The 66,307-nt window shown below is 42.5% G+C and overlaps 1 protein-coding gene across 3 annotated transcripts; it reads left to right on the plus strand.

Annotated features, from left to right (window-relative positions):
* The first annotated feature begins 2,663 nt into the window (after positions 1 to 2,663).
* LOC137380638 (ornithine aminotransferase, mitochondrial-like) lies at positions 2,664 to 47,614 on the plus strand. 3 transcript variants are annotated; one of them, XM_068052797.1, is made up of 10 exons: positions 2,664 to 2,744; positions 6,006 to 6,232; positions 7,948 to 8,172; positions 21,536 to 21,631; positions 22,100 to 22,227; positions 22,302 to 22,424; positions 22,512 to 22,640; positions 25,231 to 25,344; positions 27,105 to 27,249; positions 44,855 to 47,614. In XM_068052797.1, exons 2-10 carry the CDS (start codon positions 6,031 to 6,033, stop codon positions 45,013 to 45,015), a joined length of 1,323 nt encoding a protein of 440 aa, XP_067908898.1. In that variant the 5' UTR covers positions 2,664 to 2,744; positions 6,006 to 6,030; the 3' UTR covers positions 45,016 to 47,614. The 3 variants fall into 3 exon arrangements, with proteins under 3 accessions (XP_067908898.1, XP_067908896.1, XP_067908897.1); XM_068052795.1 differs by lacking the exon at positions 2,664 to 2,744 and adding an exon at positions 2,854 to 2,992; XM_068052796.1 differs by lacking the exon at positions 2,664 to 2,744 and adding an exon at positions 3,485 to 3,534.
* Positions 47,615 to 66,307: the final 18,693 nt, after the last annotated feature.

Raw genomic sequence — 66,307 nt, forward strand, 5'->3', positions numbered from 1 at the left:
ATTAGCCCTTTTTCATGACATAATATTTGAACTGTTCTCTAGTCGGTTCCCCAACATACAGCTCTAGAAAACCATCCCTAACACATTCTAGAAACCTGTCCTCCACAGCATTAGTGCTCATTAGGTTTACCCAGTCTATATGCAGATTGAATTTACCCATGATTACTGTATTACCCATGCTATATGCTTCTCTAATCTCCTGATTAATACTATGCCCCACAGTACCACTACTGTTTGTACAACAACACCTGGGCTCTTATCTCCTCTCCTCAGCAGGGAAATCAAGCCTTTCTTATAGTTCTTCATACAAATCAGTGATACCCCCTTTATGTTCCCAATTGGTTTACAAACTTTGCAGTTTCTTGGTGTCATGGCCTGATTGGGGTACTGCCTTGTCATCTTCTCCTCTAGCAGTTTCTCATCCACCCTGTCTCCTTGACCGTTGGGCTGATTGCTATACAATGAAGCAGCTTGCAGCTGTCCTGTTAGTTTTTGCTTGTTAGTCTACTTCTACTGATAAGCTGTGTGTGTAGCCCTGAAACTATGAAGTCAATTCTGATAAGCTGTCTGTGCAGCTCCGAGGTTAGTTTGTTAGTAGTACATGATTGATCAATTATTTCACCTTAAATGTCCCCATATTATTCTGTCCCCACAGTCCCCCCTTTGATTCTTCAAACACTTTTAAGAATCATTCCCTTGATCCCACCTAGGTGTCTTTAATGGTCTCTACTTGTCTAGAAACAGCCTTCAACACCCGGAGGGGTCACACTCAATACGTTGCCTGCTTGTGCCACAAGAGGGGCCCACGGGAGCTCTGTAAAGGCATACGTTTTGCAGGGGCTTCAGTTACTTGTTTACAACAACACTTAATAAGCAAAAACATCAAATACAGAATTACAAGTCAAAAGTGAGCAACTACTTAAAATACATGCAAAGAAGATAATACAAATTCTAAACATATCAGCAATTAATAATTCGGCGTTCAATCACGGGTCGCTCGTTTTACGTGAGAGGTGTGTATCCAGGCTTTCTTTCCTTCCACTTTAACTGCTGACTGGGTGGTCAGTAGCACTTGGAAAGGTCCCTCCCACTTGGCGCCCAAAGGTTCTTTGTGTATTTTCTTCACGTAGACCCAGACTCCCGGGACAATGTCGTGCCCTCCTTCTGGTGGGTCACCCCAAGCTGCCGATTCCTGTGAGGAGGCAGAACTGACAGCATTTGTTAAGTTCTGGCAATATTCTAGTAAAGCGTCACTCATCAAGTGACAATCAGCTTTACGCAGATCAATTGTTCCCAGTAAAGACATGGGTCTCCCTGTTATTACTTCAAACGGGCTCAGGCCCGTAGTTCTGTTCAGGGTCTCTCTGATACTACACAGAACTATCGGCAACGCCTGAGGCCACTTTATTCCTTCCTGGTGATACTTGGATAGTCGCTGCTTTAGCATCTGATTCATTCGTTCCACCTGGCCTGATGACTGGGGATGATGAGGACAGTGTAAATCCCACGTAATGTTCAGTAGTCGACTGACTTCCTGACAGACCGCGCCTGTGAAATGAGTTCCTTGGTCAGAGTCAATGCTGACCGGTACTCCCCATCTGGGGATGTAATCCTTACGCATGACCTTAGCGGTGTGATTGGCCGTGGCTCTTCTAGCTGGGACGGCCTCTACCCATCTAGAAAATTTATCGACGATGACTAAAATGCCGGTGTATCCCTGACAAGGTGTGAGAGTGATATTGTCGACTTGTAAGCACTGGAATGGGCTGGCTGGAGCAGGGGCTCTCAGTTGAGGCATTATCGTAATGGGTCCTGGATTGTTTTTCTGACAGACCACACAGCGGTCAGCCACCAGCTGTACGTATTTTTTGAACCCTCGACCCCACCAGCTTTTCTGGAACTGTGCTGTCATCTGTTGCGGGTCCAGGTGTCCCCAGGAGTGAATTTGTTGGGCTAAAAAGGGCATCAGCGCCTGTGCTGCGACGGATTTCTTGGTGTCCCTTTGCCTCCATAGGCCGTCGTCACATATCTTGCTTCTATCCAGGTCCATTTTTCTTCTTTGGAACATTCACTCTGCATCACTTGTAGGTCTTGTGTCAGATGGGACGCATTCAGTTTACATATTTGCGTCCGTGCATCCGGGGGATCATCGTGCGAGGCGGCTTCCTTGGCTGCCTTGTCGGCCAGGCCATTCCCCTTTGCCTCTATGGTGTTGTCTTTCGTTTGGGCTTTACATTTCAAATGGATACCTTTTGTGGCAATTGCATCACCTCCAGTAGGTCTCGGACCTCTTTCCCATTTCGAATAGGTGTACCAGCAGCAGTGAGAAATCCTCTTTTGGGCCACAGCTGACCAAAGTCGTGTGCGACTCCAAAAGCATATCGTGAGTCTGTGTAAATATTAGCTGTCTTCCCCTCTGCTATTCGACATGCTTCTGACAGGGCTCGCAGTTCGGCTTGCTGGGCCGATGTCCCTGAAGGCAGGCATCCCACTTCCTCAACTTCATGTAGGGTTGTAACTGCCCATCCTGCTTTCCGTGTACTGTTGTCAACAAAAATCTGTGAAAAGGATTAAAAATCTGGGGGGAAGGGGAGTGGAGGGGGGAAAGGGAAGGTGGGGGGGGGGGGAGAAGCGGAGGGGACCAGCCTCCGTCACGTGGGTCACACGCGCCTATTTAAACGGTCATCGGGAACATGCATGCGCTGGTTCCAGTGAGATTAGCAGCTGTAGAAGGAGCGGTGAAGGTGAGGAGGAGCATGAGCACTCTTTCGGCTGATTCGGATAATCCGGTTTTCTCCTCGGGTTGGGCCACATCGCATCGGCGCGGTTAATTGTAACTCGCTTGGAAATGCCGGATTTTGACGCGATTTCTCGGCTGCCTGTTTCTCCCTTACTCCGTCTGCAGACAAACGATGAATTAACTTGTTCACTCCTGGCCCCTGCGATGTGATTAATTGTATATGAAGGGAACGCTGGATGTCCCACCCCGCTGGTAATTGGTCGATCTGCCAATTTATAAGGGAGTAAAGTCATTTCTATCTGTTATCTGGCGATGAAGAGATAGCAGAGCAGTTAAATGTGTTCGAGTGTTCTGTATTGCCAGCCATTGAAGAAAGCTAGCGTGCAGGGAATAGTGAAGTCTGTGTTTGCAGTTTGCTTTAAGCCTGTTTGTGGACACTTGGATGATTTTCAATAGAGTTGTGGATGTATTTTGGTATACTTCAGCAGAAGTTAGGATGGCTATAAATCATGCAGCTCTGAGATATTAAGGCCAGGTCGCAAATCCACTTAATGGTAGCAGGGGAGCTGTTTTATTTTGACTTTGGAGCATATTCAAACCAAAATGAATGTTGCTGCAGCTGAAGTGCAGGTTTCGGGTTACAAGCTCCTCAATTGAGTTTGCAGGGAGCTGATTGGTCTGCACAGTATTTACCCCCAGCTACTCAACTGCTAAAAATATTTTTTTAGAAAATAGGTACTACGCTTGGTTGCTTTGCACCTACTGCTTGCCATTTGGGGAATGCTGGGGTCCAGGTGAAACATGGTTTCGTTTGTTGCAAGATCTCAGTTTAATGCAGTCTTTCTAAAAAATTATTTTGTCATTTTATAAATGGGCTGGTTTTTTAAAGTGCTTTTTTGTCTCGTAAATGTTTGGTGTTTGAGGAAGATGGTAGCTTATATAAATATTCAAGATATTTTGGTTGCAGGATGATTTGTAGATTACTTGAAAGTTGGCATGCATCATGAAGTATTTTTTGTAATATCTGGTGAGTAGGTTTAATACACCCCTATCAGCAACTCAGTTGCTGCGACGCCTCACTCCCTTCGCAATGCAATCTTTGACAAGTATTGGGTGGTTCTTCCAAAACCTATTTACTTAAGATTCATGGACATCAGAAGCAACTGCTGTTGCGAGATATAATATTTAAATGCAGTGTGGTGTTTGATAGTGCTGTTAGTGATTTTAATTCTTGTGTTCAAGTGTTGTAATGAAAGATTATTATAAATACAGAAAGCAGGTCAGGTAGTATCTGTGGAGGGGGAAGTAGTTAACTATTCAGGTTGATGACCTTTCATCAGAAACTTTCTTTTGCTAAATATATTTTCAGGAACATGGTTATGGTTTATTCCAGGCTCAGTAATTGTAGGCATGTCGTTCAGAGTTTTTGTTCCTGGGAGTTGAGTTACAAAAGGGCATTCATTGGTTGTAACTTGCCTTTCAATCTGGTCCTAGTGTTCAAGTTTCCATGAAAACGTTTGATGTTCTGATCTAATAACCCAGAATTTGTTCCAAAATGGTGAATATTTCTAGGTCACTTTGGGTATCGTTTGAAATGTAATTACAAAGTTTAGGATTAAGTTTATTTTATCATAGAAATCAAATTTTTGCTGTCTAATGTTTGTTAGGATGGGCTACAAAATAAAGCTTTATATAGAGTAAGCAGTTTTTTCAGAAACTTGATTGTGGTTAGCAGGAGTGATGGTTTAAAACATCATATCTAGGTGCTTTTAGTAGCAAGAAAGGCACAAATGGTCTAGAAAATGCTGGAAATACTCAAATCAGGCAGCATCTGTGGAGAGAGAAAGAATTAACATTTCAGCTCGATTGACCTTTTGTCAGCACTCTGAAACGTACTCTCCCTGAAACGTTAACTCTGTTTATTTTCTTTCTCCACATGCTGCTTGACCTGAGTATTTCCAGCATCTGCAGTATTTTGCTCTTGTATAAATGGTCTATGTTACAACAGGAGTAAAACAAAAATGTCGCAAACTGGGAAACGGCACAGGATAGAGATATTTGTGGGGGTGGGTGGGTTAGGGGCAGTGAAAGTACAATGCCTTTCTGTTAATTACCTTTATAGCAGTTTAGTTTGTCTCTAAAATACAATATATTAAAGTGCAAATATTTGTACATTTGTGCTTGAGGAAAAACTTTCTCGTAGCGAGTTAAGGTCTGGAATGCGCTACCTGAGGATGTGGTGGAGGCAGGTTCAATTGATGCATTCAAAAGGGAATTAGTTGTATGCAAAGAGAATGTGCAGGATTGGGGGAGAAGGCAGGGGAATAGAACTGAGGGTGTTGCTCTTTTAGAGAGCTGGTGCAGACTTGATGGGCCAAATGGCTGCCTTCTGCGCTGTAACGATTCTGTGATTGTGTTGATGGTATTTATTCATTGTTGGCTGTACAAGCCAATCCTCAGTTAACTAGAGCAATATTCCCTGCTTGTTGCATCATCTGGAAACATAATATGGTGTCCTTCCAGACTATTGCTGGCTCCAAGCTTTCAGTGATGCTGAAGCAAGCATTAAAGTAGTCAGGCATAGTTTTATTACTATATTAACTCTGTATATGCAAAAATAAATTCACTTGCTCAGCCTTGCTTTCCTGTGTCAAGTTCCCTATTTTTGTTAAACATTAGAAGTGATCCTAAAAGTATACATATTTATGAACTTCCTTGCATGGCAAGGGTGCTGTTTGGAGAGCAATACAATTTGGTGATGGCTTCTTGACATCAGATGTAGTTGCATCATGGCTGTGTGGAGGAGGGTTAAGATTTTGGCTTCTGTGGGATGTTAGGAAGGGATTGTTGAATTGGGCTAATCTTGTGCATTGGTCTGGGCTGTGTAGGAATTAGGCAAGTGACTGCCTCATACCTACTGAACCGGAGATGGAGTCTGTAAATTACTTTTAAATGCTGTTCATCTGTAATAACTTCTAGTTTTGGTCCTTGCACAGTTTTTTCTAAGAAGTACTAAGTATTCAGATGCAGCCCAGAAGATTTAAGTTAACTCGTGTTCATGTTGCTGTTTATGGGATGTGATTTTATTTTCCAAATGGATAGTACCTGTGCACGTACTTCATTTGTCATTTAAAACTTATTTGAATGTTTCAGCATCGTAGCTGAAACATTGAAATGGAATATTAGCTGAGGCCAAGTTTCATTGTTTCATAAATTGCATAAAATTTAATACACTTAATTAAACTCTGTTTCTTCATTTGTGCAGCAAAGCTTGGAACGTATTTTTAAAAATGCTGTCCCGATTCTCGCATTCCATAAGTTCCAGTGCTTCGGTCTTGAAGCGAAGACTCAAGACAGTGGCTTACTCTGCCGCCACCGAAACATCATTAAAATCTGAGAAGTCACTTACTTCAGAAGAGGTTTTTGCACGTGAAGAAAAGTATGGTGCGCATAATTATAGTCCACTGCCTGTAGCATTGGCCAAAGGGGAAGGTAGGCACTTGAATGCTTGATCTTAAACTTAATTGCTGATTCTACAATCAACAATGCCCAAGCCAGACACAGCTACAGCATTGCTTGTGCTTTTAAGCCAAATACAATTGATATTTCATGTTGTATTCAAATTTATTGAAATAGAGTACAGGCCATTTTGATTCAAGGCTTGGTGATTGTACAGCTTGCCTTTGGATGTCTATATTAATCACTCTGGATGAGAGAAGTCATTCAGCTCCTCATCCATCCAGGTGAAGTCCCTCCTGTATTGGAGCACCAGTTAGATCTTAAATGGTTGCATATTTTTGCTTTCTCTGCTCAACCTGATAACCTATTCCATATATCCACTGTGCATGAAGTACTTTTTAAGGTTAGTCTGAAATCTTCGTTGAACCTGTTTTGAACTTGTTCCCTTGGCCAACTCTTGCAGTTTAATTTAAAGTAATTTCCCGCATTTAACTTTTCTATATTGATAACTATGTTCTATATGTCATGGAGTCATAATGGCACAGAAGGAGGGCATTCGGCCCATTGCATACATACCAGCTCTCTGCAGAGAAATCCAATCAGTCCCATTCCCTGGCTGTGTCCTTGTAGCTCTGTAAAGTATTTCTCTCAATTGCCTATTCAATTTTCCCCTTTCATAACCCTCCTAGGCACTGAGTTCCAGGTCATCACCACTCACTGTGTATATTTAAAAAAAAAAAAAAACTTCTTCCTCACATCCCTCCCCTGTACCTCTTGCCCAAAACCTTAAATCTGTTTCCTGTGGTCCTTGCACCAACAGAAAATGGGAATACCTTTTCTTTGTCTACCCTATTTAAACCTGTCAGAATCCTGTATACCTCTATCAAATCTCCCCTCCAATCTCCTTTGCTCCAAGGAGAACAACTCCACTTTCTCCATCCTAACCTTGTAGCTAAAAATCCCTCATCTGTGGATCTGTAAGATCACTTATTAGATTTATTCTTTTGAGACTGAAAAGTTCCTCCAATCTTTCCTCATCTCTTAGACCTCTAAAACGAGAGATTTGCCCAGTGGTTTTTCTCTGCATCTCCCTTGTGCTTCAGAGACCTGAACTAGACAGAGTACATCAGTGTGACCTGGCCAGAGCAATATACATTTTTATTATGACTTCCTCTGATTTCTACCAAACTGCTTTGGCTGTATATAGTTCAATATTATATTGGCTTTGTTTGGACATCTTGAACATAGATCCAGAAGTATTAGTATCTCTTAATTTCATTCCCAGCTATTTTAACACCATTGGTTACTGGTTACTGAGTTGGATGATCAGCCATGATCATAATGAATGACGGAGCAGGCTTGCAGGGGCGAATGACCTACTCTTGCTCCTATTTCGTATGTTTCTATGAATAAGTCACCCACTTCCTATATGCAACACCTGTCCACCTGAAGATTTGTACCAATTTTCTGGTTACTCTTTTTTTTTTTTTTCAGCTCCCTGGTTTTGTAATTTTTAGACTTCCTTCTATTTCCCTCTGAGCTTGATATCATCTGCAAATTGAACCAGTTTTCATTGATGTGAAAGTGGTTGAGGGATTCATCTTGTCGTAGAATCACAATCTTACAGCACAGGAGGAGACCATTTGGCCCATTATGCCCGTCCTGGTGAATTAGTTTTTCTTATTGACATTAAGTTGACTTCAAATATTTAACAAATGTCATAGCTTTGATCAAACTCACCTTTTCAGGAGTTTATGTCTGGGATGTTGAAGGCAGGCGGTACTTTGACTTCCTGAGTGCTTACAGTGCTGTGAATCAAGGCCATTGTCACCCAAAGATTATTGGAGCACTTAAATCTCAAGCTGATGAATTGACTCTCACTTCACGAGCTTTCTACAATAATTTACTGGGAGAGTATGAAGAATATGTGACTAAGCTGTTCAACTACCAGAAGTTGCTGCCAATGAATACAGGTGAGTAAACAACAGTGATTGTGAACAGCCAGTGTAGGTGAGCGAGCACAGGGCTGATGGGTGAACGGGAGTTGGTGTGAATTAGGATGCAGACAGCAGAACTTTGGATCAGTTAGGGCATTTAAGTGGTCATTGGATAGACATATGGATGAAAATGGAATAGTGTAGGTCAGATGGTTTCACAGGTCGGCGCAACATCGAGGGCCGAAGGGCCTGTACTGCGCTGTAATGTTCTAATTCTAATTCTGTATTTAAAAGAAGCTCTGTAACTATGAAAATGTGGATTTTTCAATTATTTTAATCGTTGTTTCTTATTGGTATGGTATCTATAAGGCACAAGCTCATTTTGTCCATTATCTCAAACAGAGCTATGAAAATTTCCACAAGAACCTGCATAGGGGCTACCTGTGGATAATTGCAAGGACATGCTTGTTCTCTGGCATCTCATTATGTATAAAATATTTGAGTTGAGTTATGCTATTTTATGATGCATCTGTTGGTGTTCTGCATGTATTTATAGATTTTAATTGCTCATGCTGTGCTAAATGTGATAAATTGAGTGTTTTTAAAATCAGATGAAAGATTTTAAGGACATTTTATTTGAGAAGCTCACAGTTCACTGCTATTCAATACCATTACTTGGTGCTCTGCAGAACACTACCTTAAATACTAATGGTCTTTGGAAATCAGCTCATCTAAGATCTGGCCCTCTACTTAAATTCTAATTGCTATATTTAAACAATTACCTGAAAAAAGTGGAGAGGTTACCTGCTAATCTTCTGGGGTTATGTACCCAAGAGCATCCCAGGTTCTCTTTGCCTTCAGTTTTTGATTTGGCTGATGCTGTGAATCTAGTCAGTTGTCTAACTGGGATGGCAAGTCAGGACATTGTGCAGAGAACGTTTGATTTAAATCTATCTTGCTGTTGCAACATTTGTCTGACCTGTTGTAAGGTAGGGAATGTTAAAAATGCAAAATTGTTCAAATATGCAGTTTTTAACTGGAGTATGGTTAAAATAAACTCAATGAAACAGTCGGTTCAGAATCCTTATTTTAAATGTGAGTCATGCCCACTAATTCAGTTCACTCAAAGGATTTGAGGTATGACCTATTTGTAATTTCATATTGATTAATGCTTTGGTCATCTGTTCTTCAGATGAATAAAATATTTTTGATATTTCACATCAAACTTTAATAGGTTTATAATTTTCTTTTTAAAAAAAAAAAAATCACTGATTCTATGTTCACTACCCTTCAGTATTCAGAATTCTTGGTTTGTGTTTACGGAGCTTTTCATCCCATCTAGTCTAAGTTCCTTGTGTGCACTTGATTTGTGCATTTTAGAGAATATACTGAACTCTACTTTAGGGATCTGTAACAGAAGTAATGAGGAAAATAATTTAGTCCCGTCTCATTTTGAGCCTTCTATACAAACGTATGAAAATGATGGGCCAGCAGGTCTTTTCCTGTCCATCAGGCCTGCACGCACCTATGATGCCTGGAACATTACAACTACACCCTTCCTACACACCTTTTTTCTCTTTCTCCTTTCCCCCCCCCCCCCTGGCAGACATGTAACTTCCTGTGAGGTGGGAAATAGTCGGAGATAAAACATGGAAAATCCCCCTCTGATCCTCTCTTTAAATCAAAACCAGTCTGGGAGACCACATTGAGCATGTGCATGTTAATTGTAAATTCACTTGCATTTGTATAAGATGTGATCTCTGCCCATCCAAGGGCCCAGTTCCCTCGTAAAGGCTTGCAGAGATTCAGCAGGAAATGCATTCTGGAGGCTTTCTGCTTTTTGGGAAAAGAGGAAACACGTCACACTTTTCCTATTCCTTCTGTGTAGTTAAAATGTATGTCCTTTGGTCCTCTCCAATCTATCAAACAGAAATAATCTGTAGGCATGCAGTCTGTGGAGGTATTGGAGATATATTTGCAAGTTGACCAAGGCTGGCAACTGAATATTCTGGAGTATTTGACTGTCTGGCATACCACCACCACCACCCCCCCCCCCCCCCCCAAGCCCCCACCTGCCAAGACTGAGGCAGAAATTATTTCGCCATATGAACATTAAAACTTAAAATTGCAAGCCCTGACTGGAGGGATATTTGCATAGTACCAGACATTGTTGAAACAATGGCGAAGCAGTTGCTTCCCCAATACACAGAAGTGGTCAGACCAGTTTTATTCACATGACTGGCTGTTGCAGAGAATTTGAACTTTCGACCAAGGATGTTGGAGACTGTCCATATAAAAGCTAGTCACATGACTAACCTGCTGGGCAACCTGGGAGTTCTTTTTAAATTTGAACTCCCAACAAAGGGATTTGAACAGACAAAGCTGTGTGTTCATGGAGTAAAGATCTCTCCTGGAACTGAAGCAAGAATTATAGCCTCTCCTGTCTGCCTGCCTTCATCTCTTCCCATGGAACTGAACCTTGTGAAAACACTTGAAACTCAAAGGTTTCCAACGTAAACAAGTTTTTAAGACAACGACTGGGCCCCAATGAAACGCAAGACCATATCTTCAATCAAGGACTACAGTGAGCTCGAGAAACAGGAACAGGATATTGCCTCAAACTGTTCTACTTATCTTCTCTTTTCTGTCCCTATCTGCATGTTTATATTGCGTGTACATGCTTGCGTGGGCGCATCAGAGAATCAGTCAGCGTGAACCTTATTAGAGTTTAAGTTTAAGGTTTAATAAATTTCATCTTTCTGCTTTAAACCAAAGAAAGCCTGTTTGTGCTCATCTCTTTGTCTTATTATTGGAATTGAACAAGGATTCACAAATGGGAGCTCAAAACACTGTTTAAAATTAAACCCTGTTAGAATAAAACCAGGTAAAGATAGTAACAGACCCGTAGACATTGCTCACCTGGTTGTAACCTTGACGCTTCAGAAGGAAAGGAAAAGGAGGTGGTGTCGCTCTGTTAATAAAGGATTAGTACAGTAGTGAGAAATGATCTTGGCTCGGAACATCAAGATGTAGAATCTGTATGGGTGGAGATAAGAAATAGCAAAGGAAAGAAGTCACTGCTGGGAGTAGTTTATAGGCCCCCTAACAGCTACACTGTAGGACAGAATATTAATGAAGAAATAAAGGTGGTTTGTAAGAAAGGGACTATAATGGTGGTTTAATCTTATTGCATGAATCAAATTGGCAAAGATAGCCTGGAGGACGAGTTCATAGTGTATTCGGTGCAGTTTTTTAAGAACAATACCTTCAGGAACCAACCAGGGAGCAGGCTATTTTAGACTTGATACTTTGTGATGAGACAGGATTGATTAATGGCCTTAGAGTAAAGGCAAGAATGATCATATCATAGAATTTCGCATTCAATTTGAGGGTGAGAAATTTGGGTCTGAAACTAGTGTCTTACCCTTATAATTGCCTTAATTTATGTTTATGAAGACGACATTGGGAAAATAAGTTAAAAGGTAAGACGGTAGAGAAGTACAGGCAGACATTTAAGGAGATATTTCATATCTCTCAACAAATTTATTCCATTGAGAAAGAGACTCCACAAGAAGGATGCCCCACCCGTTGCTAGCCAAGGAAGTTAAAGGTGGTATCAAATTTGAATGAAAAGGTGAACAATGCTGCGAAGATTAATGGTATGCCAGGTGGTTGGTAAAAGTTTAGAAATCAGCCCAGGATGGCTTAAAAGGGAGAAATTGTTATGGGTAAACTAGCAAGAAATATTCAAGTAGAGCCTCTGCAAGAATATAAAAAGGAAGAGAGTAGCTAGAGTAAACATTGGTCTCTTAGAGGATGATACTGGGGAATTAATATTGGGAAACAAGGATATGGAATAGACTATGAACAAGTATTTTGTATCTGATTTCACATACAAAGCATCTCAAGAATAGTAGAAAATCACACGGCAAAGGGGAGGGAGGAACTTAAAACAATTGCTGTTACTGGAGAAAGTGAGTGGGATATTAATGGGACTAAAGGCTGACAAGTCCCCTGGACCCAGTGACCTACATCGTAAGGTCTTAAAAGAATTGGCTGCAGAGATAATGGATACTTTGCTTGTGATCTTCCAAAATTCCCTGGATTCTGGAAAGAATCCAGCAGATTGGAAAACTGCTAATGTAACACCTCTAATCAAAAGAGGAGGGAGACAGAAAGCAGAAAACTATAGGCCGATTAGCCTAACATCTGTGATTTGGAAAATGCTGGAATCCGTTATTAAGGAAATTGTAGCAGGATGTTATTTTCTAAATCGAGCAGAGTCAGCATAGCTTTAAGAAAGGGAAATAATGTTTGACAAATTTATTAGACTTCTTTGAGGATGTAACAAGCAGGGTGGATAAAGGGGAACCAGTAAATGTGTGGATTTCCAAAAGGCATTCGATAAAGTGCCACATAAAAGCTCGCCATGTAAGATAAGAGCTCATGGTGTTGGGGGTAGTATATTAGCAGGAAGAGAGAATTGGCTAACAGGAAACCAAGTCGGGATAAATGGAGAATTTTCAAGTTGGCAAACTAATTATTGGAATGCCACAGGGATCACTGGGGCCTTGTTTTGGACAGGTAGGAAATGATAGGGGTGGTTTCCTTTTTCACCTCTCAACTGACTGCAGACTGTTTGTTTTTATTAGAGATGTATTTTAACCCTTGATCATTTTAATTGTCAATAAACAGACAAATTACAAGTTATCTTGTAGGTTTAAAGAAAGATAAATGTTTAACAATCCAAAAATCAGCAACATCATGTGCACACATGAGAAAAGATAGAAATGAAAAGATAGCAAGCATTTAGGTCTTTTTTTAAAGATTTCTTTGTGAAACCTGGTTTGTTTCCCGGGAGTAAAATTTAAATGGTGCAGGCCTGTTTTGTCTTCTGGCTCACTGGAGTCGAGCTTTGGAGAGTTTCCGGTGGACAGATGCTCTGCTGCAGACTTCTTTGGTTAACTCTCAGTTACAGGCCAATAGTGAAGGTCCTGTTTCAATACCTCAGATGTGGAGTTTTCAAAGGTCACCTTTTACGTCTCTGCCTCAAGGTAGTTTTTAAAGATAGTATTCAGCAGTGGTCTCGGCTGCAATAATTCTGGCTGCTGGCATTCTGCACAGAACTTTTTTCTTTAAAAGAAGGAACTTTACTGGGTTGATTACTGTTGGGTGACCAAAAGTTGCTGTCCCCGGATTTCATACTGTTCTGACCAGGTGTGAAAGGGGTCTAGGGGGTTGCCTCTCAGCCTTTGCCTGGTTTGGCTATAATAGGGTTTAACTTTTAAAACACTGTTTTAAGCTTCCACTCTGAACCCTTGTTCACCACTCTCTAATTGTAATGGCAAAGAAAACAACCAGACAGGTTTTCTTGGATTTAAACAAGAAAGGTGTAAGTTTATTAACCTTAAAACACTCTAATTCAGCTAAAACTCTTAGAAATACGTGACGCGACCACACTAGCATGCATATGCAATAAGCAGACATGCAAATAGAGACAAGAGGAGGAGAGAGGTTTAAAGTAATAGCTAGAGTTCAGTTACTAGCTTTTGGGTTTGATGTAAAGTCTTGGATTGCGGTTGTCTTGCAGGTTTCGTTGGGGCCCAGTGCACACTGTCAAACTTGTTTAGCTGCAGCAGTCTTTTTTTCTTGAGGTTTGAGTGGCTTCACTGGATCCCCCGGAACTTCGTGAGAGAGGGAGAGCAGTCCCTTCTCTGTTTTCAAATTGCAGTCTCTTTTCCAACTATTCCATGAGCACAATTCAAAACTCCAAGTTGGCCAGCAGGTTAGTCATGTGACTAACCCCTTATTTGGAACAGTTCCTGCAGTCTGTGGATTTCAAAGCTCTCAGGGGTTGTAGCGCTGTCTGTTACACACAGGATGTGGATCACAGTTGCCCAGACCAATCTTTAATTGAATCAGTGAGCAATTGCCATTGTCTCTTTTTTTTAAAACTGTCTTTAGATTGCAAAATGAGCTTTCATGTTTCCAGCCACAGCCCTTTTAAACCAAGCTTATTTTTTTCAGTCCAGTAACAGTTTAAAATTAATGTTCATATGAAATTAATGTCTCATTTTGGCAGGTGTGGTTTTCATGACAATACCATGTCTCTGAATGCGTGGCCATTGTTAGACAATGGTGTTTGAATGTTAGTCTTCTTGATAGTGGTGTTTGGCCATACCTATTATCCAGAGTGAGTCTGGAGCCTCCAGGTCTGCAAAGGTCATTTTTAGTCCAACTGGTTGAAAAAGGTGCCCATTAACATTGAATGGGGCCATTAGCACTTGTGGGGGAATCCTGAACGAGGGGGCATAGTTTAAGACTGACATGAGGAATTTCTTCTCAGATGGTCAGTAATCTTTGGAATTCTCTTCCCCAATGAACAGTGGAGACTGGGTCATGGAATATATTCAAGGCTGAGCTATGACTGATTTTTGATCTACAGCAGAGTCGAGGGTTATGGGGGCCAGCAGGAAAGTGGAGTTAAGGCCCCAATCAGATCAGCCATGATCTTGCGTATTGTCGGAGCAGGCTCAAGGAGCTGAATGACCTACTCTCTCTTATCTTGTGATCCAGCCTTTCATTTGTTTGTTTTTTTTTATTTCGAAATACAGCACTGAAACAGGCCCTTCGGCCCACTGAGTCTGTGCCGACCATCAACCACCCATTTATACTGATCCTACACTAATCCCATATTCCTACCAAACATCCCCACCTGTCCCTATATTCCCCTACCACCTACCTATACTAGGGGCAATTTATAATGGCCAATTTACCTATCAACCTGCAAGTCTTTGGCTGTGGGAGGAAACCGGAGCACCCGGCGAAAACCCACGCAGACACGGAGAACTTGCAAACTCCACACAGGCAGTACCCAGAATTGAACCCGGGTTGCTGGAGCTGTGAGGCTGCAGTGCTAACCATTGCGCCACTGTGCCGCCCATTACTTACTTCTATCAGGTCGGTGGTGCTTTAAAGTTATTAGGCACAGCTGTTTAAGCTGATCTGAGAGATTTTTTTATGGGTCATTCTTGTAGCTCTCCTCTGAACCTTTTCTAAGGCCATTATATCACTCCCTATGTGAGAGGTCCAAACTTGTCACAGTTCTGCAAATGTGGTTTAACCAACAACTGTTACAATGACAGATTGATATCCCTTGATTTGTACTGAGTGGTTCCATTAATGCAACTTTATCCTATCTGCTTTGGCTGCAATTTTTCTGCATTGGTCGTGAACCTTGATCAATCTGAACAATACCACCTAGATTCTTTTCTCAGCTACTTTCAGTATCATTTCCTGTAAGTAAGTATTTTCTGTGTTGATCCTATCCATATGCACCACATGACATTTAACAGATAAATGCAATTTGCCATTCTTTAGCCCATTCCCCAGTGCATGTAAATCTTTTTGCAGCTGATTACTCCTGTATAGCCTTGACAGTTTAACAAATTTTAGTATTGTCTGCAAACTTACTGATCATACCCCAGTCACTACTGACAGGACATTAATAAAAAGTGTGGCCCTGACAGCAATCCCTGGGGAACACCACTCTTAACCAGCCTGCAGGTTTATCTACAACCTTTGACCTATAGTTTGCTTTTTGTTTGTGGGATTGGAGCTATTTCCTTATCCAGGTATCAAATTCCCACTGATGCCATACAATTCCACTTGAAGTAATCTATTGAAGACTTTCTTGAAAATCCAGTAGACAATGTCAATTGGATAAACTAATCTAGTTAGTTCTTCAAAAAAACACTCAAATCAAGTTTGCAAGATACAACTAACCTTCTTTTCTGTAAGACATGTTGAGTATCTGCAATGGCCCCTTTATTGCGTGATTTATAAAGGGCATTCCTTATGATAAGCATCTTTGCTATGATGGATGTCATGTTGATGGATTTGCACTTCCCCAGCTCTGCTATGTCCTTTTATTTGTTTGAAAATTGGAACTGCATGAGTTACCTAGGGATAATTGCCTTGATTCTTAGTGAAGAAAAGGGCAAGAGGGTCATGTGTTTCTTTGTGTAATCTTAAGCAACACAATGAGGTATGTGGATTCCAGTTTCGTGAAGATCTCTAGAAGGTTTATTAACAGCTAAAACTAATACAATACAGAATCTGCATCCAGGGCATTGCAGTGCAGAGTGCTTATGGCTTAGTCACAAGAGTACATCCTGGTACTTGGCTTATTAGCATAGCATACTGAGTTCTTAAAGGGACATCACTCCGACAGCGAATATACAACAGTTCACAGCACCTGCCCCATCTCTTTAACCACACTGGGTGGATGCCATTTGGGTCTGGAGCTCAATGTCTCTTTTCATATTTCCTATCCAAGATGACATTTCTTATCTATTATATGTAATGCAATGCATCCTACAGTTGAAACATGAACGCTATCCACGTGATAGACTGGTGTAAATAGTCATTTAACAACAGCTCTGTTATAAATCCAGGAATTTGCCCTAAATTGTCTTTCAATGGCCCCTTGTGAACTCTAACAGTCTAATGACTCCAGATGTAGCTGAAAAAGCTTTTGCTATTACGACAATTCTTTTCCAGTTTGCGTTCTCCCAGTTGTCTTAAAGTTAAATTCCCTACATTTGTAAAATATTTTCGGTTTCAGTCTAATTTGACTCTGCAAGTTTCTAGTTACCAATAATCTTGCTTTGACATGTTTGTCCTTTTGAAACATTAGTTTGGCTTTCACTGCTATATATAGTTTTTTTTTTAATGTACACCCTGCTATTTAAATTATTAATTGGCCTTTGCACAATTCTCCCTTCTTGCAACTCCTTGTACCTTTTGCTGTTCGTTTTCAACCACCTTGTTGAGTTTTGCTGATATTTCTCCATAAATGTGCTTGCATTCCACATTTTTAAAGTTGTCTAACATTAAATGGACAAACGCTCCATGTTTGTTCTTCCATGGAGCTCTTGTTCTAAAAATTTGTTTCTGAAGTCTTGCTCATCTATATTGCTTTGTGGCTTAGTTTTTATTTGCCTTCAGATTGTTGACTGGTCTAATCTTGACTTGACTAGTTTTTAAGTTTTCAGCTTTATTTAATGAAAGTGTAAAGTAATTACTCAAATATCAGGAGTAACATTTTTTTTATTCATTCATGGGACGTGGGCGTCACTGGCTAGGACAGCATTTATTGCCCATCCCTAATTGCCCTTGAAGTTGGGGGTGAGCCTCCTTCTTGAACTGCTGCAGTCCATGTGGGGTAGGTGCTAACAGTGCTGTTAGGAAGAGAGTTCCAGGATTTTGACCCAGCGACCGTGAAGGAATGGCGATTTTATAGTTCCAAGTCAGGATGGTGTAGCTTGGATGTGGTGGTCGTCCTGTGCAGCTACTGCCTTCTAGGTAGAGGTCACGGGTTTGGAAGGTGCTGTGGAAGGAACCTTGGTGAGTTGCTGCAGTGCATCTTGTAGATGATACACATTGCTGCCACTGTGGTGGAGGGAGTGAATGTTTATCGATGGGGTGCCAATCAAGCAGGCTGTTTTGTCCTAGTTGGTGTCGAGCTTCTTGAGTGTTGAAGCTGCACCCATCCAGGCACGTGGAGAGTATTTCATCACACTCCTGACTTGTGCCCTGTCGATAGTGGACAGGCTTTGGGGAGTTACTCGTTGCAGGAGTCCTAGCCTCTGACATGTTCTTGTCGCCACGGTATTTAGTGTATTTTATTACTGATCACTTAAGGCACTTGAATGGAATTTTGTCACAGCAGTGGTGACTGGCTGGGATGCAGTTGTGGTGGATAGCATTGGGATGGAAGTCTGACGTCTTCACGCTGCTAAAGGATATTTCCAGAGACAGCCACAGGAGATGCAATTTAAAGGCAATTTCACAAAGTATTTACAGTTTTGAGAACAGCAGAGCTTCAGAGGCGGAAACTCAGTGGAAGGTCTGTTTTTGCTGCAGTTGGCAGTGCCTCATTTCCTCTGGTTTTGAGACCTCCAGTGAGGAGAAGCATCAGAGAGGGAGAGAACTACAGCCATCAGGAGTGGGGCTGCAGCACCCAGAGGGGCATCAGAATCATGAGACTGGAAGGGGGCACAGGGGCTCACAACCAGCCTCTTGTGTGCAGAAGATGTTGCCCACCAGAAAAGCTTCATCGTCAGAAGCTCTGCTTCTTGCGAATGTCAAATTGGTGTTGCCAAAGACTCTGCATCACCATGGAGGTGGTATTGAGCTGTGTCATGATAGAGGAGGAGCTGAGTCAAATGGGAAGTGGCAGGCACCCATGCATGTGGTGGTGAAGGTCATAGTGGTGTTGAAGTGTTACACCTCTGGATCATTCTCGGAATCTCATGGAGACACCTGTGGGATTTTGCAGTTCACGGCTTATCGATGTGTCAAGATGGTCACAAATGCCAAGTTCGAGGGCTGGCCAATACGTGCACTTTTGCACTGATCCAGACAGGAAGGCTGAGGGCTATAGGATTTGGGGTCAAAGCTGAATTTCCCCCAGGTGCAAGGTGTATCGATTGCACACATCAAGGCTCCCACAGACCAGGCAACAGCCTTCATCAACAGGAATGGCTTCCACTCGCTGTGCAAGTGGTTTGCGATTATCACAAATGCTTCCTTCAAGCCTGTGCAGTCTCCTGGGATGCAGTCATGACTCCTTCATTCTAAGGAGGTCCCTTAGGCAAGGATGGATATTGGGTGTCAAGAGCTAGTCCCTGAAGGCATTGCTCCCCATCATGCAGAACCCCAGCACAGATGCATAGGAGACAGAACAGTTGCCACCTGACAAATCGTGGCCATAGGGCTTCTGAAAATGCAGTTCAGATGCTTTGGATCTGGTGGATCCCTTCATTATGCCCATCAAAGATCTCTTATATGGTAGTGTGCTGTTTTCTGGGGTAGCATTGGCCAATCCTAGAGCACGATGTCTCCTCCAAGGATGAAGATTTTGGAGGGGGCTGCTGATGGTCACTAATTGACATTTCTCACAAGCCTTCCTTAGACGCTCATGTAAACAAATAAATCTTCTACCTTCTGTAGCCAAGTTGCCCTTTCCTTGAATGCCCTTACCATCCCATGACATTAGGTTAGCCATAGATAATGCATTGATCTAATGTGGTGTGGACCTTTCCATCACAGTCTTTATAAAAGCAACTGAACTGTTAATGGCCCAATAGTACAGAAATGCTTAAAGTATTCATTTGCTTGCACATGTTGAATATAGATTCTACTCATACTTCTAGATCTCTCCATTTCATTCCAAGCTATTTTAACACCATTGATGGTTTTTGGTTACCGAGTTGGTTGATCAGCCATGATCAAAATGAATGGCAGAGTAGGCTTGAAGGGTCGAATGACCTACTCATGCTCCTGTTTTCTATGTTTCTATTTTGTGGTGCAGCATTCATAAATCCTTCAACACCAAGGCGTCCCAGTACCTGTGCAAGAGCCACCTCTGTCTTCGCAGCTTCATGAGGTATTGGTGCCATTGTCAGAGGACTGGGTTCCACACCAGGAGTGTCTTGAGAGGAGCTCCCTGTTGCTTCAGGCAGCTGCTTCTCTACCCTTGCAGGGTTCACTTGTCCCTCCCTGAAATATGGACGCCTGACTATGATTCCAGGCGTCTTGCACCCCTCTTGCCCAGCTATTCCTCCACAGAGCTCATGGCGGAGGTGATGGCATACAGATCCATGTGCATTACTGACATCCACTGATATGCTGAATGTGGCTCTCCATGAGGGTCACCCTCCTCAATGGTGTATGCCATGCATGTATGCACCAGAGACGTGGCTGGACTCATGGCCTGGAGTAACTCCTCCATTATTCGTGCATAGATGCGCAAAGCCTCTGGAAGCACTGCCAGATGTTCTCACACCACCTGCTGCAGTTGAGGATCACCATGCCCTCCCATTGTCCTGAGTGTCAATGACTGCAACAGTCACTTCCTACACCAGCTGCTTGGGTGAGACTTGTGCTGTTCTAATCAAATTGTGCCCCCAGTGCTGTTTGTGAACAACTGCCCACTGATTGTGAGAGTATCTGTGCTGGTGGAGGAATGTGAGGCTGCATCTGTTGAGGTCTACTGCTCTGTTAGAAAGCTGTCCAGTAGGCTTGGCAGCTGTCTCTTCAACTGACCTGAGAGTGGAATGATGGGAGGGCACTGCCCGTTCACAAGTCCTTCCGACTACTCATCCTCTGGAGTTCTGAGGTGACCAGTGATGGCTTCATGAGTGCTATGCTTATTGGCCACTAGAGGGTGTATTTCCCTCAATCCATTTTGGTACTTGTCTGGCAGCTCTTCATCTGTCTCATCAGCGACAGGCTGCCCTGCCTCCAGACCTCCTAGCTCCATGATCTCCTCTTCCATTGGCATCCGGACTGGACTGCCAGATATAGCATGCTGCCTCTTGTCCTCTTCCTCGAATTGTGAGCTTGTTTCTCCTGCAAGCACATAAATTAACATTGTTACTTGTTCATACGCTCACACCATGCCTTCTGTTGGTGACCACATCATTGTCCATTTATGCCACAGGGATGCCTGCTGCACATAGCATTTCAGTTCAGGCAGTGCAAAAGTCAACTCTGATCAGTGTCCTCGACAGATGCAAATATACATTTGGTAGCCAATGCTACTGTCTGGGTATTGCTGACTGGGTGGATACTCCAATTTCATATTACTTTTTTGTGACATTTTAAGGCTGCCAGCTTAATGTTATGTGCTGCACTCGCCTTGCAAGACTGCATCAGATCATGGATCTTCCTGCACTGCAGCAGTCTCCACCTATGCCCACTTCATCTGCCTAGCTTGCCCCTGTCTCCCATCCTGAGGGAAATTGGAATCTATACTAGTTGCTGTTTTCAAGCAATCATTGTAACAATGGAACCTAAAAGCTTTTTTCAGTGTGCCAGTAAAATACAATCATGTGATGAGATCTTTGGTCCTGTGATTTTATATTGTCAGGCAAACCCCCACCTGCCAAGACTGAGGTACACATTATTTCACCACATGAACATTAAAACTTAAAAAGTGCAAGCTCCTGACTGGAAAGACATTTTTGCATAGTAAGAGACGGTGTTGAAACAATGGGGGCCCAGTAGCTGCTTCCCCAATACACAAGTGGTCAGACCAGTTTCAGTCACATGATGAACTGGCTGTTGCAGAGGTTTGAGCTGAGTTTTAAATTGGAGAAAACAGTACTTGAGTACCTGCCTGCTGAGTGATTCCAGCATTTCTTGTTTTTGTTTCAGATTTCCAGCATCCGCAGTATTTTGCTTTTGCTGAAATTTGGCAATACAAGTTTGCTCTGTACCAACTATTTGAACGTAGTAATTTGTGCTTGGCACTTTTTTCCCCTTGCATGCAACTTTTGGTAATTGTTTTTTTATTTACTTTCTGAATCTTAAACTTAAAATTTGACTTTAGGTGTGGAAGCAGGAGAAAGTGCTTGCAAGTTGGCTCGCAAATGGGCATATGAAGTTAAAGGAATTCCTAAATATAAAGCAAAAATTCTTTTTGCAGGTAAGATTTTTTAAAGTAGGGCATCAGCTCCATGTAGTATTTAATCATTATAGTTGTAATTTACATTAAATCCTTATTTACTACATTCAAAAATAACTGTTTTAAAACTATTTTGGGCTGTGTACAAATTTAATATTTTGTTCTGTGGTTTCTAGGAGATGGAATTTAATGGGCTGTCCTATTCGAATGCTCTAGGACTGAAAAATAATTGATTTTGTTGTCAATGTATATAATGATGCAAAGTTCTTTTGGTTATTGAAATGTTCTTTCTGGTAAAATCCTTGTAAGAAAAATATAAACATGGGTAGTCAGTTTTTTTTGCTTCCAAGAAAAATGCAGTATCAAATTTGTGAAATACATCTTGAATTCATAAAGAAAATACTTCTGTAAATGGATTTGCAGCAGGCCCTGTCCAAAGTTAGAAAATTTGAAGTGACGGTACATGATATTAACATTATTTTCTTTCAGCTGGTAATTTTTGGGGTAGAACTATGTCTGCTGTTTCCAGTTCAACAGATCCCAGTAGTTATGAAGGATTTGGACCATTTATGCCTGGGTTTGAAATTATTCCATACAATGATCTGCCGGCAACAGAGGTATGAAAAATAATTGGAATTGTTTTGTTAGTTTATATTTTGTTTTAATTTTAATTTCAGTTTTCTCTCTCTAGCGTGCATTCCAGGACCCTAATATGGCAGCATTTATGGTGGAACCAATCCAGGGAGAAGCTGGAGTAATTGTTCCTGACCAGGGCTACCTTCAAGGAGTGAGAGAATTGTGCACAAAATATAACGTGAGTTGTAAAATGTCATTGTAACAAGGGTGGTAATTTACTGAATGTGAACAGAATCTTTAGTGACGATTCTGTCTCATTGAATAGGTCCTGTTCATCGCAGATGAAGTGCAAACTGGATTGGCTAGGACTGGACGGCGATTGGCATGTGATCATGAAGATGTCAAACCAGATATTGTTATGCTTGGAAAAGCCCTCTCTGGAGGCGTGTATCCTGTGAGTGACGCTATGCATGATTTTCAGATGTAAACTGAAGTGTTTTCAACATAGCAAGGGTATAGTAGTGGCACCGTAATAGATAGTGAAATAGCTTTTAAGAAATATGATTTGTGTTAATTTGATTGCTGCAAAAATTCAATTGGGTCATTAATGTTCAAGGAATTGAAATGCCACTCAGTGAGACCTACATGTGACATTCAACCACATTTTATGGTTGACGCTGAATCTACTCAGTTTATACAAACAGGCCCACAATTAAGGCAATTATGGTGGGTAGTAAGTGTAACATTTCCACTATCTCTTAAATTCAGAAACAAATCACAGCTAAATCGAATGTCCAAATTTTTCATAAAAATGCAGAACAAACTAGCAGTACACTTTCAAATTAGCACTAGGCTAATGTGGGTCGCTGCAGATGCAAATATAGCCAGGGATTAAAAATTAAATGAAGAGTAGCTACTAGACTTTGACATTTAAACCGGTTATGTAATTACTTCAAGTCATCATTCAGCTGTAGAACGATTATGCTGACACATGTTTTCCAACTAATGGTTTTGGGGTGCAACTAGCATTATCAAGCTCATTAAGATTTTATGCGAATGTTAGTGTACATGTACATATAGGGCATCCCTGGCAGAATTTGTGTTAAAGGAATGAGCTGTGGCATGTGGAGTTTAATCCTTAGAACTGTGAGGTGATGCACTTTGGGAGGACTAACAAGGCAAGGGAATATACAATGGATGGTAGGACCCTAGGTAGTACAGAGGGACCTTGGGGTGCTTGTCCATAGATCACTGTAGGCAGCAGCACAGGTAGATAAGGTGGTTAGGAAGGCATACGGGATACTTGCCTTTATTAGCCGAGGCATAGAATATAAGAGCAGGGAGGTTATGATGGAGCTGTATAAAACGCTGGTTGGGCTGCAGCTGGAGTAGTGTGTACAGTTTTGGTCACCACGCTATAGGAAGGATCTGATTGCAATGGAGAAGGTGCAGAGGAGATTCACCAGGATGTTGTCTGGGTTGGAGCATTTCAGTTATGAAGAGACTGGATAGGCTGGGGTTGCTTTACTTGGAGCAGAGAAGTGTGAGGGGGGACCCTGATTGAGGTATACAAAATTATGAGGGGCATTGATGGGATGGATAGGAAGAAACTTTTTTTCCCTTAGCGGAGAGGTCAATAACTAGGAGGCATAGATTTAAGGTAAGGGGCAGGAGGTTTAGAGGGGAGTTGAGGAAAAACCTTTCACCCAGAGTGTGGTTGGAATCTGGAACACACTGCCTGAAGGGGTGGTATAGGTAGGCACACTCACGACTTCTAAGTAGTATTTAGATGAGCACTTGAAACGCCATAACATACAAGGCTGCGGGCCAAGTGCCGGGAAGTGGGATTAGTTTTGGACGGGTGCTTGATGGTCGGTGCAGGTGCGTTGGGCCGAAGGGCCTGTTTCTGTGCTGTAAAACTCTGACTCTATTACTGAAAAGAGACTCTAGAAGAAATTTAAAGTTAAAGCAAAAATAGTGCAAACCTTGGAAGAATGATTTGTAAAATGGATTAATACAAAATATTCATATCCTTCTCCAATGAATGATACTTGCATAGCAAAATCAGGAGGAAGGTCTCTAGCTCTGTATTGTATTCAATCTCTAGATCCTTTGGGGCTGCTGCTGAGTGAGCATCTGTCAGAATCAGCTTCCTAATCTGTGGCACATTTGTCCTATAATCTAACTGATACAGTTTCCAAGTTTTTAAACCTGCTAGTTTAAATATTCTGTCAATTTCAATGGGAAGGTTTTTTTGCCTACTATCCCATAATAGAAATAGGGATTTGATGCCTTTTTGTTGAATCTTGTGGAGAGCAGCAATTGTTTGAAAAATTGAATCCCTATTTTACAAGGTCCCAATGTCATTGGGCTTCAGGTCCAAGGTTTCTTGGGTAAATTTGTTAACTTTCTAAACATTCATGACTTAGCCCATGATCTCTGATGGAGGGTTATCCACCATTCTGTTCAACAGTGAGAATTTAGTGTCTATTTAAAAAAAAAAATTAATTGATAATGATGCATCTATACAATTCATTGCAAACCATAATTTCCACCAAGCATAATGTGCTCCTTCAGGAATTAAATGAGAAGCACAAGACTGGTAACTTTTGTAACCTAGAAAATGTATGTAGTTGGACTTCAGTGAACATTAGTTCATTATTTGGTGTTATCCCACAAGTTTTTCCATCAATGGTGTACCTACATCCTAACTAGTTTCTGGTAGAAAGCTATTATGCAGTTCTGTACATCCAAGGCAGAGGGAACACAGTGTCAAAATGACTACGCATTCTCCGCTTTGTTTTCATTCGTGTTGAAATAGTGATTGCAATTTTAATTAAACAGTAAATTGTGCAGCTGTCTTTCCCTATTCTTTGCTTCTCCAGAATTGCTTGTGTTGTGACCATCGTGATTTTCAAGGGGAGCCAGCTAAAAGTGTACATTGATTTTTGTCTAAGTTAGAACAGCACTTTGTTCCAAAGACAATTTAGCTGAAAATTGTATCTTCATGAGGAATTAAGTTGACTATTTTTCTCCCTTTACAGGTTTCAGCAGTGTTGTGCAATGATGAAATTATGTTATCCATTAAACCAGGTCAGCATGGGTCCACATATGGTGGCAATCCCTTGGCATGCCGTGTTGCTATTGCTGGACTTGAGGTATGTCTGCGATAGAGACAAGTCGAAATTGGCTACATGAATGAGTTTTAAGAAGTTATGGCCAATCAGTTTGAATTTTCACTTATAAATTCTATCTTCTTACAGGAAGTGCTTTTGTTGGCCAGCAGAAAAGGTCATAGCTGAAGTGTGTATGTATGTGTGTGTGTAAATATATATTAAAAAGTAATTTATACAGTACACTCCTAGATTCTCTCCTGCTAACAAATAGGAGATTATGCTGAACAGGTTACAAATGAAAACTTAGGAGATGGTGGATGTGGGGGCGGAATTACATTGAAGAGGTGGGTTTATAAGCTTTAGAAGGAAGGAATGGGATAGCAAAGCAATGTTCCAAAGAGCAGTGCTGTAGTGCCAAACATTAGTCTTTGAAGGCTAAGTGGTAGTCCAAAACTGGAGGAACCTTGGATGTGGTTGAGACATGTGACTGAAGTAGATTTTTTAAGAAATAGCTGGAGTAATTTGAAATCGAAGGTAAGAGCCTTGTAGTTGGTAAGCTGAGGGAAAAGTGCATAGAACTGTGTGAGGACATAAGATAGTTTTGGATTAACCAAAATATGTGACAGCTGAAGGAAGGGAAACTGGAAACCATTCAAGAAATTGACCCTTGGTGATAAAGGCATGGCTTGTGTTTTTCAGCATGGAAGAACCATTGGGTAAAGTTCTGAAGGGGGAAATTGAAGTTAGATAGCTGATCAGATATGGGGTTTAAAAGCTCAACTCCGGGTTGAGCAGAGTGTTGAGGTTATGCACCATCTGGTTCAGCCTGTGCGGAGAGATAGTTGGAGCTGCAGCAAGAGCTGTGTGGGTGGTGGTAGGAACTAAAAACAATGAATTTGATTTTGCCAGTGTGGATTGAAGGAAAATTTAAACTCATCATGACTTGGAAGTTGTACAGGCAATCTGACACTGTAGTCACAGCCTTGGAATGGTTATGACAAAGGTAGAGTTGGGAATCATCATCATGTACAAAAGCTGACCTAATGCTTTCAAAAATGTCTAGAGGGTAGCATGTAAGTGATAAAAGGGGACTAAAGATGGGTGCCTGGGGCATCTTGCTGATGTAACTGTACATTGGACTAGAGAGTGGCTATATTCCAACATGTTGGAATGGAACATACTGAAGGTGGGCCACACACACACACGATATTGGAGGAGAATATAGTGGCTGATTATCAAATGAGCTCTCCGTTTTGGGTACGTAGGATGTTGACGACTTGGTCAGAGTATTGTGGGCAGACCAGAAATTGGGGTTGCAGTGTTTAGGCATAGCTAAGGGGGATATGTTGCAAAGTTGGGCGGCATCATAGAGAGCACATTGGAAAAAGGCAGTAGTTTGACAGATTCTAGAGATTAGTTTTGGAAGTTTTTCTTTGGAAAAGAGCCGTCACGCTGAAGTATTCAGAAATGTGAAGAAAGTTGTTAAGGAAAGTTGTTCAGTTTGAAGGTTTCCAACATGAGGTACAGAAAGTTTAAAAATGAGGAAGTTTAAAGTAAAGAGGTATGTCTGGTAGAATGTTTTCACGCAAAGGATGGTCGAGCTGTGGACTGTCATCAGGAAAGGCCTCTGAGGCAGACCATAATAAATGGTTTCAAGTGACAATAAGATCACTTTCTGGTTGAGGAATTTAGCAAGGAAGTGTTAATCTGAAAAGGAGAAAGCTTGGTTGGCTTTATCTATTTCCAATGACTGGGATAAACTTTAAATTTTTTTGCAATACCCCTTTAACTGAAATATACAGGTTCTTGAAGAAGAAAACTTGGCAGAAAATGCAGAGGAAATGGGAATGCTCCTCCGAAGTGAGCTGATGAAACTGCCATCGGATATTGTGTCTGCTGTAAGAGGAAAAGGATTATTGAATGCCCTTGTTATCCGAGAAACAAAAGGTACAAACAATCTGGCAATTTTTCATCAACTGTTGTTCTATTACATTCCATATATTGGAGCAATTCCATTTAAGCAACACAGGAGATCACTTGAGAGACCAGTTAAATAATAGTTACGTGGTGGCCTAACAGAATGCAGCCAGAGGTAACAGGCTAGAACAAATGTCAAATTTGATCTTTGAGGGTGAAATAATCATAGAGCTAGTAATGGAGTACCACAAGGAAGACAAACTTTCTCAAAGTTTAATGTGTTCTCCAGCCATATTTGTTTTTGTACTTCTATCTATAAGAGACTGAGTTCCAGGCAATTACATTATTGGGTTCCACAAACAGAAGTGTGCCTGGTATTCTGTATGAACTTGCTGCAACTGCTTTGTGATTGGACTCTGGGATCTCTCCAGACCTCCTTCATGCAGTCCATTGGCCAATGTAACCTTTTGCTGTACATATACTTTGTTTCAGATGATTACAACAAAGTACAGTGGTCAGAACCTCTGTGTAAATAGGTGTGGTTAAGTTCTTTTGGTGAAGTACCAGAGGGTTGATGAAGGTAATACAGTAGATGTTGTGTATCTGTGAACTTGTCTAGGGCATTTGATAAGGTACCTCATAACCGACCTTTTCTGGAAAATAAAAGCTACAGTGCAGCTACAACACTGGCATCTACCTGTCAATATGGAAAATTGCCCAGATATGTCCTGTGCCCAAAAAGCAGAACACATCCAACCTGGCCAATTACTACCCTTTCAGTCTAGTCTCTATCATCAGCAAAGTGATGGAAGAGGTTGTCGACTGTGTAATCAAACGACACTTGCTCAACAATAACCCGATCACTGGTGCTCAGTTTGGGTTCCATCAGGGCCACTTCACTCCTGACCTCATTACAATCTTGGTCCAAGCGTTCAATTGTAAGGGGAACAGAGGCTTTCCTTTGGCTGCACAGGAGACTCCAGGATGGTATGTTCCCTCCCTGGTGCTAGGATCAAGGATATCTGAGGCTGCAGGCCTTTCTGAAGGGGGAGGGTGTACAGCCACTGGTCGTGGTACATGTCAGTTCCAATGACGTAGGTAGATAAAGGGATGAGGTCCTGCAAGATGAATTAAGGAGCTAGAAGCTAAATTTAAAAAGCAGGAACTCCAAGGTAGTAACCTCAAGATTACTTTCTGTGTCACGTGTTAGTGAGTATAGGAACAGGAGAATAAAGAACAGTACAGCACTGGAACAGGCCATTTGGCCCTCCAAGCCTGCGCCGATCTTGATGCCTGCACACCACCTGCACTTCCGGGGCCCATATCCCTCTCTTCCCTTCCTATTCATGCATTTGTCAAGATGTCTCTAGTGTTGCTATCGTATCTGCTTCCACCACCTCCCCTGGCAGCAAATTCCAGGCACTCACCACCCTCTGTAATAAAAAAAAAACTTGCCTCGCACATCCCCTCTAAACATTGCCCCTCTCACCTTCAACCTATGTCCCCTAGTAACTGACTCTTCCACCCTGGGAAAAAGCTTCTGACTATCCACTCTGTCCATGCCGCTCATAACTTTGTAAACCTCTATCATGTCTCCCCTCCACCTCGATTGTTCCAGTGAAAACAATCTGGGTTTTTCCAACCTCTCCTCATAGCTAATGCCCTCCAGACCAGGCAACATCCTGGTAAACCTCTTCTGTACCTTCTCCAAAGCCTCCATGTCCTTCTGGTAGTGTGGCGACCAGAATTGCACGCAATATTCTAAGTGTGGCCTAACTAAGGTTCTGTACAGCTGCAATATGACTTGCCAATTTTTATACTCTGCCCCGACCGATGAAGGCAAGCATGCCGTATGCTGCCTTGACTACCTCATCCACCTGCGTTGCCACTTTCAGTGACCTGTGGACCTGTACGCCCAGATCTCTCTGCCTGTCAATACTCCTAAGGGTTCTGCCATTTACTGTATACTTCCCACCTGCATTAGACCTTCCAAAATGCATTACCTCACATTTGTCCAATTTAAACTCCATCTGCCATTTCTCCGCCCAAGTCTCCAACCGATCTACATCCTGCTGTATCCTCTGACAGTCCTCATCATTATCCGCAACTCCACCAACCTTTGTGTCGTCCACAAACTTACTAATCAGACCAGCTACACTTTCCTCCAAATCACATATAACCGCAAAGGTCCCAGCACTGATCCCCTACGGAACACCACTAGTCACATCCCTCCATTCAGGAAAAACACCCATCCACTGATACCCTCTGTCTTCTATGACCGAGCCAGTTCTGTATCCATCTTGCCAGCTCACCTCTGATCCCATGTGACTTCACCTTTTGTACCAGTCTGCCATGCGGGACCTTGTCAAAGGCTTTACCAAAGTCCATATAGATAACATCCACTGCCCTTCCTTCATCAATCATCTTCGTCACTTCCTCAAAAAACTCGATCAAGGTAGTAAGACACGACCTCCCATTCACAAAACCATGCTGCCTCTCGCTAATAAATTGGTTTGTTTCCAAATGGGAGTAAATCCTGTCCCGAATAATTCTCTCTAATAGTTCCCCTACCACTGACCTAAGGCTCACTGGCCTATAATTTCCTGGATTATCCTTGCCACCCTCCTTAAACAAAGGAACAACATCGGCTATTCTCCAGTCCTCTGGGACCTCACCTGTAGCCAATGAGGATGCAAAGATTTCTGTCAAGGCCCCAGCAATTTCCTCCCTTGCCTCCCTCAGTATTCTAGGGTAGATCTTCCACCCTGGGAAAAAGCTTCTGATCTACCTTAATGCTCTGCAAGACACCCAACACCACCTCCTTTTTGATAATGAGATGACTGAGACTATCTGCACTCCCTTCCCTAGGCTCATCATCCACCAAGTCCTTCTCTTTGGTGAATACTGATGCAAAGTACTCATTTAGCACCTCTCCCATTTCCTCTGGCTCCACACATAGATTCCCATGTCTGTCCTTGAGTGGCCCAACCCTTACCCTGGTTACCCTTTTGCTCTTTATATGCGTATAAAAAGCCTTGGGATTTTCTTTAATCCTGTTTGCCAATGACTTTTCATGACCCCTTTTAGCCCTCCTAACTCCTTGCTTAAGTTCCTTCCTCCTATCTTTATATTCCTCAAGGGATTCGTCTGTTCCTAGCCTTCCAGCCCTTACACATGCTTCCTTTTTTTCTTTTTGATTAGGCTCAATATCCCGCATTATCGAAGCTTCCCGAAACGTGCCAAAATTCTTTCTTCCTCACAGGAACATGCTGGTCCTGGATTCTAATCAGCTGACATTTGAAAGACTCTCACATGTCAGATGTTGATTTACCTTCAAACAGCTGCCCCCAATCTAAATTCTTCAGTTCCTGCCTAATGTTATAATTAGTCTTCCCCCAGTTTAGCACCTTCAACCAAGGACTACTCTTATCCTTATCCACAAGTACCTTAAAACCTATGGAATTATGGTCACTGCTCCCGAAATGCTCCCCTACTGAAACTTTGACCACCTGGCCAGGCTCATTCCCCAATACCAGGTCCAGAATGGCCCCATCCTTAGTTGGACTATCTACATACTGTTTCAAGAAGCCCTCCTGAATGCTCCTCACAAATTCTGCCCCATCCAAGCCCCTAGCACTAAGTGAGTCCCAGTCAATATAGGGGAAGTTAAAAATCACCCACCACCACAACCCTGTTACCTTTACATCTTTCCAAAATCTGTCTACATATCTGCTCCTCTACCTCCCGCTGGCTGTTGGGAGGCCTGTAGTAAACCCCCAACATCGTGACTGCACCCTTCCTATTCCTGAGCTCCACCCATATTGCCTCGCTGCATGACCCCAATAGGCCAGATGAATGCAAGGCTGGAGAAATGGTGCAGGAGGGAGGGATTTCGATTCTAGGGACATCGGGACTGGTTCTGGGAAAGGTGGGACCTGTACAAGCGGGATGGATTACACCGTGGCAGGACTGGAACTAATGTCCCCGCAGGGGTGTTTGCTAGTGCTGTTGGGGAGGATTTAAACTAGAATGGCAGTGGGATGGGAACTTGAGTGGGGAGACTGAGGAGGGGGAAACCAGGATGGAAATTCAAGACCAGAAACAAAGGCAAAAGTGGAAGGCATAGAAATCGAGGGCAAGGAACAAATAAGGCCATAGTGCGAAATAATGCTAAGATGACAATGTTAAAAAGATATGCCTAAAGGCATTGTGTCTCAAAGCGCAGAGTATTCGCAATAAGGTAGGTGAATTAACTGCGCAAATAGATGTAAATGGAGACATGGCTGCAGGGTAACCAAGAATGGGAACTGAACATCCAAGGGCATGCTATATTAAGGAAGGACAGGCAAAAGAGGAAAGGTGGAGTAGCATTGTTAATAAGAGGAAATCCATACAATAGCGAGGAAGGATATTTGCTCAGAATCCTGATGTGGAATCTGTATGGGTGGACCTAAAACACCAAGGGGCAGGAAACGGTGGGGGTTCTATTTAGACTCCCCCAAACAGCAGTGGTGATGTAGAGGATGGCATTAAACAGGAAATTGGAGTTGCATGCAATAAGGGTACAACTGTAATTATGGGTGACTTTAATTTAAATTTAGATTGGGCAAACCAAATTAGCAATAATACTGTAGAGGAGGCATTCCTGGAGTGCATACGTGATGGTTTTTTGGACCAATGTGTAAAGGAACCAAGTAGAGAACAGGCCATCTTGGATAATTAAAAACAAGAAATGCTGGAACCACTCAGGTCTGGCAGCATCTGTGGAAAGAGAAGCCAAGTTAACTTTTTGGGTCAGTGACCCTTCGGAAATGACCTTTTCGGATGAGATGAAAGATGAAATGAAACTGCGGAGTAGAACAGCTTTGAGATAAGGTGAGGGCAGTGCTGCTGGAGAGAGGGGTCCAGTGTGTGCATGTGGCGGCGCATAGCACTGAGTGTGGATCTCTGGATGCGGTGAGAGTAGTAGTCCGAGGAATGTTGTATTTCTCGGAAATACCTGTAGTCCTGGGTGGATTCAAAGCATGATGGGTGAAACTGCAGTTGGAATCCACGTGGAATAAGTCGGAGCCGGAGACAGTCACTGAGGAAGGAGATGTGGCGTTGAAAACTAGTTTTGGTAGAAACTTTATCAAACACCAGGAGGGAAATAGAAAGCAATGAAGGTGAACAAGGTAAAAGACAAACGAAAATCCCGTCGGAGAGAAAAGCAGAACCTCTTCAAGGTAGGCATTCCTGGAAGAGAAGTGGCAGTGAATTAAACACTAAAATAAAAGCAAAATACTGCGGATGCTAGAAATCTGAAATAAAAACAAGAAATGCTGGAACCACTCAGCAGGTCTGGCAGCATCTGTGGAAAGAGAAGCGGAGTTAATGTTTCGGGTCAGTGACCTTTCTTCAGTCATCTTAGACAGGGTATTGTGTAATGAGATGATTAGCTAACCATCTTGTGTGGGGTCCCTTGGGGAAGAGTGACCATGACATGATAGAATTCTTCATTTAAGATGGAGCGTGAGAGTTGATTCCAAGACTAGGGTCTTAAATCTAAATAAAGGAAACTATGAAGGTGAGGCACGATTTGGCTATGATAGATTGGGGAACGTTACTTAAAAGTAGATGGGCAATGACTAGCATTGAAAGAGTGCATGGATGAATTACAAAAATTGTTCATTTCTGTCTGGTGCAAAAATAAAATGGAAAGGGTGGCTCAACCGGAGCTTACAAAAGAAATTAGGGATAGTATTAGATTCAAGGAGGAGCAATATAAAATGGCCAGAACCAGCAGCAAACCTGACGACAATTGGGAGATGTTTAGAATTCAGCAAAGGAGAACAAAGGAATTGATTAAGAAGGGGAAAATAGAGTATGAGAGTAAGCTTGCAGAGAACATAAAAACTGACTAAAAGTTTCTAGACATATGTGAAGAGAAAAAGATTAATGAAGGCAAATGTGGGTCCCTTACAGTCAGAAACAGGTAAATTTATGATGGGGAATAAAGAAATGGCAGACCAATTAAATACATACTTTGGTTCTGTCTTCACAAAGGAGGACACAAATTACCTCCCAGAAATGTTGGGGAACATAGGGTCCAGTGAGAAGGAGGTACTGTATGAAATCAGTATTTAGTAGGGAAATGGTGTTGGGGAAATTGACGGGATTGAAGGCTGATAAATCCCCAGGGCCTGATCTACATCCCAGCGTACTTGAAGTGGCCTTTGAAATAGTAGATGCATTGCTGGTCATTTTTCAAAATTCTATAGTCTGGAAAAGTTCCAACGGATTGGAGGGTACCTAATGTAACCCCACTATTTATATAAAAAAAAAAGAGGTGGAGAGAAAACGAGGAATTATGGACTGGTTAGCCTGACATCAGTAGTGGGGGAAAATGCTAGAGTCCATTATAAAATGTAATAGCAGAGCACTTGGAAAACAGTGACAGGATTGGACAAAGTCAACATGGATTTACGAAAGGGAAATCATGCTTGACAAATCTACTGGAATTTTTTGACTATGTAACTAGTAGAATATATCAGGGAGAAGCAGTGGATGTGGTGTATTTGGACTTTTAGAAGGCTTTCGATAAGGTCCCACATAAGAGATTAGCATGCAAAATTAAAGCACATGGGATTGGGGGCAGGGTACTGACATGGATAGAGAACTGGTTGGCAGACAGGAGACAGAGTAGGAATAAATGGGTCTTTTTCCGAGTGGCAGGCAGTGACTAGTGGGGTACTGCAGCGATCAGTGCTAGGACCCCAGCTATTCACAATATATATTAATGATCTAGATAAAGGAATTAAATGTAATATATCCAAGTTTGCAGACGACTCAAAGCTGGGTGGGAATGGGAGTGTGAACTGAGGAGGATGCAGAGAAGCTCCAGTGTGATTTGGACAGGTTGAGTGGGCAAATGCATGGCAGATGCAGTATAAAGTGGATAAGTGTGAGGTTATCCACTTTGGTAGCAAAAACAAGGGCCGATTATTATCTGAATGGTGATAGATTGGGAAAGGGGGAGGTGCAGCGAGACCTGGGTGTCCTTGTGCACCAGTCGGTGAAAGTAAGCATGCAGGTGCAAGAGGCATTTAAGGCAAATAGTATGTTGGCCTTCATAGCGAGAGGATTCGAAAACAGGAGCAAGGATGTCTTTCTGCAATTATACAAGGTCTTTGTGAGACCACACCTTGAATATCGTGTGCAGTTTTGTTCTCCTTATCTTAGGAATGATGTTCTTGCTATGGAGGGAGTGCAACGAAGGTTCACCAGACTGATTCCTGGGATGGCAGGACTGAGGTATGCAGAGAGATTGGGTTGATTAGGCTTGTATTTGCTAGAGTTTTGAGAAGAATGAGAAGGAATCTCATAGAAACCTACAAACTTCTAACAGGACTGGACGGACTAGATGCAGGAAGGGTGTCCCTGATGGCAGGGGAGTCCAGGTCCAGGGGTCACAGTCTAAGGAGGGGTAAGCCATTTAGGACTGAGATGAAGAGAGATTTCTTCATCCAGAGAGTGGTGAACCTGTGGAATTCTCTACCCTGGAAAGCAGTTGAGGCCAAATCATGAATATATTCAAGAAAGAGTTAGATATAGTTCTTGGAGGCTAAAGGAATCAAGGGATACAGGTAGAAAGCAGAAACAGGGTACTGAATTTGGATGATCAGCCATGGTCGTTTTGAATAACGGAGCAGGCTCGAAGGGCCGAAATGTCCTGCTGCTATTTTTCTGTTTCTGTGGACAAAAGCTGAACTCGAGGTGAGGTGAGAGTGACTGCCCTTAATATCGAGACAGCATTTGACAGTGTGGCATCAATGAGCCCTAGCAAAACTGGAGTCAATGGGAATCGGAGGGGAAAACTCTTCACTGGTTGGAGTCATACCTTGCACAAATGAGGATGGTTGTAGTTGTTGGAGCTCAATCATCTCAGTCCCAGGACATCACTACAGGGGTTCCTCAAGGTAGCGCCTAGGCCTGACCATCTTCAGCTGCTTCATCAATGACCCTCCTTCAATTATAAGGTCAGAAGTGGGGATATTTGCTGATTGTACAGTGTTCAGCACCATTCGTGACTCCTCAGATACTGAAGCAGCAAGACCTGGACAACATTCAGGCTTGGGCTGATAAGTGGTAAGTGACATTTGCACCACACAAGTCCCAGGCAGTGACAATCTCAAACAAGAGAGAATCTAACTGTCTTCCCTTGATGTTCAATGGTATTAACATTGCTGAATCCTTCACTATCAACATCCTGGGGATCAGCATTGACCAGAAACTGAACTGGACCAGCCACAATATTGTGGCTACAGGAGCAGGTCAGAGGCTGGGAATTCTGCAGTGAGTAACTCTCCTTCTGTCTCCCCAGTGCCTGTCCACCTTTTACAAGGCAGGAGTGCGATGAAATACTCTCCTGTTTCCTGAATGTGTGCAGCTCCAGCAACACGCCAGAAGCTCGACACTATCCAGGACAAAGCGGCCCCCTTGATTGGCACCCCATCCACCAATGCACAATGGCAGCACTGTACACCATCTATAAGATGCACTGCAGCAACTCACCAAAGCTCCTTCGGCAGCACCTTCCGAACCCATGACCTCTACCACCGAGAAGGGCAAGGGAAGCAGATGCATGGGAACACCATCTGCCAGTTCTCCTCTAAGCTATGTGCCATCCTGACTTGGAACTATATTACTGTCTTTTTGTTTTCACTGGGTCAAAATATTGGTACTCCCTTCCTAACAGCACTGTTGGTGCATCTGCACCCCATGGACTATAGCGGTTCAAGAAGGCAGCTCACGACCACCAACTCCAGAGCAAGTAGTAATGGGCAATAAATGCTGGCCTAGCCAGTGACGCCCACATCCCCTGAACAAATTATTAAAAAAAAAAAAAATTTTTTAAATTTGTGCATGATACAAATTTTGGCATTGTAGTAAGTAGTGAGCATGATGGTCATAAATGACTTCCCTGTCAGGGGCAACAGGTGCTTCCTGTCCATTCTGTCTAGGCTCCTCATAATTTTGTATACCTCAGTTCCAGGGAAAACAGTCCTGACCTATCCAATCTTTCCCCATAGCTGCAATCTTCAAGCCCTGGCAATGTTCTAAAATGGACCTAAAACACCAAGGGGCAGGAAACGGTGGGGGTTCTATTTAGACTCCCCCAAACAGCAGTGGTGATGTAGAGGATGGCATTAAACAGGAAATTGGAGTTGCATGCAATAAGGGTACAACTGTAATTATGGGTGACTTTAATTTACATTTAGATTGGGCAAACCAAATTAGCAATAATACTGTAGAGGAGGCATTCCTGGAGTGCATATGTGATGGTTTTTTGGACCAATGTGTTGAGGAACCAAGTAGAGAACAGGCCATCTTAGACTGGGTATTGTGTAATGAGAAAGGATTAGTTAAACATGTTGTGTGGGGTCCCTTGGGGAAGAACGACCATAACATGATAGAATTCTTCATTTAAGTTGATTCCAAGACTATGGTCCTAAATCTAAATAAAGGAAACTATGAAGGTACGAGGCCCGACTTGGCTATGATAGATTGAGGAACGTTACTTAAAAGGGTTGACGGTGGATGGGCAATGGCTAGCATTTAAAGAGCGCATGGATGAATTACAACAATTGTTCATTTCTGTGTGACGCAACAATAAAATGGGAAGGGTGGCTTACAAAAGAAATTAGGGATAGTATTAGATTCAAGGAGGAGAGATATGAAATGGCCAGAACCAGCAGCAAACCTGACCATTGGGAGATGTTTAGAATTCAGCAAAGGAGAACAAAGGAATTGATTAAGAAAGGGAAAATAGAGTATGAGAGTAAGCTTGCAGAGAACATAAAAACTGACTAAAAGTTTCTAGACATATGTGAAGAGAAAAAGATTAATGAAGGCAAATGTGTGTCCCTTACAGTCAGAAACGGGTGAATTTATGATGGGGAATAAAGAAATGGCAGACCAATTAAATACATACTTTGGTTCTGTCTTCACAAAGGAGGACACAAATTACCTCCCAGAAATGTTGGGGAACATAGGGTCCAGTGAGAAGGAGGTACTGTATGAAATCAGTATTAGTAGGGAAATGGTGTTAGGGAAATTGACGGGATTGAAGGCCGATCAATCCCCAGGGCCTGATCTACATCCCAGCGTACTTGAAGTGGCCTTTGAAATAGTAGATGCATTGCTGGTCATTGTTCAAAATTCTATGGAGTCTGGAAGAGTTCCAACGGATCGGAGGGTACCTAATGTAACCCCACTATTTAAAAAAGGAGATGGAGAGAAAACAAGGAATTATGGACCGGTTAGCCTGACTTCAGTAGTGGGGAAAATGCTAGAGTCCATTATAAAAAATGTAATAGTAAAGCACTTGGAAAACAGTGACAGGATTGGACAAAGTCAACATGGATTTACGAAAGGGAAATCATGCTTGACAAATCTACTGGAATATTTTGACTATGTAACGAGTAGAATAGATCAGAGAGAAGCAGTGGATGTGGTGTATTTGGACTTTTAGAAGGCTTTCGATAAGGTCCCACATAAGAGATTAGCATGCAAAATTAAAGCGCATGGGATTGGGGGCAGGGTACTGACATGGATAGAGAACTGGTTGGCAGACAGGAGACAGAGTAGGAATAAAGGGGTCTTTTTCCGAGTGGCAGGCAGTGACTAGTGGGGTACTGCAGCGATCAGTGCTAGGACCCCAGCTATTCACAATATATATTGATCTAGATAAAGGAATTAAATGTAATATATCCAAGTTTGCAGACGACTCAAAGCTGGGTGGGAATGGGAGTGTGAACTGTGAGGAGGATGCAGAGAAGCTCCAGTGTGATTTGGACAGGTTGATTGAGTGGGCAAATGCATGGCAGATGCAGTATAAAGTGGATAAGTGTGAGGTTATCCACTTTGGTAGCAAAAACAGAAAGGCTGATTATTATCTGAATGGCGATAGATTGGGAAAGGGGGAGGTGCAGCGAGACCTGGGTGTCCTTGTGCACCAGTCGCTAAAAGTAAGCATGCAGGTGTAGCAGGCAGTTAAGACAAATGGTATGTTGGCCTTCATAGCGAGAGGATTAGAGCACAGGAGCAAGGATGTCTTTCTGCAATTATACAAGGTCTTGGTGAGACCACCCCTTGAATATCGTGTGCAGTTTTGTTCTCCTTATCTGAGGAAGGATGTTCTTGCTATGGAGGGAGTGCAACGAAGGTTCACCAGACTGATTCCTGGGATGGCAGGACTGAGGTATGCAGAGAGATTGGGTTGATTAGGCTTGTATTTGCTAGAGTTTTGAGAAGAATGAGAAGGAATCTCATAGAAACCTACAAACTTCTAACAGGACTGGACGGACTAGATGCAGGAAGGGTGTCCCTGATGGCAGGGGAGTCCAGGTCCAGGGGTCACAGTCTAAGGAGGGGTAAGCCATTTAGGACTGAGATGAAGAGAGATTTCTTCATCCAGAGAGTGGTGAACCTGTGGAATTCTCTACCACGGAAAGCAGTTGAGGCCAAATCATGAATATATTCAAGAAAGAGTTAGATATAGTTCTTGGAGGCTAAAGGAATCGAGGGATACAGGTAGAAAGCAGGAACAGGGTACTGAATTTGGATGATCAGCCATGATCGCTTTGAATAACGGAGCAGGCTCGAAGGGCCGAAATGTCCTGCTCCTATTTTTCTGTTTCTGTGGACAACAGCTGAACTCCAGAGGTGAGTTGAGAGTGACTGCCCTTAACATCGAGACAGCATTTGACAGTGTGGCATCAATGAGCCCTAGCAAAACTGGAGTCAATGGGAATCGGGGCGGGGGGGGGAACTCTCCACTGGTTGGAGTCATACCTTGCACAAAGGAAGATGGTTGTAGTTGTTGGAGCTCAATCATCTCAGTCCCAGGACATTACTGCAGGAGTTCCTCAGGGTAGTGCCTGGGCCTGACCATCTTCAGCTGCTTCATCAATGACCTTCCTTCAATCATAAGGTCAGAAGTGGGGATATTTGCTGATTGTACAATGTTCAGCACCATTCGTGACTCCTCAGATACTGAAGCAGCAAGACCTGGACAACATTCAGGCTTGGGCTGATAAGTGGTAAGTGATATTTGCACCACACAAGTGCCAGGCAGTGACAATCTCAAACAAGAGAGAATCTAACTGTCTTCCCTTGATGTTCAATGGTATTGACATTGCTGAATCCTTCACTATCAACATCCTGGGGATCAGCATTGACCAGAAACTGAATTGGACCAGCCACAATATTGTGGCTACAGGAGCAGGTCAGAGGCTGGGAATTCTGCAGTGAGTAACTCTCCTGTCTCCCCAGTGCCTGTCCACCTTTTACAAGGCACAAGTCAGGAGTGCGATGAAATACTCTCCTCTTTCCTGAATGTGTGCAGCTCCAGCAACACTCCAGAAGCTCGACACTATCCAGGACAAAGCGATCCCCTAGATTGGCACCCCATCCACCAATGCACAATGGCAGCAGTGTACACCATCTGAGATGCACTGCAGCAACTCACCAAGGCTCCTTCGACAGCACCTTCCGAACCCATGACCTCTACCACCGAAAAGGGCAAGGGAAGCAGATGCATGGGAACACCACCATCTGCAAGTTCTCCTCCAAGCTATGTGCCATCCTGACTTGGAACTATATTACTGTCTTTTTGTTTTCACTGGGTCAAAATCTTGGTACTCCCTTCCGAACAGCACTGTTGGTGTATCTGCACCCCATGGACTATAGCGGTTTTTACATGATACAAAATTTGGCATTGTAGTAAGTAGTGAGCATGATGGTCATAAATCGGGAGGACATAGAATGGTTACAGCACAGAAGGAGAGCATTCAACCTGTTGTGACTCTGTTGGCTTTCTGCAAGAGCATCTGGCCTTGTTCCACTCCGCAGCCTCTTTTCTCTGTAGCCCTGCAAATTTTTTTGTTTTGAAGGCTTGTATTGAATCTGCGTCCACCACTCTCTCGGGCAGAGCATCTCAAATCCTAACCACTTGCTGCATCAAATTGTCCTCCTGTCGCCTCTGTTCTATATAACAGCCTCTGGTTATTTTGACAATCACCTTAATTAGGTGTCCTCTGGTTCTGGATCCTTCAGCCAATGGAAAAAGCTTATCCTTATCCAGAAATGTTCAGGTTGCTCATGATTTTGAGCATCTCTATCAAAATTTCTTAATCTTTTTTCTCCAAGGGGAACAGGCCCAACTTCTTGACCCTATCCGTGTAACTGAAGTTTCTCATCCCTGGAACCACTCCCGTGAATCTTTTCTGCATCCTCTCTAAAGCCTTAACATTCTTCCTAAAGTGTCGTACCCTGAACGGGACATAATTCTCCAGTTGAAGCTGAAACACTTTTTTTTTTATACTGGTTTATCATAATTTTCTTCTTGTACTCTGCATTCCTGTTTATAAATCCCAGGATCCCATATGCTTTATTAACAGCTTTCTCAATCTGCTCTGCAACCTTCAATGATTTGTGCACGTATACCACCCCCCCCACCCCAGGTCAATCTGCTCCTGCACCCTTTATTTTATATTGCATAGAACCATAGAAAAAATACAGCACAGAAAGAGGCCATTCAGCCCATGTCTGTGCCAGCCTAATAAACTAGCCTCCCAAACTAATCCCACCTTCCAGCACCTAGTCCATAGCCCTGAACATGATAGCACTCTTAAAAGAATTGAGGGTCTCTGCTTCCAGCACCATTTCTGGCAGTGAATTCTAGACACTCAACACCCTCTGGATGAAAAGGTTTCCCCTCTGGTTCCCTTTAATACTTCTACCAATCACCTTTAAATCTTTATACCCTGGTAACTGACTTCCCTGCCAGGGGAAACAGGTGCCTCCTGTCCATTCTGTCTAGGCCCCTCATAATTTTGTATACCTCAATTAAGTCACCTCTCAACCTCCTCAGTTCCAGGGAAAACAGTCCTAACCTATCCAATCTTTCCCCATAGCTGCAATCTTCAAGCCCTGGCAATGTTCTAGTAAATCTACTCTGTACTCTCTCCAGAGGAATTATGTCCTTTCTGTAATGTAACCAGAACTGCACGGAATACTCCAGCTGTGGCCTAACCAGCACTTTATACAGCGCCAGCATCACATCTCTGCTTTTGTACTCTATACCTCAGGCACTAAAGGAAATCAATCCATATGCTTTCTTTACTCTATCCACCTGCCTTGCCACCATTAGGGACCTGTGGACATGCACTCCAAGGTCTCTCTCTTTTTCTACCTCTCTCAATATCCTCCTGTTTATTGTGGATTCCCTTGCTTTATTTGCCCTTCCCAAATGCAGCACCTCACACTTCTCTGGATTGAATTCCATGTGCCACTTTTCAGCTCACTCTACCAAAACATTGATCTCATACTGGAGTCCACAGTTTTCTTCCTCACTATTAACTACACTGCCAATTTTTGAGTCATCAGCAAATTGCCCAATCGTGCCTCCCACGTTTAAGTCTAAATCATTAATATATACAACAAACATCAGGGGACCCAGCACTGAGCCCTGTGGAGCGCCACTGGAAACTGCTTTCCATTTGCAAAAACATCCGTCCACTACCCTTTGTTTCCTGTCCCTGAGCCAATTCTGGTTCCAACCTGCCGCATTCCCCTGGATCCCATGGGCTTTAATTTTACTGACCAGTCTGCCATGTGGGACCTTGTCAGATGCCTTACTAAAATCCATGTAGACCACATTCACTGCACTTCCCTCATCAATCCTCCTTGTCTAACTTTGTTGTGTTTTTGAGAAAGTAACATGACCTTCCCTTAAAAATGCATGCTGACTATCCCTGATTAATCTGTGCCTTTCTAAGTGGCAGTTTATCCTGTCTCAATTGATTCTAGCAATATGCCCACCACTGAGGTCAGACTGACTGGCCTATAACTATTTGGCTTAGCCCTTGCACCTGTTTTAGAAAATGGTACAACATTTGCAGACCTCCAATCATCTGGTACCTTGCCTGTAGCTAGTGAGGATTTGAAGATGATACTCAGCACTTCTGCTATTTCCTCCACAACGCTTCTCTCAACAACCTTTTACATTTTGATAGGAAGAATTACTTGATGCTTTTCTGCATGAAATTTCATCTGTTACTTGTCTGCCCATTCCACCAGCCTGTATGTCCTCTTGATATTTATTGGGACAAAATTAACTGTGGTAGCGAGAATGCACCCTTTGAATCACAGTCTCCAAATGGCTGTTTCTAACAGCAACCAAAATGCACCTTTCTGTAACTCCTGAGGCTTGCCGGTTCTTAAAGCAATACTGATCCTCTGCAAACCTTAAAGGCAAACCGTATATTCCCCAGAGAAGAAAAAAAAACTACACAACCATGACCGTCCCAAGGATGAGGGGGTTCAATTGGTTGGAGAGATTGAAGAAGCTGGGACTATTCTCCTTGGGGCAGGGAAGGTGAAGAGACCTAACAGGTATGCAAAATTATGAACTGTTTTGATCGAGCAACTGGGGAGAAACTCATTTACTCTGGTAAGCAGGTTGAAAAGCAGAAGGTAATAGATTTAAGATAATTGTTACAAGAACTAGAAGGTCAATAAGGAGGACTTCAGGGGGCTATGATCTGGAACACATTACCTGAAAGGGTGACTGAATCAGTTTCCATTGGACATATACTGGAAATCTCAACTATAGGGTTATGGAGAAAAAGCTGGGATGTGGGACTAAATTGGACAGATTTCAAAGGGATGGTCCAGATGTGACTGGCTGAATTGCCACCTTCAGTGCTGAGAGATTTTATTATTCCACGATTTAACATGCATAGTCCTATGCAGTAGCGTCACCAGGCTACGTAGGAGCAGGACTAGGCCATTCAGCCCATCGTGCCTACTCCGCCATTCAGTATGATCATGGCTGATCATCCACTTCGAAGCCTTTTTCCCACACAATCCCCATATCCTTTTGTCATTTGGTATTTAGAAATACGTCAATCTCTGCATTAAACATACTTGATGACTGAGCTTCCACAGCCCTCTGGGATAGAGAATTCCAAAGATTCGCAACCCTCTGAGTAAAGAAATTTCTCCTCATCTCGGTCCTAAGTGGCTTCTCCTTTATTTTAAAGTTGTGTCCCCGGTTCAAGACTCTCAAACCTGGGGAAACTTCTTACCTGCATCTACCCTGTCTATCCCTTTCAGTATTGTGTAGGTTTCAATGAGATCACCTCTCTCAGAAATTCTAGAGACTACAGGCCCAGTTTCCCCCAATCTCTCTTCATAGGACAGTCCCGCCATCCCGGGAACAAGTCTGGTGAACCTTCGTTGCACTCCTTTTATGGCAATAACATCCTTCCTAAAGTAAGGGGTCCAAAACTGCACACCGTATTCCAGGTGCGGTCTATTCAATGTTCTATACAATTGAACCAAGACTTGGCTACTCCTGTACTCAAATCCTCTTGCGATAAAGGCTAACATACCATTAGCCTTCCTAATTGCTTGCTGCACCTGCATGTTAGCTTTCAGTGACTTATTGACCAGGACACCTAGGTCCCTTTATACATCTACACTTTCTAATCGTTTACCATTTAAGAAATACTCTGCACATCTGTTCCTCCTATCAAAGTGGATAACCTCACATTTTTCCAGATCATATTTCACTTGTGCAGCTGGGACAGAGTACACATGCATGGAAATACTCATTTCCTGTCCGTTTATACAGCAGAAAAGCAGTGTACAGCATGATTGTTGATTCCCGATGTTAAATTACACTAAGACCTTCTGAAACGATTTTATTTCTGTTCAAAGACATTTTGTAATTATCTTTGCCTCCTGAAGATTGCCAACAAAGCTTTGTATGTTGGGTTTAAAGATAAGTGAATTAAGGGTTTGTATTGATCTGGGTAGCAGATTGAGGGACTTAGCTGGGTTTTAACAGCACATGTTAAAATGCTGTGCAGTAGCTAAACGGACATTGTGGAATGTCCAACTTTCAAAGATTGAAGGAGATGCTGCCAAAACTAGGTAACCTTTTCTTTATTGGTTTTCTAAATTGAGTCAGTGATTCAATTTATTTATGGGGAGAAATCCGAAAATGCTGGAAATATTCAGATCCGGCAGCATCTGGAGAGAAAGTGTTGATGATTCAGGTCGATGACCTTTCACCAGAATTGGAAGGGCGATAGAAAGCAATGAAGGTGAACTAGGTAAGAGACAAATGGAATTCCTGTCTGAGAAGAACTTCTTCAAGGTGGGCATTCCTGGAAGAGACGTGGCAGTGAATTAAACACTAGTGCAAAAGCAAAATATTGCAGTTGCTGGAAATACTCAGCAGGTCGGGCAGCATCTGAGTTTTCATCAGAAATAGGAGACACAATTTTAGCATTCCTGTTGCCCTAATTAAGATCAGCTAATTCATGTGCTAAGGAATTAAACTTCAGATCCTCCTAGTCTATAGACCTCTGCCAGATAAGTGTTGCTGCCCATTCATTGTAAATCAAAAGTGTAGGATAATTTTAGTGACTCCATTACTACTTTGCTCAAACCAAGGTGTTTATGCTGCATAGTATGCTTATTGCTGAAAGGTAGATCACATTTGTAGAAAATGGTCATAAGATATGAAGAAATTGCTAAGATCATGAAACATTAGTTTCTGTAACTTTTTATTCCGTTTCAGCTTTTGATGCCATGAAAGTTTGCATTCGTCTACGTGATAATGGTCTGCTAGCTAAGCCAACTCACAGGGACATCATTAGACTGTCGCCACCCCTTGTGATCAAAGAGGATGAATTAAGAGAATGTGCGGACATCATTCAGAAGACTATTTTATCTTTTTGAAGTAGATTGAAGCTGTTAATACTATGCATTTGCAACAATTACTCATGGTCAAGTATTCATGGCCTCTTAAAGATATGTAGTATTTGTTGCACATTATATCTAGGATTGTATTTGAAGCAGCAGATATCTACTAAGCATTTGTCATATCTTCTTATGTAATTAAGAAATTCCATGTAACCTCAGTCATAGACCAAAGACCTGAAATAGTCCATGCTTGACTGTTAGTACAAATTGTGACTAATTTTGTGCTACAACCTTGATTAAGATCTAAAATGAAATTCTAGGTGAAATTAAACTTCACTCAAGATCTCGAAACAAACTTAATTTAAAAGATTATGTACATCCATCACTGTGTGGAAATTGTTTTCCTGAAATGAATTAACTTTTGGAATATTGTAACTTCAATTTGGACACTTCATTGTCTGAAGTCAATACAATTATCTTATATGGACAGAGGTATGTGAAGTCCTTTGATTCCATTTTAACTTTTGGGTGGCAATCGTAACTTCTTGCTCTTCATCCTTAAAGCATTGCTCATAGCTCTCAAAACACTTTTTTAAAGATTCGTGCAGGAGCTTTCTGTTACATCTTTCAGTTGATATGGCCCATCATTCTTTGCTACAATAAATGCAAATCCGTTGCTCCTATTGAAACGTACTGTTTAATGTTTGAAAAATGGCATGGATTTTAGAATGAGCTTTGTTATGGCAAAGTTTTTGTTTTCCAAATGTTCAGGAGCACAATATGTTCTGATACGATATCCATCGTGACGTATCCTTCGTTTAATGCGGTAATACAGATTGCAGAAGGGGCTGGGAAGTTATTTTCCATTACAACATTTAGTTGTTTTATCGGTCATAATCTATGTCCATGCAACATTGTCATGGTTACTGTTCTGTGTACTTGCATATGTTTTTGATAAAACCAAAAAGATCTGTAGGAAAAAGTTGATTTAAAATTCTGTGGCTCATCTGATTTATTTTAACTTTGTAAATCTGTATTAATTTAAATAGGTTGCCTGTTGGAGTTGATCATAGGAATAATTTTGTGTGAAGTTTGAATTGTTAGCATCTTTGAGAAAGGACACATGGTTTAGACAATAAGTTTGAGATTCAAAATTTAATATGTTGTATTCATCAAAATACTGATGCCCTATATTTCGGTTTCTAATGTGCTTCCCTCAGAAGTCGTTATTGACCCCCTAGCGACCTAAATTTAAATTAATAGCATTTTAATGTAGTCATCAAATATCCTTCTGTCAAAATAGTCAGAAATCCCAATGTAAGCATAGATTTAAAACAGTCGACAGAACAATGTGTTTCTAGTCCTATCGAGGCTGTGAAAACAAGGTTTGAATAATGTGAGTGATATGTTTTTACTAATTTAACTGCTGGAGCAAATTGGATGTTTTTCCTAAACTATGGTCTGTCCCCTCTGGCAGGAAGAGTGTATGAGTGCAAATTGTATCTGATCACTTTGGAGCTAAGCATAAAAGAAAAATCAGCAACAATTTTTTTTTTTTTGCCAAGCTCATTTTGGCTCTTTGCCTCAGTCACTCTTTTTTTCCTCTTTTCCAATCTGCATATTTCAGCAGGATGCATCTACCTTGTCTGCTTGAAACAGCATGAACAACTTGCATTTATAATGCCTTTTAACATGGTAAAATATCCCAAGGCACTACACAGGAGCATGATCAAACAGTTACACACTGAGCCACATGAGATAGCAGGATAGTTTATCAAAAGCTTGGTCAAAGAGTAGGTTTTAAGCTGTATCTTGGAGAGACCTAGAGATTTAGGAACTGATCTCTAGGAAGCTGAAAGGACAATTGCCAATGGTGGAGCAATTTTAAAATCGGGAATGTGCAGGAGGCCAAATTGGAACAGCACAGATTTGAGTGTTGTAGGGCTGGAGGAGGTTAGAGAAAGGTGCAGCTATGCAAGGATTTGAAAGCAAGAGTGAGCATTTTTTAATTGTACTGCTGAGCTGGGAGCCAATGTAGATCAGTGAGCACAAGAGTAATGGGTGAATGGGACTTGGTATAAGTTAAGATTCAGACAGCAGAGTTTTGGTTGAACTGAAGTTTATGGAAGGTGGAAAATGGGAGGCCATCCAGGTGAGCACTGGCTTAGTCTAGAGGTAACAGAGACATGTGCTATGAGACAGGTGAGAAGGGGTCCCTTCTTTTCCCTCCTTGTTTGACAACAGGTTTATTTCTTTAAGTGGATGTACATGCCAATTCACTGTTTAACTGTTCACGGTGTGACGACTGAGGCAGGAGCAAGGCACTATCAATTCTGCCCCATCACTTCACAGGTTGCAGCATATTATTGAAGTTTTCCCACCCAGCTGGAAAATAGCCAAATTAAAGCCTCCAGTAACCCCTAGAATAAAACAGACCAGACCAGGTATTTTTAGACAACACATCAACTATTAAAAACTAAATCTTAAACACTAGTAAGACAAATCTATGTCCAAAGACCTTGTAACTTATTTTAACCTAACTCTCCCATTTAGACATGACACTCAAAAATCATGGTTAACTTTTTAAAATGTACTAAAAAATTAACTTTAAGAATAAAAACTGGGTTAATAAGTCTTTGTGGGTTACATTCTTGATGGGTGTGATATCCTAGTGTAAAAAAAATCAAATGCAACTTGAAGTCTCCGTGCGGATTTGATGAACTAGTCCTTTAATAGATAGGCATACAAAACACTTCGACTGCAGCAGGCATCAAACAGTTCTTTCAACGATGAGCACAGCAGTAGGTCTTTTTGAATTTTAAAACTGACAGTGTCTCAGTCAAAACTTTACTTCAGTAATACAAATGGTCTCTTCAAAGGGTTTTTTCCTGCTTAAGTAATTAACTCTGCCTGTAGGTCCTTGTAGAATTTTTGTTGAGAAATAGCTTTTTCCTTCAGTGGCATGTTTTGCAGGTGAGTCAAAACTGGTTTCAGCTGGTTTTTACAGTTAAATTGTTAAAGTACACCATGTGACTTCCTGCTGTGGTCTAGGAGCAGGTGCAGCTGGTACACTGCCTCTGTTTTTTTTAAAGGCACACTGTTTTTAAACCGAGTCTTAAAGGCCCACACTGTTGTAATCCGAGGAGAAAATAACTACAGTTCCGCGACACTCCACCCTTGGTGAAATGAAACGCCATTCTAAAAATGTTTCATAACTGCAAAAAAAAAAAGGAAACTGGGGAAAAACTTTTTCCACATTCATGTACCCATTCGCTCTGCTAATCTTACAGCATTTTATTAGTACTATCACCATCCATGTAACTTAACATGGATAATTTTGTGACAAAGCATCGGCGATAACATTGTTTTTCCCCTGAAATAGTTACAATTTTCAAATGATAAGGCTGTATCAACAAACTCCATCTAAATATTCTAGTTTTTACTTCTAACATTTTTCCACGTGAATGGGTTATGGTCAGTGTATATTAATTTTTCTTTTATAGTCTTGGCAGACATATACTTCAAAATGTTTGAGAGGCAGCAAAAGTCCTAATGTTTCTTTTTTCCACAGTGGAATACATTTTTTTGATGGCAATTTAGTTTTCTTGAAAAGTACCCAACTGGCTTCTCAGCCCAATTTGTCATCCTGCAATTGCTCTAGCCATAGTCATCTCTCCCCAAGCATGGGGCAAGGTGGGCCTCTATGAACTACCACAGCTGGTACAGGGATTGAAACTGTGTCTTTCTGCATTTCATGCTAGCCATCTAGCCAACTGAGCTAAATTTGGAGCAGCCAACACTGGTTCATTAGTTAAGATTTCCTTTAGCTTTTCAAAAGCTGCCTGGCATTCATCTGACCATATTACTTTGTTTCTCTTTTTTGTAGCAAATCGGTTAATAGAACAGCCGCAGTACAAAACTTCCGTACAAATTTCCTGTAAAAAAAAACGCACAACCCTAAAAACCTCATTATTTTCTGTTTGGATTCAGGGATAGGGAACTCCATGAAGGCTTGTACCTTTGCCGCTTTTGGCAATACCTGTCTTTGCACCACAATGTTACTCTTGCTTTTGTAACTTCGCTTTTTGCCAGATTTATCACAGTCTTGTAGCTTTTTAAACAGAATTTTTAGCTGGTTTAAGTGTTCTTGCCCAGTGTTACTGTATATTAGTACATCAAGATGCATGACACAGTTGGGAACACTGGCTACCACCTGACATATTAATCTTTGAAAAGTGGCTGGGGCATTTTTTTTAGCTCGAATGGCATCACCCGGCACTGATTAAAAACCAAAATCAAAGCAAAATGCTGCGGATGCTGGAAATCTGAAATAAAAACAAGAAATGCTGGAACCACTCAACAGGTCTGGCAGCATCTGTGGAAAGAGAATTAGAGTTAACGTTTCGGGTCAGTGACCCTTCTTCGGAACCCTAGCCATTCTGTATTTGCCAATCTGATAGTTGGAGGTTCAGCTGAGAACTATTTAGGCCTCTTCCTCTCTCATCCTCACTATATCCTTTTCCTTCTGAACAATCCCGATTACCTGTTGTACCTGTATTGGCTTATCCTCCTCCCTGTGATAATATTGCTTGAACATATTGATGTGACACAACTGGTTCTTCTGGCGATCAGGGGTGTCAATCAACTAATCTACCTTACCCACTCTTTTTTGATCATTTTATATAGGCCACTGAACTGTGATTTTAATGGTTTACCCTGTAATGGTAGCAATACCGATATTTGATCCCCGGTTGAAAATTATGGGTTTTTGCATTCTTGTCTGCCCATTTTTTCATATTGGCTTGGGATGCTTTAAGGTGTTCATGAGCCTTTCCTGGAACACAGATACAAAGTCCAGTATCGCAGTTCCATTCTTTTGTTCCAAGAATCTTTTTTGAGTTTTAGAGGACCTCTTACTTCATGTTCGTAAACCAGTTGAAAGGACTGAAGCCTGTAGACTTATTAAGTGAGTCTCTAGGGGTAAATAAGAAAATCTAGTCCTTTATCCCAGTCATGCAGATATTCGTGACAGTATGTTCTCAAAACAATGATTAGAGTTTGGTGGTATCTCTCTAAAGCTCTCTGTGATTGTGGGTAATATGTTGAAGATTTCAACTGTCTGATACCCAAATTACCCATGACTTCTTGAAATACCTTAGACATGAAATTAGAACCTTGATCTGATTTGAACGTCAAGTGGCAAACCATATCTCATAACAAATTGGGTTCACTTTTCTACTATTTTAGCAGTAATTGTCCTCAAAGGAATGGCCTTTGGAAATCGAGTAGCCATATCCATGACAGTAAGTATGTATTGTCCCGCTTTTGTTTTTGGCAAGGGTCCGACACCATCTACCAATACCCTGCTAAATGGTTCCTCAATCACCTGGTATGGGAACTAGTGGTGCTGGTTTTATGGTAGGTTGCAGTTTTCCCACCATTTGTACGAAAAATGAGGCTGAAGCATTTGCAACAATCATCAGCTAGAAGTGCCGAGGTCCTGATTCATCTGTGCCTCCTCTTGAAGTCCCCACCATCACATGCCAGACTTCAGCCAATTCAATTCACTCCGTGTGATATCACGAAACGACTGAAGCCACTGGATAGTGCAAAGGCTCTGGGCCATGACAATATTCCAGCAATAGTACTGAAGACCTGTGCTCCGGAACTGGCCGCGCCCCTAGCCAAGCTGGTCCCAGTACAGCTACACCACTGGCATCCACCCGGCAATGTGGAAAATTGCCCAGGTATGTGCTGTACACAAAGAGCAGGACAAGTCCAACCAGGCCAATTACTGCCGCATCAGCCTACTCTCAATCATCAGTAAAGTGGTGGAAGGGGTTGTCAACAGTGCCCTCAAGCGGCACTTGCTTGGCAATAACCTGCTCAGTTTGGGTTCCGCCAGGGCCACTCAGCTCCTGATCTCATTACAGCCTTGGTTCAAACATGGACAAAAGAGATAAACTCATGAGGTGAGAGTGACTGCTCTTGACATCAAGGCAGCATTTGACAGAGTATGGCATCAAGGAGCCCTAGTAAAACTGAGGTCAATGGGAAATGGGGGGAAACCCTCCGCTGGTTGGAGTCATACATAGCACAAAGGAAGATGGTTGTGGTTGTTGGAGGTCAATCATCTGAGCTCCAGGACATCACTGCAGAAATTCCTCAGGGTAGTGTCCGAGGCCCATCCATCTTCAGCTGCTTCATCAATGACCTTTCTTGAATCATTAAGTCAGAAGTGGGGATGCTCGCTGATTGCACAATGTTCAGCACCATGTGTGACTCCTCAGATACTGAAGCAGTCTGTGTAGAAATGCAGCAGGACTTGGACAACATCCAGGCTTGGCTGATAAGTGGCAAGTACCATTTGCGCCACGCAAGTTCCAGGCAATAACCATCTCCCCATGACATTCAATGGCATTACCATCGCTGAATTCCCCCACTATCAACATCCTAGGGGCTACCATTGACCGGAAAGTGAACTGAAGTAGCCATATAAATGGGTACTATCTGTGTGGAGTTTGCAAGTTCTCCCTGTGACCACGTGGGTTTCTGCCGGGTGCTCCGGTTTCCTCCCACAGTCGAAGATTTGCAGGTTGATAGGTAAATTGGCCATGGTAAATTGCCCTAGTGTAGGTAGGTGGTTGGAGAATTTGGGGTTAATGTAGAATTAGTATAAATGGGTGGTTGTTGGTCTGCACAGACTTGGTGGGCCGAAGGGCCTGTTTCAGTGCTGTATCTATACATACACACCACCCCACCCCACGCACACCGCACCCTCCTGACTCCCCAAAGCCTGTGCATCATCTAGAAGGCACAAGTCAGGAGTATGATGGAATACTCTCCCCTTGCCTGGATGGGTGCAGATCCAACAACACTCAAGAAACTTGACGCCATCCAGGACAAAGCAGCCCGCTTGATTTGTACCCCATGTATGTACCATCTACACGATGCAATGCACCAAGGCTCCTTAGATAGCACCTTTCAAACCCACGATCTCGACCAAGTAGAAGGGCAAGGGCAGCAAATGCATGGGAACACCACCACCTGCAAGTTCCCCTCCAAGTCACACACCATCCTGACTTGGAACTATATTGCCGTTCCTTCACTGTCGCCGGGTCAAAATCCTGGAACTCCCTTCCTAATAGCACTGTGGGTGTACCTACCCCACATGGACTGCAGCAGCTCAAGAAGGCAGCTTGCCACCACCTTCTCAAGGGCAATTAGGGATGGGCAATAAATGCTGGCCTATCCAGTGACACCCACACCCATGAATGAACAGCACTAGTTTCAGCCCGTTTTTACACACAGATTGTTACAGTACACCATGTGACCCCTCTCTCCTGCTGTGACCATGGAGCAGGTGCAGCTGGCACACTGCCTTGTAGATGTTTTAAAGGCACACTTTTTAAAGTTAAAGGCACACACTGTTTTAATCTGAGGAGAAAATAACTACACTTCTGTAACAACATGCTGTGATCATAGCCAATCGAACAGGTTTTCTTGAGTTTAACAAAGAGTTTAGCTTTATTATACTAAAAATCATCTAATTAAAAATAAAATACGCTGCAACTCTCCTCTCTCTCCCCCTCCCCCCCTCTCTCTCTTCCCCCCCCCCCCCCCCCCAAACCTGTCAATGCCCCTCATAATTTTGTAAACCTCAATCATGTCCCCCCTCAGCCTTCTCTGCTCTAAGAAAAACAATCCTTGCCTTCATAGCTGAAATGCTCCAGCCCAGGCAACATCCTGGTGAATCTCCTCTGCACCCTCTCCAGTGCAATCACATCCTTCCTATAGGGTGGTGCCCAGAACTGTACACAGTACTCCAGCTGTGGCCTAACTAGTGTTTTAGAGAGCTCCATCATAACCTCCCTGCTCTTATATTCTATGCCTCGTCTAATAAAGGCAAGTATCCCATGTGCCTTCATAACTACCTGTGCTGTTGCCTTCAGTGATCTATGGACAAGTACACCAAGGTACTTCCTAGGGTCCAACCATCTATTGTATATTTCCTTGCCTCGTTAGTCCTCCCAAAATGCATCATCTCACACTTCTCAGGATTAAATTCCATTTGCCGCTGTTCCGCCCATCTTCCCAGCCCATCTCTATCATCCTGTAATCTAAGGCTTTCCTCTTCACTATTTACGACACCACCAATTTTCGTGTCATTTGTGAACTTACTGATCATACCTCCTATATCCACGTCTTAATCATTACTGTACTCTACAAACAGCAAGGGTCCCAGCACCGATCGCTGTGGTACACCACTGGTCACATGCTTCCACTCACAAAAACAAACCTTGACCATTACTCTCTGCCTCTTGCCACTAAGCCAATTTTGGATCCAATTTGCCAAATTGCCCTGGATCCCATGGGCTCTTACCTTCTTAACCAATCGCCCATGTGGGACCGTATCAAAAGCCTTACCAAAGTCCATGTAGACAACATCAACTGTTTTACCCTCATCACATCTAGTCACCACCTCGAAAAATTCAATCAAGTTTGTTGGACACGATCTCTGCCAGACAAAGCCATGCTGACTATCCCTGATTAATCCCTGCCTCTCCAAGTGGAGATTAATCCTGTCCCTCAGAATTTTTCCCAGTAGTTTTCCAACCACTTATGTTAGACTCACCGGCCTGTAATTACCTGGTTTATCCCTGCTACCCTTCTTGAAATATAAGAGTTATGCAGTCTGTGGAGATTGGTGACTTGGCTGCTAGCTTTGGGCTGAATTCAGTGCTCGTGCAACTTTCCTTTGGTCCTGAGATTTCCAGTTTGAAGATGCGAATGGCTGATTCGGGGATACTCTGGGAAGCAGCAATGTGGCTGAATTCCTTCAAGGGAGTCTCTTTTTTCCAGATCCTTTTCAAAATTCTCTAGCTCCACCTTCAGGCTTAAGTAATTAAGCAGTGAACATCAATTGGTAAACAGATTAACGCCATCATCCAACACGGTGGGGCGGCGTAAAATTCAGCCTATTGTGTCTTTTCCTGTCCTCAGTACCCTTTCAGCCTTTTCTCAATGTGCACTGTTTTTAGCTTCAGGTAGGCAACTCACCATGCTCTCGTAGTTATTCTTAGAAACACGTAAGGCCATCCACTTTCCTGATCAGAGGGCCCATATAATCAGTCTTCCTCTGCCTTACTGTTTGCAGCTTTTTCAGAGTTTCTAACAATTTATTTTCCTTTGATCTGGTTTCCTTCTGAAGTATTAGTGCATCTTGTATCAAAAGCAAAATACTGCAGATGTTGAAAATTTGAAATAAAGGCAGAAAATGCTGGTAATACTCAACAGCTCTGGCAGGATCTGTGGAGAGAGAAAGAATTAACGTTTCAGGTCTGTGACCCTTCATCTTATCTGCAATTTATCTGTTCATCATTATTATAATCTGTAGTTGCACAGACTCCATACCATTTTTTCTATTGTCATGCAGACCCCACGTGCCAAGAATGAGTCTAATTAATTTTTTCATATGAACGTTGATTTTAAACTGTTGCTGGAGTGAAGAAGTTACTTGTTTGAAGATCACCAGACACTGGGCTGGAAGGACATTTGCATACTAAAAGACGCAGCTTGAGGAGACAAAGGGCTATTCCCTGCTCCAATTAACCCAAATGGATTTTGATCACCAGACATTGAAGGGGTAAGGAAGCACATTCCAGGCCCTGCTAAAATGATACAATCCACAGAGCCAGAACTGGTTAAACCAGCTGGTCACATGACTAACTGGCTGGTCCAGGTTTTTTGAACTAGCCACAGGACAGGTTGAATTCAGAAGCAGTGTGCAACTGAAGCTGAAACAAGCAAGACGCGCCGATCTGCCCCTCTCCCTCTCCCTCTCTCACTTTCTCCCAAGCCACCGGACCCACGGAAGACACGTGAACCTTGAGAGAAAAGACTCCTACATCAGAACAAGTTGAAGCGTGAACTGGGCCCCAACGAATTGCAAGACTTACTGGCAATTAAAGACTCCACATTGAACTTAAAGGACTGTAACTAACAGTTATTGCCTCAAACTTTTCCCCTTTATTCCTTCTACTTTTTCTGTGTTTATCGTTTATGCGTGCTAGCGTGGTCGTGTCATTTGTAATTGTTAACCAGATTAGAGTTTAAGATTAATAAACTTCTACCTTTTCTTGTTTAAATCTAAGGAAACCTGTTTGATTTCTTTGCCTTACAATTGGAGCAGTGAACAAGGATTCACTGTGGGGGAGCTAAAAACACGATGTTTTAAAATTAAACCCTGTTACGGTTAAACCAGGCAAAGGCTGAGAGGGAACCTCTAGTACCCTTTTCACCTGGTTGTAAAACTATTGTTGCCAAGTTAATACATTCAGTAACCTCCCTTTCATTGGTTTCCCTCAGCACTTATTTTTTCTTGGCAACCTTTAAATGGATGTAACAAACTCTAGCTCCAGTCTTCAATGACTTGATCTCAAGATTAATTTCATTAATTTATAATGAGTCATTTATGGAGTCTCAAAATAATTCTCATTCTTAATGATCCCTTCATTTTTTTGCCTTAGCTGTTAAGTTCATGTATCATCTAGGAACAGGAGTAAGCTATTTAGCTGCTTGAGACTGTTCTGCCATTCAATGAGATCATGGCTGATCTGTCTAACTCCGTATACCTGCCTTTTCCCTTAATACCCCTGGCTAACAGAAATCTATCAATCTTGGATTTAAAATTAACCCAACAGCATCAAGTTCCAAACTTCTACCACCCTTTGTGTGCAGAAATGTTTACTAAATTCACTCCTGAACGATCAGGCTCTAATTATCAGACTATGTTCCCTAGTTCTGGTCTCCCCAACTAGCAGAAATAATTCCCCTCTATCTACACTATCCATTCCCCTTAATGTCTTAAACTTAGATCAAACCACACCTTAACCGTCTAAATTCCAGGGAATACAATCCTAGTTTGTGTAATCATTCCTTGTAATTTATTCCTTGGAATCTAAGTATTGTTCTAGTAAGTATGCACTCTACTGCCTCCAAGGCCAGTATATTTGCCTAAAGTTTGGTGCCCAGAACTGAACACAGTACTCCAGGTGTGTCTAACCAGGACTTTGAATAGCTGTAGCATGACTTCTATCTCCTTGCTTTTTAGTCCTCTAGATATAAAGGCCAGCATTCCATTTGCCTTTTTGATTATTGTCTGTACCAGCTCATGACATTTTAATTGCAGGTGCTGGTGGTATTCCTGTGTGTCTGCTGCCCTTGTCCATCTAGGTGGTAGAGGTTGCGGGTTTGCAAAGTGCTGTAGAAGGAGCCTTGGTGAGTTGCTGCAGTGCATCTTGTACATGCTACACAATGTTGTCACTGTGGTGGTGGCAGAGGGAGTAAATATTTAAGGTGGTGGATGGGATGCTGATCAAGCAGACAGCTTTGACCTGGATGGTGTCGATCTTTTTGAGTGTTGTTGGAGCTGCGCTCATCCAGGCAAGTGGAGAGTATTCCATCAGACTCCTGACTTTTGCCTTGTAGGTGGACAGTCTTTGCAAAGTGTGGAGGTGACTTACTTGATGCAGAATTCCCAGCCTCTGACATGCTCTTGTAGCCACAGTATTTATATGGCTTGTCCAGTTAAGTTTCTGGTCAATGGTAACCCCAAGGATGCTGATTCAGTGATGGTAATGCCATTGAACGTCAAGGGGAGATGGTCATTGCCAGGAACTTGTGCAGTGCGAATGTCACTTGCCACTTATCAGCTTGAGCCTGAATCTTCTCTAGGTCTTGCTGCATGTGGGCATGGACTGCTTCATTATCTGAGGAGTCTCAAATTGTATTGAACGATGCAATCATCAGAAAACATCTCCACTTCTGACCTTATGATGGTCATTGAAGCAGCTGAAAATTGTTGGACCTGGGACACGACGCCGAGGAACTCCTACAGTTGTCTGTCCACTCAGTTAAGTAGTTAATATAGTCAATAGTTGAGGCCCCAACAGAGATCCTTGTGGAATGCCATTAGTTCCAATCTGCTAGTTAAAGTACCTGCACATTATCCCTACTGTCTGTCTCCTGCTGCTCAGCCAATCTCCTAACCAGGTCAATACTTTGACGTCCATTCCACGAGCTTCAACTTAAGCTAACCATCTCTTATGAGGAACTTTATCAATGCCTTCATATAAATAACATTCATGGACATTCCCCTGTCTACTACTTTTATCACCTCTTCAAAAAATGCAATCATATTTGTTAGGAATGGCTTACCCTTTACAAATCAATGTTGGCTCTCTAATCAGCTGAAAAGTTTCATGGTATTCAGTCCCTCTATGTTTAATTATGGACTGTAATAAATTTCCTAAGAGCAGCGGTTAGGCTAATTGGTCTATAATTCCCTGGTTTCCCCCTCTCCCAGAAAGGAGTGATGTGCAATTTTCCAAACCGAAGTAATGGTTCCGAAATCAAGAAAGCTTGGGAGATCATAATTAGGGCATCTACAATGTTCTCACCCACTTTAAAATCCTGGGATGGAAACCATCTGGTCCGAAGGATTTGTTAATCTTTAGTGCCATTTTTGTTCCTTCATTACTGTTATTTTGCTTATATTAATTATAGTAAGTCCCTGTCACTGATTCAATAGTAGTTTCCTTGGGATGAGTGGCATGTTATCTCTGTCTACTGTAAATACTGACAGTCATTTAACATGCCACCACTTATTTTCATTTATAATATCACCATTATCCATTTTAAGGGGCCCTCATTTCTCTTAAATACCCTCTTTTTCTTATTTAAAAAATTTGGTTAACTTGATTTTCCTTACAAGTTCCTTTTCATATTCCCATTTTTTTGTACTTACTATCTGTTTTATCACCCATTGCTGTTCATTGTATATCTCCAGTTTTCCAGGATCAGAATCATTTTTTTCATTCCTGTATGTTTTTTCTTTGTTTTATGTTGTCTCTTACCTCTTTAATTGTGGTGTTTTTTTTGGCAAGTACAGCTGTTGCCTTTAGTATAAACTGGTTCCCTATTGAGTTGAATTATTTTTTGAACATATCCCACTGATCTTCTGTCATTGTACCCAATAACAGATTTGTCCAGTTTACTGTAGACAGTCTCGGTCTCATCCCATTTAGGTTGGCCTTATCTCAATCTAAAGCCTTAGCTGTTTTGCTTTCAAACACAACATTGAACTCGTCATTTTATGATTGCTCAAATAAAGCATAACCTCTAACATGAATTGGTTGGACTGAATGGCCTGTTTCTGTACTGTATATTGTCTGTAAATATTCATGTACTATTAGGTTGTTAACTAAATCTGGCTCATCACGCATTATTAAATCTAATATGGCCTGTCCTTTTGTTGGTTCTCAGGCATATTGTGTATTTAAAACAGTTTTCTGCAACAAGAAATTCACTAGCTTTCTGACATGTGTTCATCTGCTGATCCCAATCTATGGAAGTTAGACCACTCTTTTCCCCCTCCCCCCACTATAAACATTCTGCCATTGCTACATGCTTGTCTAATCTCTGCATTATTGCAATCCATTTGCCGCAGTTTTTCCCATTCACTTAATCTTTCCATACCTCTAATTTTATGCTTCCAAAACCACCTATCTTTGTGCTGTTGCCAAACTTAGAGATGTGGCTTTTTATCCCATTATCCAAGTTGTCAATAAACACAGTGACTAGTTAAGGTCCCAACATAGATCCCTGTGGGTGCCAATTGGTGTACCTACCCATTATCACTACTTCTGTTATAATCCGTTTGTTATGACCAGGTGAGAAAGGTGTCTAGGGGTCCCTCTTAGCTTTCACCTGCTCTTACAGTAACAGGGTTTTGTTTTTAAACAGTGTTTTTAGCTCCCCCTTGTTCACCGCTTTTCAATTATAAGGCAAAGAAACCAGCACAAGCAGGTTTTCTTAAGTTTAAAGATGAAAAGTTGAAATGTATTAAACTTGAACTTAAACTCTAATTTGGTTGACGCCTATGGATACACGACACACACATGCAAATAGAGACGGAAAAGAGCAAAAGAAAAATAAAGTGGAAAAGTTTGAGGCAATATCTGAAGTTTTTGTTATGGTTCTTTGAGCTCACTGTAGAGTCCTTGATTGTAGGTAGATCTTGCTTTTTGTTGGGGCCCAGTATTCTTCTTAAACCTTGTTCACTGTAGGAAACTTTTCTCTCTTGGGGTTGATGTGATTCAGAGGCTTGTGAGAAAGAGATCGGAGCAGACAGGAGAGATCTCAGTCCAGGAGCAATCTGTCTTTCTCAGTTCAAACTCTCTTGGCTAGTTCAAAAAAAACTGGAACAGCTAGTCAGTCAAGTGACCAGCTGGTCCAACCAGTCCTGGCCCCCGTGGATTGTATCACCCCAGCACACCCTGGAATGTGCTTCCCCACCCCCTCACTGTCTGGTGATCCACATCCATTATGGGTTGAATGTGTCAGGGAATGGTCCTTTGTCTGTACAAGCACCATCTGTTAATATGCAAATGTTTTTTTTCCAGCCACAGCTGATATGTTCAACAAGTTGTTTCCTTGCCTCAGCAACAGTTCAAAATCAATGTTCATATGACAAAACCAATGGGCCTCATTCTTGGCAGGTGCGGGCCTGCATGACACCCTTCCTTACGGTCTTTTATAATTAGGGTTTTTTTTGCATCCTTGCCTAAAAGCCTCCTGCCATTGGGTTTGTATAGGGTGCTCCACAGGATGCATTACATGATTTTAGCGGTTAAAGAAAATGATTAGGTAAGGTGCCACATAGGCTGGTTAACAAAATTTGAGGCTCCTGAAATAGGAGGGTCAGTGTCCAATTGGATAAAAAATTGGCTTAAGGACAGAAAACAGCAAGTCCTAGTAAAAGGTTGCTTTTCAGACTGGAGGATGATAGACAGTGGCGATCCCCTAGGGTCAGTGCTGGGACCACTGTTTTTTTTTGCTTTATATAAATGACTTGGATCTTGGAATACAGAGTAGAATCTCAAAATTTGCTGACGACACCAAACTTGTAGGTGTAGCAATCAGTGACAATGATGTGAACTGACTGCAACAGGACATAGATAGGCTAGCAGAATGGGTGGACAGGTGGCAGATAGAATTTAATACTGACAAGTGTGAGGTGATGCATTTTGGCAGAAGGAATAGGGAGAGGCAATATATACTTAATGGCACAGTTCTAAAGAGTGTACAGGGCCAGAGGGACCTGGGGGGGGGTGGGTGGGGGGAGATGAATGTGCATCGATCTTTGAAGGTGGTAGGACATATTGAGAGAGTGGTTAGTAAAGCAAATGGGATCTTGGGCTTCATAAATAGATGCATTGAAAGCAAAAGCAGGGAAGTTATGCTGAACCTTTATAAAGCTCTGGTTAGGCCCCAACTGAAGTTTGCATCCAGTTCTGGTCACCACACTTTAGGAAGAATGTGAGGATCCTTGAGAGGTTGCAGAGGAGATTTACCATAATGGTTCCAGGGATTGGGTTTAGATATAAGGTTAGGTTGGAAAAGCTGGATTTGTTCTCATTGGAGCAATGGAGATTGAGGGGAGATTTAATAGAATGTACAAGATTATGACAGGTTTGGGTAAGTTAGACAAGGAAAATCTAATCCCATTAACTAAAGGTACAAGGACTGGGGGGCACAAATTGAAGGATTTGGGCAAGAGATGAAGCGGGAATATGAGGAAACACTTTTTTTTTAATGCAGCAGGTGGTAATGACCTGGAACTCACTGCCCACAAGGGTGGTGGAAGCGGAGACAATCAATGACTTCAAGAGGAAGTTGGTTGGTCACTTGAGGGAAATCGATTGTCAGGGCTATGGGGATCTAGTGAAGGAGTGGGACTGGCTGGATAGCTCTGTGGAGAGCCGACATGGACTGAATGGCTTCCTTGTGTGCCATAAATGACTCTGATTATGATTATTTTTGAAATGAATGATTAATTACAGCCTACGTGTGCAGTCGAATGTGATTTGAAGGACGATTGCTACCTCACTGAAAGCTAAGTAATCTTTTTATTTGTAAGGAGTGAATTGATGGCTTTTATTGAAAAGAACTAATATAACAAATCTCAACCACAGTTCTTTTTGGACAACAGGTGCCAATAATTGTGCTGCTGTTGCCATTTACAGCTCCTTAAGACACAACTTTTGTTTCTTGTCCCATTACCACTCCCTTTTGCCTTGCACCATCATCTTTTTTGTCATTTAATTTTTCCTGCCTTCCACCCGATCACAGACCTTCCTTTTTTGTTCTTTCCTCCCTCCCCGCCCCCCCCTTTCTCTGACTCTATACTTGCATAAAAACTGTTGCATCTCTCCTTCCAGTTCTAACAAAAGGTATTGACCTGAAATATTAACTCCATTTCTGTCTCCACTGATGCTGCCTGATCTGAGTATTTCCAGCACGTTTTGTTTTTATAGCTTAACAAAGCATTGTACTTTAGCTAACAATGTGGGTGTTGAGTGTCAGTACTGTGTTAATAAATCTTCTAGTTATTTGGCTTACATATTGTTTGAAGGAGATGGAATAAATAGCATTGAATAACTTGGAAGAAGTTGAAGGGAATGTTGGTTTTACGAATGTAAAAAGCTAGTGGTTTAGAATTTGCATTATATTATTGCAAAATCTAATATTCCCCTTTTTTACAAGACAGTAGTTTTGAGAAAAAAATGTCAAAGGGAAAATCTGGCTATTTTTAAGACTTGCACACTAGAGGGTACTCTTGCTTTATATCCACGATCTGTTGCCAACTGATTAAGGTGTCCATAATAAGATAATAATTACACCCATTTTGCATTAAAGCCTGGAAATGACTGATTAGTGATTGGATGTTTTACCGAATATTATAACAGAATCATTAATGCATTAAAATAAAGCAACACTGTTAAATAGTAGAAAAAGGGGTGTCATGAACAAAGGTAAAGAGATGGAAACAGGCCATTCGGCTCAACAGTCTGTTTTGGTGCTCACCCTTCATGTGAGCAAATGGTCATAATCACATTGCCCACACTGTTCTCATATCCCTCCATCCTAGTCGGTTCCTTAACATACTGCTCTAGAAAACTTTCCCTAACACACTCCAGAAACTCATCCTCCACAGCATTAGTGCTCATTAGGTTTACACAGATTGAAGTTACCCATGATTACTGTATTACCCATGCTGCATGCTCTTTTTTTATTCATTCATGGGATGTTGGCGTCGCAGGCCAGGCCAGCATTTATTGCCCATCCTTAATTGCCCTTGAGAAGGTGGTGGTGAGCTGCCTTAGTGAACTGCTGCCGTCCAGGTGAGGTATGTACACCCATAGTGCTGTTAGGAAGGAAGTTCCAGGATTTTGACCCAGCGACAGTGAAGGAATGGAGATCTAGTTCCAAGTCAGGTTGGTGTGTGACTTGGAGGGGAACTTGCAGGTGGTGGTGTTCCCATCCATTTGCTGCCCTTGTCCTTCTAGTTGGTACAGGTCACAAGTTTGGAAGGTGCTGTCTCAGGAGCCTTGGTGCATTGCTGCTGTGCATCTTGTAGATGGTACACACTGCTGCCACTGTGCGTCGGTGGTGGAGGGAGAGAATGTTTGAGGATGGGGTGCCAATAAAGCAGGTGGTTTTGTCCTGGATGGTGTCAAGCTTCTTGAGTGTTGTTGGAGCTGCTCCCACCTAGGCGAGTGGAGAGTATTCCATCACACTCCTGACTTGTGCCTTGTAGATGATGGACAGGCTTTGCGGAGTCAGGAGGCGAGTTACATGCTGCAGGATTCCTAGCCTCTGACCTACTCTTGTAGCCACGGTATTTATATGGCTACTTCAGTTCAGTTTCTGGTCAATGGTAGCCCCGAGGATGTTGATAGTGGGGGATTCCGCAATGGTAATGCCATTGAATGTCAAGGAGAGATGGGTAGATTCTCTCTTGTTGGAGATGGTCATTGCCTGGCACTTGTGTGGCGCAAATGTTACTTGCCACTTATCAGTCCAAGCCTGGATATTGTCCAGGTTTTGTTGCATTTCTACATGGACTGCTTCAGTATCTGAGGAGTCGTGAATGGTGCTGAACATTGTGCAATCATCAGCAAATATCCCCACTTCTGACCTTATGATTGAAGGAAGGTCATTGATGAAGCTTCTGAAGATGGTTGGGCCTAGGACACTACCCTGAGAAACTCCTGCAGTGATGTCCTGGAGCTGAGATGATTGACCTTCAACAACCAGGACCATCTTCCTTTGCGCTATGTATGACTAACCATCAGAGAGTTTTCCCCCTGATTCCCATTGACTTCAGTTTTGCTAGTGCTCCTTGATGCCATACTCGGTCAAATGCTGCCTTGATGTCAAGGGCAGTCACTCTCACCTCACCTCTTGAGTTCAGCTCTTTTGTCCAAAATTGAACCAAGGCTGTAATGAGGTCAGGAGCATGCGTGGCCCTGGTGGAACCCAAACTGAGAGTCACTGAGCAGGGTATTGCTAAACAAGTGCCGCTTGATGGAAATGTTGATGACACCTTCCATCACTTTACTGATGATTGACCGGGTTGGACTTGTCCTGCTTTTTGTGTACAGGACATACCTGGGCAATTTTCCACATTGCAGTGTAGATGCCAGTGTTGTAGCTGTACTGGAACAGCTTGGCCAGGGGCCTGGCACGTTCTGGAGCACAGGTCTTCAGTACTATTGCTGGAATATTGTCAGGGCCCATAGCCTTTGCAGTATCCAGTGCCTTCAGTCGTTTCTTGAGATCACGCGGAGTGAATCGAATTGGCTGAAGTCTGGCATCTGTGATGCTAGGGACTTCAGGAGGTGGCCGAGATGGATCATCAACTCGGCACTTCTGGCTGAAGATTGTTGCAAATACTTCAGCCTTATCTTTCGCACTGATGTGCTGGACTCCCCCATCATTGAGGATGGGGATATTTGTGGAGCCACCTCCTTCAGTTAGTTGTTTAATTTCCACCACCATTCACGGCTGGATGTGGCAAGACTGCACAGCTTAGATCGGATCCGTTGGTTATGGGATCGCTTAGCTCTGTCTATCTCATTCTGCTTTATGCAGTTTGGCACGCAGATAGTCCTGTGTTGTAGTTTCACCAGGATGACACCTCATTTTGAGGTATGCTTGGTGCTGCTCCTGGCATGCCCTCATGCACTCTTCATTGAACCAGGGTTGCTTCTCTGATCTCCTGATTAATGCCATGCCCCACACTACCACAACTGTTTGGAGGCCTATAAAGAACTCCTACCCTTTGCAGTTTTTTAGCTCCACCCAAACAGATTCCACCATTTTGTTCTTCCGATTTAGGATCCTCCCTTACTGATGTACTGATCCCATCCCTTATCAGCGCAATACCAGCTCCTTCTCCTTTTCCTTTTTGCTTGTCCTTCCTAAATGTCGACTATCCTTGAATATTCAGTTCCCAGTCTTGGTCACGCTGTTGCCATGTTTCTGTTATGGCAATTAGATCATACCCATTTACCTCTATTTGGGCCTTTAATTCATCTACCTTGCATTCAGGTAGAATGCCTTTAACCTTGTCTTCTTGATATTCTGCATTCTAAGCCTAGTTGATGCTCACCTTTATTTTGCCTGCCTTCCAATGTCACTTGCTACTTTTCTACCTCCTGTTACCAGCTTTACTTCCTTCCAATTTGAGCTACCCTTCAGTTTCCCACCCCCCTGACAAGCTAGTTTAAACCCTCCCCAGCAGCACTAGCTAATCACCCTGTGAGGATCTTAGTTCCGGTCCTGTTAATGTGTAGCCCGTCCATTTTGTACAGGTCGCAGCTATCCCAGGTCCCAATGCCTCAGAAATCTGATGCCCTCCCTCCTCCATCAATTCTCCAGCCACTTGTTCAATCGATCAATCCTCTTATTCCCAAACTTCTTGCACGTGCACTGGGAGTAATCCTGAGATTACTGCTTTGGAGGTCCTGTTTTTTAATCTCCTTCCTTACTCCCTAAAATCTGTTTTCAGGACCTCAGCCTTCTTCCTACCCATGTCATTGGTACCAATGTGGACCACGACCTCTGGCTGTTCACCCTCCCCCAGAAGGATGTCCTACAGCTGCTCTGTGACATCCTTGACCCTGGGAGGCAACACACCATCCTGGAGTCATGTTTACTGCCGCAGAAACGCCTGTCTGATCCTCTGGCTATCAAATCCCCTATCACTATTGCTCTTCCTCCCCTCCTGTGCAGCTCAGCCACCCATGGTGCCACGGACTTTGCTCTGGCTGCACTTCCCCGAGGAACCATCAATCTCACCATTGTCCAAAATGGAAAACCGATTAGCAAGCAAGATAGACTCGGGACTCCTGCACTGCCTGCTTGGTTCTCTTAGACTGCCTGGCAGTCACCCATTCCCTCTCTGCCTGTATGCTCCTAACATGTGGTGTGACTACCTCCTTAAACATGCTGTCTCGCGGATGCACAAGTTATGCTGTTTCTTAGCAGAGGGAGTTACACACTGGTTTCCTGGGGTAAGTTAATGTAAGTATTTTTGGTGCAACTCTGGTTGACTTGAGTGTGGAAACTGTAAGTTGCTCTTCCCTGCCCATCCCAGAAACTTCAGTGCAATAGTTGCATAATCCCTTACGCACTCTGCAGATACTGGGTGGCAGCAGAACACTGGCAGTTTCCATTAAACTACTTGACAGCATCAGTTCATATTGACACTATCTTTGCCCACTGGACACCAAACCAGGTGTGCAGGCAGAAGCACAACTGGCTTCTTGGATGAAGACCTCCAAGCTCTCCTCCAACAGGTACAAGCCAGGAGCGTCACACTCCTGGGTCATTTTGTCACCATTCTCAGTTATGGTGCCTGCAGGGAACTGGCACTGGAACTGATTCCCAACTGCTCTCACCCAGGGATTTGAACTGATAACTTCTGGGTTACTAGTTTATTAGTGTAGCCACGAGGCTACCGTACCCTCTAATTGCTAGTCTATGCCAACAAATGAAGTAACTGGTGTGTAATTTCCTGGCATATCCATTTTTGAAGAGGGAAGTTACATTTACCATCGTCTAGTTGTCAGCCAAAGTTTTCCATTCCATAGAATTTTGGAAACTGATAGAGCCTAATTTTTTTACCCTCCCTAAGCTTCCCTCAGGTATAAACTCGGGTCCCAGGGATTTGACTACCTTGGGTTTGAGTAATTCCTTTAGTGCAATCTCTCATTCATAGTAACTGTCACTGATCTGTTCTACTCTCACCTCTGGTGGTTCTACAGTTCAAACTCCACCTCCACTGTGAGAACTGAGACAAAGTACTCAGTTAGTGTCTTTACCACTTCCTTGCTCTCCACTACAAGCTTACCTCCTTCACCCTCCACAGCCTTGCACCTACTTTGATTATCATCTTACCATGTATGTGCCTTTAGGA

This window comes from Heterodontus francisci, chromosome 20 (assembly GCF_036365525.1).
Source record: "Heterodontus francisci isolate sHetFra1 chromosome 20, sHetFra1.hap1, whole genome shotgun sequence".
Lineage (NCBI taxonomy): Eukaryota > Metazoa > Chordata > Chondrichthyes > Heterodontiformes > Heterodontidae > Heterodontus > Heterodontus francisci.

What these genes read in the sequence shown, in the direction of transcription:
- LOC137380638 (XM_068052795.1), top strand. Translation starts at nt 2,961, where the DNA reads ATGAAGGGAACGCTGGATGTCCCACCCCGCTG. An exon ending in AGCATTGGCCAAAGGGGAAG is followed by an intron (nt 6,233 to 7,947) that starts GTAGGCACTTGA and finishes TCACCTTTTCAG; the next exon opens with GAGTTTATGTCTGGGATGTT. An exon ending in TGTTATCCGAGAAACAAAAG is followed by an intron (nt 27,250 to 44,854) that starts GTACAAACAATC and finishes ATTCCGTTTCAG; the next exon opens with CTTTTGATGCCATGAAAGTT.